This window comes from Diorhabda sublineata, chromosome 2 (assembly GCF_026230105.1).
Source record: "Diorhabda sublineata isolate icDioSubl1.1 chromosome 2, icDioSubl1.1, whole genome shotgun sequence".
Lineage (NCBI taxonomy): Eukaryota > Metazoa > Arthropoda > Insecta > Coleoptera > Chrysomelidae > Diorhabda > Diorhabda sublineata.
Window position 1 is genome coordinate 21253220 of NC_079475.1, and position 72089 is coordinate 21325308.

At 31.1% G+C, this 72089-nt stretch overlaps 1 protein-coding gene across 1 annotated transcript; it reads right to left on the reverse strand.

Moving 5' to 3' along the window:
* Nucleotides 1-14822: 14822 nt before the first annotated feature.
* On the reverse strand, nt 14823-42320 carry LOC130440628 (protein krueppel-like). The gene is made up of 7 exons (XM_056773886.1): nt 42245-42320; nt 34390-34888; nt 31404-31584; nt 31016-31315; nt 29999-30152; nt 27977-28098; nt 14823-14909 (listed from the first exon to the last, which is right to left on the reverse strand). Exons 1-7 carry the CDS (start codon nt 42318-42320, stop codon nt 14823-14825), a joined length of 1419 nt encoding a protein of 472 aa, XP_056629864.1.
* Nucleotides 42321-72089: the final 29769 nt, after the last annotated feature.

A 72089-nucleotide genomic window follows, 5' to 3' on the forward strand; every position in this document is an offset into this window, starting at 1 on the left:
AACCAATTTGTGTAAAATATTTAAATTTATTAATTTATCTATATATACCCGGTCTAGCTCTGTAAGGTGATTAAAACATAAAACGACATAAAACCACAATAATAATCTTACCTCCAAAGATGTTCAATGCAATCTGCTTTGTATATATTGGAGACGGTACAAGTTGTACAAATATTCCACGTGGTACAATCGTCGATATTTATAGGTAGCATTAAGAAGGTTCCAAAAGATGGAAATGAATGTATTTCAGGTTAAAGCCGTGTAACTGATGCAATTTTACGCGTCAAAAAGAAAAAAACAAATAGTGATACGATAAAGAGTAAACCCTGTAGCTGAATCATCAAAAATACGATTATGATTTAATAGGGACTATTTATCTTGTTTAAAATAAACTCAGAAATTCTAAACATGCCTGGACGTTGTCAAGCTGTAATTATTGATGTAGAGGAAACGAATGTCATTAAAATAGGATGTCTTGCTCAAAAAACGATAAATTTTACATTTCAGTTGTAATGCCAACTAAGAAGAAAATAATAAAGTAATTTGGATATTAATGAAATATTCATAGTGGCGTATCTTTTTCGTTTATTCAGAGATGTCTTGATGCCAAAGCAAGAAATATACTTACACTATTTATTAACTTATCATTCATTGGAAAATGTTCTAAGAATAAAAAGTGGAAATCCATTTGGATGTATGGTATTCAGTTATACAACTATAAACCAGCGTAAATCTATAATACTTGGAATGTTGATCAATAAGCACTCAAATTATCACTTACCAATTCAAAGTTGCTTCTATTACAATACCAAAACAAAGAGCAAAATCATTGAAAATGTTCTGCTCCAGTAGAAATTCAATGAAATCAATTTGTAGTCATCTAATTGAAGACAATCAAGCAGTACAAGTATATTGATCCCATTGGCCGTTTTCACTGGTTGTAATACTGACGAGATTATTAATGAAATTATTGAATTAAATATTCCAGGAAATACCGTTTGCAGTGAAAAAATTGTACAGAAAACATTTATGGACTTTTATAATAATAGAAAGTATCAATGAGATGGAAATCGGATGGCGAAAGAATTGGCGTTGATTTTAAAGTATTAGGCTGTAAATATGAGAAGAAAAGATGGTACAGAGTTTACAGAAACTACGGTTAAAACCATGTGGAACCTAACAAGTGAGCCATTACAACAAAAATGTTATAAAGAAAGTTAGCTTTTACCCATTCAAAAGTGTCGTATTTCAACAAACGTTGTAAAAGGAAACAAAGTTGGATATCATTAAGTTTCGTAGAAATAACGAAAATGATAAATTTATCGAATAATACCCCTGAAGGACTGCAATGGAAATTCTAACACATAATCGCGGTAGAATTAGCTTGGGGAGGTGGACAAGCTACTGTTTTCTTGACTGACTTTTTTGTATTGAACCAAAAAACGAGTTAAATATAACCCTGTATTCAGCAAGACTTGCCAAAGTGGCTCAAGTCAAAGAGGGGGCCAAATATTAAAAGCAACAGATTATGCCTAAAAATTAGTCGTCACTGGAAATCTGAAAACGATCATTAGTATGGTAATATATCTGTTAAGAGAAATATAATTCAAAATTGGCCAAAATCGTCTGCCAAAGCGATTGTCTTGAATGCCAAGGAAAAAAAATACTAATCACACCAATAGATCGACCGGGGTTAGTCGATTGGCTAAAAGTGGTGTACAAGAGCAAGAGCTTATAATAATTACGGGTCACAACAATGCTAACTTAATAAAAACCTTCTGGAATATTTACGAAGAGCATCTTAATTAAATTATTAACAACATGCGTATTGGATACATCTTCAACAGTTATAGAAACGAACACATCTGGATCTTCACTTAACTTATGCTTTGGCTCTGTATTTCTTTTATGATTAGCAAAAAAAATTCTATCCGACTTACCCTTGAACATTGATAAATATTCAAAAATTCAAGTTTGTTGCTTCCGCCTACGCCAACGATCTGTTTCCAAGCAACAAGCGTTCGAAATCTTTTATAAAATTTTTCAAAACAATTATCAATGTCTTTGGGTTATTACTACTGAAAACAGCAGCAATAGCTCTAAAATTTCTCAACCAAATGGCTTATCTATCTGACACCGCTGTCTTGTCAGAAACTGAAAGAAGGGGGATGGAGGAAAACCACCATAATAATAATGAAACACGAACCATTTTTCTTATACCTTATTTTTTCATGAATAGATTCTTCATAATTACTTTTATTTCTCTGCTTGCTTTATTTTAACATGCCTGAACTCAACTACTAAGTGAAAACCAAAATGAGGTAATGATTAACTTAAAATAACTCACAATAATTTATAAAATTCACTTTAAAATAGAAAATAATCATAGTATCGAAATAGTTTTTGAAGTAAATCAAATCTGAACTCATAGAAAATGTCACAGCTTGTCTAAGATGAACCGATTAAAGAAAAAAGGCACCATGTGTAGACAATAGATTCTTTATATCTTCAAGCAGCAGTCAGTGTATTCTGAATAATTTCAAATTTTAATGAAAATCAATATCCCCACGTTGTATTAACTTCCAGTGAAAAATACAATGGAGAATGAGGGAAAGAAAGAGGGAGGAATGGAATTGGAAAGGGTACTTTGATTAAAATTCCTTGCAAGCCTTTAAGAGTTGAGAACTTTCATATTGAAAAGATGTATTTAATTATATTATGGAAACTGCCGTCGTATTATCCAGTATATTGAAAATTTCTATCGAGATAATTTTTGCAATACAAATAAACGTAATCATAGTAAAAATTTAAAAGCTTATTTGAAACTATCATCCTTATTTTGTCTCTTAAATAACTAGTTTAGTATTAAAACTTCATGCGGGTCGTTTGTCCAAACTTTATTTCATAGAAATTGAAAAAAATTGCGAACCTCAATTCATAAAAAAGAGCAAATAACAAGAAAACTTGCAGATGTTGATATTAATTTGTCGGTATTTAGAAACAGAAAGCATTCCCCCACATGTCAGCTGATTCGAAAAAAAGAATGAAAACATTTTTTCTTCTCGCTTTAACACAATAATCGTCAAAATCCTTCGATTTTATAAATTATATACCTGAGTTAGAGAACGTGTGTGCAACCAGTGACCTATTTAGCTTTTTTTATGATAAAAGAAAAAGAGGTAAAAACGTATAAAGTTAACAGCGTGCCCTTAACCCCCTTAAGTTACAAGTCACATTAGACCAGTTGATGAATCATTTTAGATCGAAATTAATGGAGAGTTACAATCACAATCATTTATTTTCTCTTTTAGTTTTTTTTTTATTTTAATTTTAATAACCAATAGAACTTTCATTATGCAATTATAGCAAAATTTTTGGAATTTATTTTCCGGAGATACAATTCTAAGGTATTTGTCATTATGTATTCAAAAAGGAGAGTCATTGGATACTTTTTGAGATCCTGCACAGAAGGCACATTTTTTTGTAAAACTTTATCTTTAGTTACATAATTTTGTACTAGAAACGTGCATAGAAACGGTTCGCAGCGCTTCCATCAAATTGTCGGTTGTTCCTCGGACGTCAAAGGTTTGAACAGGTCAAAACAGAACGGCAAAGAGATCTTTTTTGAAGAGCCTCAGTTTTCTTTGTTTACAACGGAGTGGACAGAACAAAAGTGTACTATATTAATCGATTATTAACTCAACAAAGATAGCAGGAGTAAGAAGCAAGACATTCACAGTATTATAAAAATTAAGATAACTGAGAGGAACAGGCTTTTTAATATTAAGATCTATTACTCAAATTTTAATCACAATATCTGAAAATAACGCTTAAGATTGTTATTTTTAAATCAAATAAACTTTTCAAAAACAATTGTTCACTATGTGTATGTTAGTTATCACTTTCTTGTGACCAAGAAAGACTAAAATCATATTATCATCAGTATTTACTTTTCTGATGGTATACAAAGAGAATCAATTTATGTCTAGTCGAAATGTTTATCAGGTTATCATTAAATGCCTATTTGAGAATATAGATCGAGGTCTACAAATCAGTTTCTATTCGGATGAAATTTTTAGTAGTCTATATCACCACTTTTTCCATGACTGATCTGCATGTACTTATAACAAAGCATGTAGTTTTTGTACAAAAATAATGACTACCATATGATAATGATTGTGCTGGTGTATTTAGTTAGTTTTTGTAATGCATACGAAATCCTAAGGTACTTTGTTGTGTAGGATGATTGCTGGAATGTATTCAATTATTTGAAACAATATTTGGGTTCATAGAAATTTTTTTCTAATTGCTGATGTCAATTATTTGCTCCTCCCCGACTCGGTGAACAATTAAACATTAAAACGTTGTGGTTTATGATTCGATCATCAAATTATTTTTAAACTCATCGGTATTGCTTTGATCTGTTATCAGATTTATATTTGACAGAATGTTTTTAGTCACTTGATCTTTTGGTTCCTATCCATTGTCCATTACCTTTTATTGTCCAAACTCTTTTGTTTTTTTTTAATTTGAAAGAATTATTTTCTGACTTCCAAATGTGACGCCACATCCTCGATGCTTGTAAAACATTGTATAGCATCTACCTACTACTCACGCTGGAAGCTGCACCAAATTTAAACTCATTTCGGTTTGCCAGTCTGCTACTATCGCCGCTTTAGTGACATTGTGATCATATGATATGTAATGAAACATAAAGTTTAGCCTCCATTAACCAAAGTCTCACCTCGACAAATGTCCGTCAATTAAAGTCGAATATCAAGGTCATGGTTATAATGTGATCAGTGTTCGTTCCAACAACATTCCAAAGATAAAATTTTATATGGAGGTATCTAGTGTAACATTTTCGAAACTAAAAAGTGGGCTAAACGCGTTTTGCCTCATTATTTCTGTTGGTTCACAACCTCATCCATCAGATTCAGCACCATATAACGTCTGGCTCTTTCCGAAATTGAAAAATGTGCTGAGAACGTTTTGGTACTATTGCTAGCATTGAGAGGATCATAAGAGAATAGAATCTTCAGATACACCTTAGTTGCTATCAATGGGCAGTACTCTGAAGGAGTATTCAGAGATATAATTATTCAGCAGAATTTAATTTTTTATCTTTGTAAAGTGATTTTTACCAAGTTCATAAATTACATTGAGATATAGCATTTCCTCTCTTTCTCAAGCCTACTTATAATCCCTTAAGAACAGGTGTATATCCAATTTTTAGTTGTTTTGTGTAATCTTGAAAATTTCGTAATAATTTTAAAAACTGTTTATTTAATAAAAATAAAATATCATACTAAATATGGAAAATAATTTATACAATCGATTGACGGATTGGCCTAAAATTTTGCACGAGTCATATGACGCTTTTGACACACGATTCCACTTTTCAAACTCTTTTTAAACGAAAGGAAACGGTGAATTGTCGAATCGGGAGTTCTGTTTTGCAAGAAACCCTATGCTATCTGCTCAAGAACACACGGTCGACGGTTTTTGATAGATTACAAAAGGCGTGCGTACTAACACACTTTTATATGTAGGTAATCACAGACGAAGGTCTATTTATAGCCACACAGTATCTTAATTTTACAGAATCTATTGGTAGTCGTTTGAATTTTAGGTAGGTTAATAAATTAACTATAACGTAAGGGATATTTGCCAAAAATTGAAAAATACAAAAACCATTCGTAGAAGTTAAAATTTTTAATGCTTATAGTTTATATACTTCTGCTGAAAATTTGTTGTTACGCGCGTGAAAAGAGGGGTTTATATAAATATAAATCATTTCCTAGTAACTTAAAAATGCAATTGAAGAAAATATCGAAAGTATCGTTATATTCGGATAAAAAGGAAGACATGTTTCCGAAAGGTGACGCTCTTTTAAAACAGTAAACTATTTGTAAGGACTTCAAAAGTATTCTAAGTTTTTAAATAACATTTTAACCCTGATTCATGATTAGGCATTACCTTAACAAGCATGGCATAGTGATTATTAGTTCACATTATATATCATGTACATACTAAGTTAAAAAAATTTATCTTGATTTGTAATAGATATTATTTTGGAATAAATTCTTTCGAAATGGTTCATGTATTTTATGAGTTATAGTATTTTTTGACAACATTATGTTTCCAAAAGAGATTATTCTACAAAATTGATCTCAGAGTACAAATCAGACTTAAAATAGACAATATTTGACCAGTTATTAGACAAATTGAATATATAAAATATATTTTGATAATATAATCCTAGAAAAGTCCATTTTTGAAAACCATGTATAGCGATTTCTTGATCATATTCAAATCATTTTTTTTTTCAAAATTAGTACTAGTTTCTATACATTAAAACCTTGATCAAATTACACAGAAATGTTTATTCATAGCATTTTTGGATAGAAATTGATTGATATTTTTGACTAAATTAAACCGAGGAGACACTTTTTTACCAAATTAATGGCATGATACCCATTTTTCGAATAACTTTTTTTAATCCACTCACATCAAATTTATTTTGCGAAGGATAAATTCTGGACTGAAGTTACCAAGAAAAATTAGATCTTGATCAATTTTATAAATTTATAATAGCCACTTATCGACTAGGATAATTTTGCGAAAATGTGAATTTTTGACCAAACAAAATTTTAATGCTGAAAATTCTGAAAAATGAAAATCTGCTTTATTAGGGAGTAATTGGGAGTTTTTTGTACAGAAACTGTACATATGCTCATCCCTGTCCTGATACAATAGAATTTTTCCTTGATGCGGTCATTTTTTCTCAAATCCTCATTATATCGATGTAATAAATTTCCATAATATTTGTTTTACTTTTTTGACCATATATATTGGCAAACAAACCAATTATGTACTTCTTTGACACAAATTCAGTCCACTGTTTTGACTGCTGTTTTTTGGGGAGGCATAAGTGGTGTCTACGGTTACAAAACGGGTGAAAACTTATCCATATTGCGATTGAATTACTCTGAATAATCCTTTGAATTTGTTGCACAATTGCATTTTCGATGGAAATCAAGCAAACGCGACACTCATCTTGTAGATATTAATATTCAAAATTCAAACTATTGAACCAGTTCAAGGTTCCAATCCTCAATCGCCAAATACTATATCATGATTTTTTCTATTGTTTTGTAATACCAAACTTTGCGCAACCTTAAGAGAGCAGTTCAAAACAAACCCTAAAATTTTGAAAATTTTGTTTTTGCATGACAATTACCGACTTAAAACAGGACATCATACCCTAAAACTTCTGTTAAAATGTTTTTCTTGACATTAAATATCATTTTTCTTATTATAAAAATGATGATTACTTACCAACATAGCGTATTGTAAATGATAAAGAGCGCTTCAAGGGCCTCTGTTTGTTTGGTGACTGTGTGGCTGAAAAGTTGAATTTTAGGTGCTTTTTCAGATGTAGATAATAATTCCTTACTGCCCTGAAAACCCCTGTGGCTAGAGCTTGTATCTATAATGAGTACCCACTTACGATAATTGAAATAAAAAATATGCGTTTCTACCTATCACGTGTATATTTTATCATATTATAATTCACAGGGTGATAAATTCAATTCTACAATGAACAATGATAAATATCCCGACTAGGAACAAAACGTCAGTTTTGAAAAATACAATGTTTTAATCATTCACAATTTATAACCTAACAACCAAGACATACAATTTTAGTAAATTGTATATATGTACAATGTGAAAACTACTTGGAAAAATTGTTAGTATTATCCATTTATTAAAGCTCAGAGAAATTTAAATGTAATATAAAAGTCTAGCATAGTAAATTTTTAATGTAACTTACCAACACATTAAAAATTTTACGGAAAACATGGTTTTTCATCTATTTTGTTGAAATTCTTAAAGATAAATAACTCCAAGGAAAAATAATCGTTTTGAGATAAATGTTGGGATTCGGGAGGCTATTCAATCGCATAACGTGACAAACAAATTCATTTTATTAAAAGTTTTTCCACATAATTATGAATTTCACATTTTTGCTAGAATGATATTTACCAAAAGTTCAGAGGAATTGATTGAACTGTGGAAATAATTTAATTTTATATGCTGAAATAAATAATATTAATTTTTGATTTAGTTCCAAAGATACAATCGTTTGAAATTGAAATTTTTTCATAAATGTCATGAATTATTCCTTATTATTATAAGTGGAAGGTGTTTATTACAAAAATTAAAATTCAACTGTTAGTAAACAAGGAAGAATAACAATTCTTATGATAGCTTACGGTTGTGTTGAAAGAACTTGAGTCAGATCACTCATTTAATAGTATCAAAATCTCAATTGAATTAAAAAAAATTGTAATTTTAAAGATTGCGATACTTATTGACGAAGTGAGAGTGCCCTAAAACAAAAATAAAATCGTGTTTCGTTGGCAAGGCATTGAAATATCCGGTTTTAATTGTCAAGTCAAAACGGTTACTTGAAATAAAATGTGGGTCTAGAATTATTGACCTGAGACAAAATTCAGAGTTTTCAATGGAAAACCAGCTACTAACTTGGCCACTTATTCTCTTCTTCGATTATTACGGGCACAATACTACACAAAGAACAACTGTAAATTCCGAAGTTCATGGATCAACGGCTTTCTTCTTCTTCTTCTTAACACCTTACCCTCCTTTTTTGGCTGCAAGAAGACTATTTGTTCACACCCACCTTACTCCTTTCAGGTTGAAGCAACCTTATTAGGGCAAACCTAATCCTATTTGAAATAAATTAGTTTTCTATCAGGTTTCCATGATCTTCTCCATATAAGGTATCTCTCAGAATCACCTTAATGAAAAGAAAAATATTTCTTTTCAGGTTATTCTTACGAAGTCCACACTATTCAGAATAATCTAATTTTTTTTAGGCTTTCCTGGTCATTTCCATGCAAGGATTCTCTAAGAATCACCTTACTAAAATAAAGATTGTTTCTTATCAATTTATCTTGACGAAGTCCACACTAGGATCACATAAGGATAACCCTATATAAAATAAATAATTTTCATCAAGTTTTCCTGATCATGTCCTTACATGAAATTATCCAATTTCACGTTAATGGAAAAAAGAATATTTTTTATGAGGTTTTCCTGATCATATCCATGCAAGGAACCTCTAAGGATCGCCTTGTAGGCAAGAAAAATATTTCTCATTAGGTTATCCTGACGACATCCACACTAGAATCAAATTAGGCTGATCCTTTTGAAAATTAATTGTTTCCAATAAGGTCTTCATGCCCATAGAATAAATCTGCCAGGTTTACCTTACTGAAAAAATAATATATTTTCCCGACATTTGGATAAGTCATGTCGTCCCGAATATTTCTATTATCAAATCACTCATTTAAAACCAAATAATTGAACCTTCCTATGGATTTGAATACAACACTACTTCCATTTTACTTTCAGAAATTGCTGATTCATTTGGCTGTTGAATTAGATGTCACCCTCAAGTGTAAACTAGTTTAAAAGAGGCAGTTCGTCAATAATATAAAGAAAAGTTAATATCAATCTAAACCAGATCTAAATATTTGCATGAATAGTAATTTCTGAATGGAGTTATAATATATGGCTTCTATTTCATCAATTTTTATATCAGAAACGTTCAGAACTAAAACGTTCTCTCTTATTGGTTTACATCCAGTTGTATGACTACTGTCAAATGTTCTTGTCGCTGCTAATAATTTTTCTATTTATTAGAGAGTAAAAGTGTTTTGTTAGGAATGTATTGTATTTAGTTTTTTCTGTGACCAATAGAAAATCAAGTTCATTATATACAAAAATATGTGAAAAACCTCATAACGATGAGACGGTTTTTAAACCATATTAACTTATCCATGTGATGCGAATGTATCGGAAATGTGGAAAGTTACCCGAAAAAATATTGAATTAAATAAAAAAAACTTTTAAGTGTACTGGCTAGAAAATAAAACTTTTTTTATCATGTATGTTTTTATATGTATTGGTAATCGAATTATTGCTTTATCTAAAAATGTTATCAAAGTTATGTTTATTGCTTTTCTTAAATGTTTCATGTAATGTGAATATTTTAAACAGAATTTATGGTAGATATGTGTTTCTATGATTAATAGAGAAATTTTGTGAATCTCTTACTCCCATACAAACCAGAAGGAAAATATAATCAGGTAATCGTGATTAGAGCATTCCATGGCAATTCTGATGACGACCATGTAAAGTAATCCTGATAAGGACCATATAAGGTAAACCTGATTAGGATCTCATTACTGATCTGCCTTACATCCTCATCAGGTCCTTGTCAGGTTATCCTGACCTTTACCTTACCAGGCTTGTGGAATTACCTCATAAGGTCTTTATTGGACCCTCACAGGGTAGGTGAAAGTCTTCTAGATCAAAGTTTCTGTTGCTGTTTTACTTTTTTCTTCAATAAAATGATTCATTATATTTTTTATCACACCTCTTATATGAAAGTATTCTATTCAATTGCTTTTTCTGTTTCCATTTGTAAGCTTGTTGCTTCTTGATGGTGCCTTGTGTTTAGATTTCAATCGTACTCTTTTCATAACCACACTCATTCTGGTTGTTTGTTTGTCTATTTAGATGAAATTTTCTAATCTAATTATACAACAGTCGCATGGTTAAGTCGCCGGACTCAAGTTTGACAAAATTAAAATAGCTTTCATAGCTCAATGGTTCGAGGAGGCGACTTACAAATCTATTATTGATAAATCGATTATAATTAGGGACAATTTTCAAAGCTGTAAATGTTGTACCTACTAACGAACAATTTGATCGAAGTTAAAGTTGTTTGAAATGTGTGAAAAAATAGATCAAGTGAAAATGGAATGGATCAGTGAATAAAACTTAAAGCGCTTAAATGATTGTTCCAAAACATTTCAGAGTTTGGTCTTCTTATTATATTACTGGTTTTTGTAACTCTTTTGTTACTTTGACATTAATTAGTTTGGGGATAACTGAAAATCAATTTAAATAGAATCTTTCACATGATGCATTCAAAAATAAAATCTTTCATTTAATATTGCATATTAAATTTCATTGATTCTTCTAATAACCGAATCTATATCATAAAGAGCTCATGTAAATAATAATGAGATCAGTCCAAGGTATTCTGTTCAATACTTTGCTGTTTTGTTTTATAATATCTACGCCTATGCGGACACCTATCTTCGCAGTCAAAGCTACAAGAATTGCGAAACACCCGTTAGGCGGTCGAACTGTCGATGTTTTTAGAGTTTTTACTCTTTTTTGTCTCGAAATCCTTCACATAATGACTCGCATATGTTCACTTTCTAGGAAACACTGCAATGCTGCCCTACATTCTTAAAACGGTCCCTTTCTCAGAGGCGGTTCTAGGACACACAAGCAAAATTCTAATATCTAATTACCATTTCACAGTTATTAACGCGAAAATGTGTTATCATCATAGTCGGATGTGTTCTATATGACATACTCAGAATTTAAATTTTGAATATGTCAAGGTCAAAAAAAATTAACCAGATTTTTGAATTGCAAAAATGATCGAAAAGACAAGTCAAGCTTGTTAACAAAAAAAATCCGGCACACGATGTAATCAATTTTTGAGCAAATTATCGGAAAATCCTGTAGGAAACATTAACGAAACTATACTATTGGGGTTCCTTAAAAATCTATACAAACAATTTTCTCCGAGTTCTCTGTGGGCTAAATATTTAATGATAAAGAATACTTTCATGATAAATAAGAATATTCAAAGTCAAAAGGATGCCAACTAAAAAAATTTACTGTACTTCCAAAGAAAATGTGCTAAAATTTATTCATGTTGCAAGTTGCAAGAGATTGGAAATATGTTAGTTTCTTACTTATAACAGATCAAAATAAAGACTCTTTCTATTGTAAAATATGTTGGTTTAGCAACCCTGTAACCCCAAAACCCGACAACCCTTTTTAGCCGAAGTTGGAGCTTCGATGAAAAATGAACACACTTCTTGAAGAATTTTTACAGCTCACTATAACCTCTAAAAATAAGGTTTCATAAATGTTGGCAGGCGTATAATCTGGATCTCGCATTTTCTATTCAAATTTCCATTTATTTAGCCGACAAAAAATGAGAATAAATTTATTAAATGTCTTCAAATTTCTTATATTTCCTAAAGCTAATAGCAATAGTAACGATGAACGTCATAAAAATTAATTTTTTTATCGATAAATGGTTTGAAACATGTCATCTTCTACTGACGTTTGAAGAGAAATATTTGATATTGTATTTAAATGTCCTACAATCTATTGAGGGTAAATTTTAAGCTCCAAACATTATTACATAGAAAATATGATATAAAATCACTCTTGGTACACGTTTCTTCATAATACTTCTCGAACAGTTTTTGAAATTCTTCCTCTGCATCTCAACCCCTCCAGATTGTGATGTGACCAATAAATTTTGTTATGTTTCGGAATATATAAGTAATGCCTTGGTTGATTCGTTTACAATCCATAATAATTAGTGTTTTCCAAGTAAGTGAAAAGTGAATTCGTACTACAAGAAGAAATTTTAAACAAACAGGGATTATATGAGTAGATAGTACAGTGTAGCTCCGTTCTTTTTTCTTTAAAGTAACGGCCAAACTTCGTTGAGTATATTTTCGCACATATAGTGATATTTTTTGTAGATATTAAGTTTTTACAGAAGTTTACTAGCAATAACTATATCTAATTACTATAGGCACTAAAAAATCAATCATTACCTTTCATTGATATGAGAAAGAGATGGGAAAAAAAACCAACTGATCTGCAACCATTAAAGACGAAATATATTGAGCCAAGAACAAAAAGATATCCATACGAGGATGTATTGATATCTAGTTAGCCTAGACCACTTCCATGCATAAACAAAATATATCATAGCAACGAACAATAACTTATTAGAAGTGTCAGTGTAAAGTTTGACGTCAAAAAAGTGAACCAAAGTTACGCAATAAATGTCCACCGAAATTGTCACTATCATCTCTTTCCTCAACTGAAAAAAGTTTGAAAGGTCGTAAATTTTCTTCCAACGAGGAGGTAATAAAAGCTGTGGAGGTTTGGTCTGCAGAGCAAGAAGAAACATTTTTTTTCTTGAAAGGTATAGTGACGTTGCAGGTGCGCTGTAATAAATGTATCCAATTAAGGGTAGAATATGTTGAGTAATAAAGGAATTCAGGATTTAAATTAGGATATCAATTTATATTTAATGGTTGATGATACCCAAAAACCATTCTGGATGGAGCGAAAGGTTGTTTCTTACTTAAGTAAATTGTTAGATTTCTACACGAAATATACACTTTAAATTTGGATTTCCTTTTCACAATTCATATTTATATTTTAGAATCTAACCGACTATGCAATATCGATCTTTAGACCATATAAACATTTATGATCCAAAAAACAAGGCCATCCCTATATCTGAGTATGAATTGGTGGATCAAACCAATTCCTTCCATATGAACTAGAATGATTTGAATCAAAATTTGTTTTAGAATACATATTTGCAGATTTTGGGGCACCTTAAATATCAAATTAAATATCAAACAACAATCTCGGTTTTGTGCACAACTATCCAGCTTATGGAATAGGAAAGTGATGCGAGTGTTGTTCATTCTTAACGTCTATAAATCTATTTCTACAGATATTTCGATAGAATCAAATGTAATCTTTAAGCCCAGTCCTGTACTCTTGTGTGCTCTTTCACTCACCATATCTACCGACCTATAAGCACACTCTGTTGAAAGATATGTCGAAGTAAAAGCCCTATATCCATCCGATGTTTTAAAAGTAATTATTGCCCATACTTAAGGTGTTAATGAACACAGAATCTAATGGAATATTAGAAAAGTTAACTCCTTTTATAGTTTTTTCCATGTTTTGTACCAATCAGGTATTAGATAAACCATCTTTAATAAAGGACAAAATTTGCATAATACCATCGAATTTTAAATGCAATTACAGCTGAATGTTTTTCGAAATTGAACAACTACTGTGGAACTATAACCTCCTAAGGACTTTGGAATAGGTATTAAAACACAAAAATTATATGAAAGATCTTTTTTAATATTATATATATCGACCTACTTGGTTCAACAAGCCAAAAGCTGCTCATGCTTCTCTCTGCCTTCCTTCCTGTCTAGAGGTTTTCCGTACATGTAGCCAAAAAAACTTTTGGAAATATATTTTTTTTATTTTTTAATATGATTCAGTTCTAACATAGCGACGCTAGAATATGAACTGATAGAATCGAAAAACGTCATTATTTAGTGCTCAATTAGTGTTGCCGTTGTAGCCAAAAATTTTTGAAAAATAATGTTTTTTCATTTTTTTAAATCAACTACTGCTAGTATAACGAATCAAGCAGTCTTAACAGCTGAAACAAAACCTTAAAAATCAGTACTAGTGGAATTGAAAACCGCTACTTTCTAGTGCTCAATTAGTGTTACTCTTATAGCAAAAGAGTTATGTTAAGATTCGTATGTTACACTCCTTGGATAGAATGATTGTGAATCCTGCACTGCAAACTCTCATCTAAGTCGGAAATAAAATATTGTGCCGAGTTCCTAATATCAACATTACGGAGTCTATGATTCCAAATTTGATTTTACAACTGATCACGGGTTTCCTGTTACACTATGGTAGTGATCTAGTGCTGATCCTGCAGCACTTAACCAGTACTAAATAGCGATGTCTTTCAATTCTATCAGTTCCTATTCTAGAGTGATATTCTACCCTTTTGCATCGTTATATTAGCAGTAATTGATTTGAAAATATTGAAAATAGATTTTTTGTTACGAATCTTTGGCTACACTGGCATCACTAATTAAGGATCGAATTGTGCCGTCTTTCATCTCCACTAGTATCCATTTTAGAATCTCCTACAAAAAAAAACAATTTCCCAAGAATTATTGGCAATAACGGCAGCACTCATTGAGCACTAAATTATTAGCTCATGTGCTCTCGCTGCAATTGTATCATAGCGCGGTCACGAGCGTTACACTGGTAGCTTAAACAAAAGTTAGCAGTGTTCTCATTTTTGGTTCACCTATCACAGCACCAAATATCTGATTTCAGCACTAAATGAGCACTAACGTTTAATCTATAAAACAACCGATTACAGACGTTACGTATATTGATTGATAATTATCATTGATTATTTTTCGGGAGAAATGAAGTAATGATACCAGTTTGTAAAAAACATATAGGCCATCTAACAGTTTGTTTTTTTACTGGCACTAAGAAATATAATGGTTACACATTAGAACTTGGGAATTCGGAGATTCACACACCAGTTTAGATTTAATAACCAGATCTCATATGATTTACCTCCTGAAAATTTTAATGGAAAAAATTTGTGTTGCAGTTTAATTGAGAATATTGAATAAAACAAGTATGTTTGAATTTTTTTAACGATCAAATTTTAATAATAAAATAGGTATTGACATAAGATTACATATTACAATAATTTACACCGATCAGAGAAGATCACAATTGATTGGTAGGGCATTGGAAAGGGAGAAATCAGTTACATCATATTAAAAGATAAAAGTACAAAACACTTACACGTTATTACGAGAAATTCTTTAAGATTTATCCACTTATTCGTAGTGTGCACAATTTAGAATAAATTTGAATACCATTAGTTGCTAGTTTGTTTCCTCTAACTGACTTCACTAATTATCAAATCCGTAGATAAATCTTTGAGAGAAAAAAGTATTTCTTTGAATCAAGATTTTTAAGGAAATTGAAGGTTTCTGATATTAGTAATAGTCCTTAAAATGACACGGATTTTTATATTTAAATTTAGATTAGCGTGCTTGAACAAAGAAATTCTTTTTTTTTGTGTATACCGCTAATCTCTTATCCAATTTTTACGAAAAACAAATGAAAGAGAAACCTTTCATTTTACCTTCGAAAAACGGATTAGGAAACCTTTTTGGGGAAAAATTAATCTATTTTTTTGTACTTGCCTTGAGGTAGTGGTTCGGTGAATTCATACAAAGCTCTACAAGGTGAATAAAAATAGATGTTTCTTTTACGTCCTTATTATTCAAGTTAAATCCTAATATGAAATTTGAGCTCGGTTTGTTAACTTTGTAAATAGATTCCTATCTCATTAATTAACATTTCTTATTATTACAATAATAGTGATTAATAGAAATATTTATATTGAAAACATATAATCCCTCATTAATTTTGTCTTTATACACGCCTCAAATTCAATAGCTAGAGCGATGTAATAATGGTGGCACCAGGATTTATTACAAAAACTACAATGTTATTAACATAAAATCACTCAAAATAAGCTTTACAATTTGTGAAAGTACCGTGTCCTAGAAGGAAAGTCATCATCATGAATAGAGAAGCATTATACGTCTGGAATATCTACTGAATAAAACTTTACAAATACCAAGACGTTTATGATGTCATGGTCATAGCACGAAGATATCATAAGGCTTTGGTCATTTGGTAATTAAAAAACATCTTTTCAAATTGATGCCGCGTTTCTTCACAATGGTACGAAAACAATATTGAATTAATGATTCACAGGGCTGTTTATGAAAGTATTTGTCGTCTATATGGTGGAAACCTGGATTCACCTTTACAAATTTGAATCAAACCGCGTGGTGGATTGGATTGGACATTGCCAATGCAGTTCAAAGCTAGCGAAAACGCAACCATACCTTAGAAAGTTTATGTCATCTGTATTTTGGAATACACGCGGTATATTGTTTATTGACTATTTAGAAAAAGGTATGTAATGAACAGTGATTGTAACTGTACATTATCATATATGAATAACATTCTTCAGATCCAGCAGCAAGCGACTACTGGCTATGTCAGAACTAAAAAAATTGCTACAAGGAAAGAAATGTGTGACAAATTAGGAAGTCATTGATTAGATCAAAGTTTATTTTAATGCCACTCTCTTAGTAAATAAAATGAAATTTGGCTAAAAAACTTTTTATTCACTAGTTGGGGTCTTATTGATCGATGTGTTAACTAAAGCAGGGCAGGGTAGATGTTTCTAACACAATTTATCAGGATATTTTGAGAATTGGACGTTGGCCTTCCTTCTCAACTACTAATTCCACTCTATGAAACGGGATGTAAAAAAACGTGTGACAACTACAGAATAATCTTGAAGTCTTCACCATTATTAATTAACTGATGGAAGTTTTTCTACAATGACAAATTTATTTGTGAAGCAAATAGATACTCGTATTCCCTCCAATCGATAAAATAAAGTAGTTGTAATCTGAAGTGAATTAATATGGAAGCCTCGCAACCACTGATAATCCTTATAGCTAAACTATATACATTTAATAAGTATGTGGTACACATTGAGATCTATTAGACAAACAGATTCTCCATATAAAAGAGAATGGACAAGGATACATTCATTTTTGCTAGTATACTAATGGTAGAACAAGTATCAAAACTATCCTAGTTTAACCCTCATTTGAATTTCGATAGAAATTATGATGAATCTTTTTTGCTCTATTTTTTAGTTACAAAAATTTAATACAATTACTGTACTATTATGGGATAAATGAAAATATTTTAAAAGTCAAGTTTGTTATCGGTTGTTCTTTTCTTTAATTACACAATTTATGTAAAAATTTATTGTTACAAGTAGTTTTAAGGCGATTAATCAAAATTCACTGAAAAATTTTGAAAGAATCGCAAAAAGTTTAAACACGTTGAATCGTACAGAAACTCTTTTATAAGATTTTAAAGTAACGCTTGAGTTTGAAAATAATTTTATATGTTCATAATTTGAAATATAAAATTTACGACTTCAACAATCTAATATTTGTTAAAAATGCATGTTGGTGACCTCAAAAAAATGATGGAATATCCAATATTATCTTATATTAAATAATGAGATAGAATCTAAACATGTCTACAGATATCTTGTAGGTACATATATGTATCCAAATTGTTCTTCTAATTAAAACTAGGTCATATCTAATAATATTATAAGATTTTTATGGTTTCTTACATTTCTCATAATTACTTAAAATAAAAGCATGTAATTATATAAACTCTCGTCAGAGTCTTTAGAGCAATTTGATCAAGTTTTATTCACCTTGTAATTTTACATTATCCGCGATTTGCACTTCATAATTTTTTATATACTCTAGTAAAAATCAGTCTTATTGAGTTTCTTACGGAGAAGATTCTTCATAGGTACATGGAGGTAGATTTTGTACCAGATGAAAACTTGTCACACATTCTTATATGTAACATGAAAGATTATTAAATCTTAATGCAATTTAAAATTTATTATACATATACCATATGTACTTAAGAAGTTTGCCAATACTAAAAACATGATCTATTTCACGATTAATATGAAATTTGTTTTGAATCTTCGAGTTTCGTTACATGCATTAAATATCATGTTACTTTGAAAAACGACTAATTATTATTATAAAAACTAGCCAAGGTTTGGAAAAAAAATTCTAATAAAACGCTCTCGTAGAAAATGTCAGCCGAAATCTTGCTATTAAAAAAACCTGGGTTTTTACCTACATAGTTTATCAAACGACAGCTGATTACCTTAGAGCAGTTAAACTTTCAAATCAATTTTCAGTTTACGTGGAAAAATTTTCAAGCAATATGGTAATCTAATCAAAGTCTAAAAATATGACCCAAAAATGAAATTTCATTTGTACTAAATAATGTATTTTAATTATATATAATTTCAACAAAACGATAATCCCGTTCTATTTAGATATAACATATAATTTTAGAAGAAGCTGTATTATTGTCCTCATTGTTCACCTGATTCCACTCATAAGAAAAATTTCTTTTGGAAAATATTGGCCATATTAAAAAATGTCCGTTAAGTGCAGAAATTTTCTCGTGTCTTGAAGCGATAAATTTTTACAAATTAAATGTAAAAATTTTTACATGTAAAACCCAAAACGTTGAACCTATTTTTAGTGACATTAAAGCGATCGATTTATTAGAAACCTTAATTTTTTGTGTGTAATATGAATATTTGTAACTTGAACATTAGTTTTTTTTATTAATTAATTTATTTAAATTGTTTAGCTATTCTTGGGAACGACCTTAAGTGAAATAATATCGATAATCTAGATCAATTTCCAGTGAATTACAAAGAAAGGTCTTTCTTTTACATTTTGAACCTCTACTGTGTAAACAATGAGCGATTATAGAATTTTATTATTTTAATCGTACACAATTATTTTACTGACACTTTAATATAACGCATTGTAAAATTCAGTTACGTCTACTAGTCAGTGCTTGTGAAGTACCTCATTGAATCATCTAAGAGACACGATAGAGGAATTCGTTTTTTATTTGGATAACTTCTAAAATAACAACAGGAATAACAAATCATACTGAAGATTTTACACAGCTCTATCGGTTGCATCTATGACTTATATCGTCAATTTTTTATTCCCATCGAACTTTTAGTATCCAGTTGCTTGAATTTACTTCCCGAGCCCTCATTCAAAGTTGAGGAAAAAGCTTTATATTATATAGTTTCATATAAGTGTCTATATTGATGCTCCTTTTATAGGATATTTTGATCACATTATCAATTTATTTTAAAAATTACTACGATTTGTTTTACAATTGATCTTCAGACATTGTTTAAAAGATACATTTTTGTGACGACAGCTTTAGTTAGATAATGTGATTTTTATAAACTTAAAACCATAATAATTTGATAAACTATGAGAAAGTGCTAAATCACCCCTGTTTTTATTTTAAAATAAACTATGAAATTTGTATTTTTGTGTAAGATCCAAAAAACGATGAAGTAGGAATAACGCTCCATCCAGTGATCTCGGCCGAGTAGAATGCACACGCATCACTAGTAAGACATTTGGTATTCACAAATGTTATTTTACTGGCATTCTTTTTTCCATGCATTTAGTTGAGGATACTGCGGTTCTTTGAATGTAGCATATTTTTTCTAGTTGGCACTACCATCTGCATAACTGCATGTAATGTGTCGTACAGCTCCTGATAAGTGAATCTAATGCTTTTAATTTTTTTTTACACCTTGAATTGTTAAGTTTGGATACTGAATTTTGACAGAACCTCTCAATCTCTAATATGCAGCTTCTTACTTATGTTTATTTCTGTAATCTTTACATTTACATTCCACAAACATACCTCATTTAGGTAAAGTTGCGAATAGTTTCCTATTTATTCCACTTGTGTTGTTGTCCGCTCATTTTTATTTTTATTTCTACACGTGCTAGTATATGTGCAAGCATGTGAGTATGTGAGTGTCCGAATACACTCACAATCCAGTGTGCTAGCACCAGTGACTGTTCACACATATTATTTGAATGCTAGTATAGTACTCGGCCAAATGTATTTCATATCCGAATGAGTCTTTAGCTTTACACTTTTTTTCAGATAAAACTAATATGATTTTGTGATAAATGAATTTTAATTTCATTATACTTTCATTTTATTCATTCATTAATTTCATTTTATTTATTAATTAAAAGAAAAGAAATCGATCAAACATATTTGTGTTGAAGATATACAAAATTAAGTTGGAATATAAAATATCGTCAAATGATTATACTAATTAACAAAATATAACAATTAAAGCAAATAAAACATTTTGATTTATTGTTTCAGTTACATATAAATAAGTTGACGTATTTCATCTTGAATTTTAAAAACAAAAGCATTGCGGATTTTATACTAAAAATAAACTCTTATCTATTTACAAAAAAGAAAAAACAAAAATATAGGTAATTTTTGGTACAAAATCCAATAACAAGCTAAAAAATACAAGTGAAAACAAAATTAAATTGGTAGAATACATCTTTTTTGGTAACCCTGTATCATTAGAAGATTTACATTAAAAATATATACAGCTATAAAAATAAGTAAGGAATGGCTCGTTGAGTACAGAACATCAAGGATATATTTTTCAATATTCACATTTTGTTGTGTATAAGTAAAGTATTATTTGAACAGAGAAAAGAAAATGGATATATGAAAAAAATAAGTAAACAAGATATATTCCGTAATGTGAATACCAAAAAATATATATTCCACGAAAAATGTATACGTTGAAAATGACAAGAATAAGGACAAATATTGGACCACATATATCTTATTTACGATTTAATCAACAAAAACATGATAACAATACAAGAAACAGCCATTGGTACACGTGATTCATAGGAAAATACCATCAAGAATTTTCAACACTGAGTTAAACATCTAACAACGAGTGTTTAAAATTTTAATTATAGTAATTAAAAACAACCAATTTTGCTTGGTCGATAATGAAAATTATGACCGTCACAAGATTCTAACTGGTTTGTCTAACACAACGTGCTTTGTATGCTCTGACAGAAAAAAGCAAAGAAAACATGTTCTAACCAGATATAAGATTGGATTTATCTATCTACTTATTTATTTTCAGCTGTCTTCGACCAATCTGTAAGATTTTCTTCGCATTTCTTTAATTAGCTTTATCAAGTTTATTTTTGACTTTTTATCCTATGCCACATTAAGTACTTCCTTTGGCTTTCCATTTTAATAGTCTTTTTCTTATTTTGTTGCTATTGATTAAGATCACATTCGATATATTTCTTATAAAATCAATTTTATTTCGATAGATGAGTACAATTTTTTTATTCGATCTTATGCCTATTATCATTCTAAGGATATTTGTTGTAAATAATTTTGTTTTGTATTATATCTCATAAACAAAACTGTTTGCTTTAAATAGGACAAAAGAAATATTTAAACTAATTATCAGTCTTCATTGCATTAAAATCTTGTTTTCTAAAGTAGATAATTATTCACTATTAACCATTAGCAAATATTTATACACAATCTGGTAGAGTATTAGCTTGAAGGAGGAAAATTTCAAAAACCTATGGGTGAATTTGAAATTTTTTTTCATTACAATATCGATTTTTCATTAAAAAATGATATTAGAATGTTGCAACGGATATAACGATCAATTAAATTATAATCTTAAGCTACGTACAGACCTGTATATTACGCATTATAACGATTAAAATCGTAACACTAACTTGGTATGTTTAATGTTGGCCTCATACATATCGCAATTACCAAGGAGCAAAAACATTTCCCAACATATTCAAGTACGAGCAAAAGCCATCGCAGATCCACGCACACACCATTTTTCCGAGGAGGTTGATCATTTTTTTACTACCCATAACATTTAATAATGGTATGATGGAAGATAATTCAATGTGTGTATGTTATCTGCCGCCGGATATCTTCTGCTTCGGAAAGCCGAAAGATGCACGGTTGTGTAGGATTTAAAAGGTTTTTGACAAAGTTTCTGGTTATTTTCTCGTTTACAAACTCATACCACGCGTGTGGGAAATGCGTGCTCATCGTAAATCACTTTCAACACCTTCACCCTCATTTGCAAAAATTCGCGATGTTTATGCGCTCAATAACGCGATTCTTAACAGATTAGCAAATCTTATCCGTTCGGTAAACGATAAGTTGCCATTCGTTGTGGACATCAATGTAACGGGTTGAATCAAAATAACAAATAGTCTTTGCTGGAGTGCTTCAGACTCCTTTTTGTACATAATGAAGTGGATAGAGTATAAATACATTGAATTAATTGATTCAATTGATTTGAATTCAACTGATATTCTGGGAGGAAAAATGTCCTGAGGTTTGAACATTTTTTGTTCATTAAATGCTGGATAGTATTACAGTACTTTAAACTTAAAAAATTTCCAAAATATTGAGTATAATCAAATTCTTTAAGCTCTGTTTTGTTCAACTTCCCCTATTGTCTTCACTATGCCTCTCCTGTTATTCCCACTCTTCTTAAACCTGTTGTTACGTCTCCTATCCATTTGTTTTTCGGCCTGTCTCTTCCTCTTCTGATTCTCATTCCCTTCATTTGTGCTCTCTTGACAATTCTGTTTGCATTCCTTCTGTGCACATGTGGATATTAGGGTATTATATACACTGCGACCCAAAGGATCTATTGTGTCTTTCTGTGCACATGCCCTACTCACTTGACTCTTTGGGCTTTGAATACATGTTCTATATTAGACTCGTTATATATCTCTTCCGTTCCATTATTCTACAGCTTTCTGCGACCCGATTTTTTAACTCTTTGGTCTCATCATATGTATTAATCATCATCATTAGTAGATAATCGAAAGACTCAACTTTTTCGAAATTATATTCCCCATTCTTGAAAGATTTGTTTTCTTTCAATGTTGCCTTTCCCATGCCCTTTCGCCGTTTAGCCTGGGCCCGAATCTTTTTGATCCAAACCTTTTTAATTTATTACAATACAATATCTTCTCCATATGCTAAAATTTAATGATTCCGGTAGTAGATTAAACCTTGTGCGTTTTTGCGCTTTCCTTATTGCTATTTCCAATGTAAGATTAAAAAGTAAAGTGGATGGTTTTTCACCACCGTCTTAAACAAATAACGGAACCGTTTTATTTGTTGTTCGGGACGTAATGTTCGGGTCTGTACGAAACTTTCAAATTCTTGATGTGAAAATAGAATTAATATATCTTCCTATACGGTGCTGTTGATAATGAAACAGTCAATCACACATATAATACAGACATTCAATTTTAAAAATCGATATGTATAAATGTAATATATACTATTTACAAAAAATAATTACCCGTTTGAAAGATCGTATCGATGAAGGTAGGCTGTAAAAATTCATAATCAAATATTCCTTTCATGCAAGGACTAAGGATACATTGAATCTAATGATAATGATTTCACTGTTACAAAGAAATCGACAGATTTACCTAAATAATGAACCAGTTCATACGATATTGATTAATGTGGATATGGAATTTATAAAATGCAAAACTTACATAGAAAATTGCATGAGCCACTAGTATTTTCTTTGAAATATTTTTGAAAAAGAAAATTTGCAAATTATTTTTTAATGTCATACGTGTTTATGGCTCCTGAATTTTAATACATTTTTTATTATTAAATACTTAAATACTAATTATTCATTGATAGTAAAGCTATATAGTAAAAGACTAGTAACCTAATTAACTCGGGGGTTTTAGAAGAAAATATAGTGCCAAAACCTTTGTACACAACTGATAGTTCTGAGGAATGGTCGTCGGACGGTGAAATAAAATGCAGAATTGAACAAGCTCGAAGTACATTCATAAAATTTAAAAATGTATTTACATGTACCGACTTTGATCTTGATCTTAGACTGAGACTTGTGCGGTGCTACGTTTGGTCAGTGCTTCTTTACGGGATGGAGGGTTGGACCCTTAAGATGAAAAATATCAACAAATTAGAGGCATTCGAAATGTGGGTATATAGTAGAATCCTGAAGATACCATGGACTGCCAAAGTGAGGGATGAGGATATTCTCAGGCGTATCAATAAAGACCGTGAACTCTTTAAAATCGTGAAGAAACGAAAGATTGCATAACTTGGCCATATAATGCGAGGCCATAAATATTAATTCCTTCAGCTGATAGTCGAGGGCAAGATTGAAGGTAAGAGAGGATTGGGACGGAAGAGGATGTCATGGTTACGGAACGTGAGGCAGTGGACGGGTATACAAGATATTCAGACATTGATCCATACCGCTAGAGATAGAGAAGCCATGAAAAATGTGGTCGCGAACATACATTAATGGATAAGCATTAAAAGAAGAAGAAGATAGTTCTGAACGAGAGCCACGTTTGCTGACGACATAAATTTTTCACCAATAGGTACATCAATAGAAAAGAGCCATAGCTAAGACAGTTCCACTCAATTACTTCGAATAATAGTATTATCTTGAATAAAAAAATAGGAAAATATTTGGGTTTAAATTTGGACATCAAACTTAACTCGCAACTTTCAGAACAAATTCGGACCGAAGATCTCTTTAGTGATCTCCAAATGAAATCAATCCCAGATGATAATCCGAAAGTCTCTAGGTTACGTGAAAAGTAGCTCCACAAAAAATATCCCAATCTCGTTGTGCTCCTAGATGACTAACTCGAGGAAAGGTCAAAAGAACTGTACATTATCACTATTGTCCGAACTACAATAAAGAGAGCAGATTACGTGAAAAACGAAGATGGATCACATGTGATAACTAGATAACAAACGTTTAGGAACGTTCTAACAGATTTATTGCATTTATTTTGATTTGAAAACAATATTGTTTCTATTCAATATTTGAATGAGCCTTTGAAACAGGTTTGATAACGATTTTCACTCAATCTTTTTCCAGTTTTTTAAGAGTACTAAGTTTATTAAAAGGTATCAATTTCATATAGTTGATTGTAACATTATTAACAGTGTTGAATTTCAGTAGGGATACTTTTTCACCCTTTCGATTGTTACAATCATCAAAAAGGTTATGTTGTTGTAAGAAATGTTGAAATACCAGTTGGAACAGTTGTTAAATATATAACATTATTTTTCTTACAATAGTGCAATAGTTTTTGAAACAACGACTATTTGGAAGAGAGAAAATTTTATTGGAAAATACACATGTGACATTTTTGTTTAAAACAAAGCACATGCAGAACTGTTAACAATGAAGGTCTTTAAAAAAATGAAGGTCTTCAAAAAATAAAAAGCCAGATACATTCAACTAGTTGTAATACGACTTGACTTACTAGACTTTCTACTTCTAAAGTTCGTTTGTGAAAGAGGAAGACGAAATGCAATGCAATATACCTTAATAAAATTAATGCACAGTTGAAGCTTAAAGTCGATTAATTGAACATCCGGTTGTCCTTAAAACCAGCTGATCTGTAAAACTAACCTATTCGTCTTTTGTGGTAAATTTGACTTTTTTTTTGTTATTATGACCAATGATGGATAGATTAACAAACGGAAAGAAACTATGACAAGAGAAGGTTTAGATCTGATTAGTTGTAGCCATGATGCAACGACAAGAGCCTTGAACAATGTCATGTGCATTGTAGTATATGTGCAATATTTTGACCTTATTTACTCCATGTAAAACGGCTTCTTATATATGAATACTAGCATCAGACCACTAAAATGTTTACAAAGTATTGAGGACCTACAGCATATTATAACATTTGATACTGATCCTGATCTAAAGTCGAAAGAAGTTACGGTATTATCTCATAGCTCAAGAGCATAGGAAAACGAAAACCAGATCCCCAGATCGAAATTGGAAAGCTAATTCCACAGAATATTAAGTTTGATTCTATGATAAATAATAAATCTGACCTCTTGCGATGGGTCGGAATGATCTAGAATTTCTCATGGTTAGTTAAACAAGAAATAAAACCACGGAAGTCATACTTATACGAGTATGTTGATGTATTGTCTGTAACTGAACCATATTTGATTATATTGTTGATGTTAAGAAATTGAGAATTCAAAAAAACGATCAAATATGTAAATGTTTTTCTTTCATGACTCTGAATAAGCAGAATTACTTTCGAACATCATTTTGTAACCACGAAGAAATTATTAGGTAAAAAGAGTGTCGAATATTATAGTTTTCTAAAGAGAATTAAATTCGTTAAAATATATGTAAAGTGTTTCCATAAAAGTGTGTGAAATTTCTGAAAGAAATACTGTTATTACAAAACAAACAACATAGTATAATGTCTATCAAAATCTAACAATCTGATATTATTACACTAGTTACAATTTGAATACGTTAGACCCCTTCGACTTATTGAAGTTCTTTGAATAACAAACTAGTTTCCATTTATAAATGTTAACACAAAGAGTAATTGAAAATCAGTTAACGGTCCTCAAGTCATAGATGCATTTTAAGTTTACTGAAGCTATTATATATTTAAAAAAGTATGCTACAATGTTTTTATATTAAGGAAGTGTGTGAAAATAAGTGAAGACAAATAATTATTGTAAAAGCAACTTCTAGGTCAATTGATTGCCCAATAACTATAAAAGCCAATTTTGAAATGGTGGAGAGGCACAAAAGTTTTTTGACCTTGTGAAATTTCACAATTGCGAATTTGTCTTTAATGCAAATGGCAGGCAGTTTTTTTCAGGTAGTCCAAATAGATACCACAAAACACACCTAACTGTTCGCATTTACATTTTGTGCAATACAATTTCTAAGAACAAACCAGGAAACATATTCTACAATAAAACTAGAGCAATAAATAACGATAGGCAAAAATGGAATTTCTCTTTTGTATTATGCATTTCAAATACTATTGTATACTTTTTACAATATTTCAAGAATTAGCTTCTAGAAATTTTTTACATATACAAAAGACGAGTTGTAAAATTCAAGCTATCACTTTTTTGCAAAACTTAGACTTGTGCTAATATATTTTTTATCTGAAAAATTGTGAGATGATTTAGTGACTTTAAAATTTCTTAAAATGCAGATACGAGTAAATATATATCATAGAACTTCAAGTTATTTCACTCTTTGCCACTTCTATATTTCTATTTTTATTCATGGGACTCAAAATTCAAAATGACGTATTGGTTAGATTATGATTGAATTTTATAGGTTAGATAAGTTGGAGTGAATAATGTTCAATATTGATTGGTTAATTTATGGATGACTTTAATTTTAATTGGGTTGGTCGAAACAATTAATATTCGGTTATATTAATAACGAATTTCAATGTTCTCTTAATAATAATCGATAACTTTAGTTTGCAGTGCGAACAGAATAGGTCAGCACCAAATACAGTTTAAAAAATTAAGCTAAAAACTATAGGTTTTGAGTTTAATTGTTTGTTATTATTTATTAAATTTTTGATAATAAAAATGGAAGATGGGTAGGATTGTTTCTCGGTCCTGCTAAAGAAAATACGGCAAAAGAATAAGGAAGAAAAACTGCTCGTGATTTTTTTCTTCTTCTCCATCTTGTATTGTCCTTATGCCGTTTCAGGTTGGATTGACTTCTGTTTTACCCTTTTATCTATGTTTTTCTGTCTTAATCAAGTGCTTTTATTACCTGAAGGGTTTTCCTTCTATTTCCTCCTGATTCCTCTAGCTGGTTGTGCAATTTACTTTTTGTCCTTCCCCTTCGTTTTTTCCTGGTTCTTCTACCTTCTCTCTTGGGCATTCTAATTTTATCTAGTTAAAAACTGAAATATTTTACTTTTTTGCGTATTGATATTTATTCCGCCATTTCCTTTATGTGTTCATTCAATTTGCTTCAATTTAGCTTTCTTACTTTCTCTCATTTACACAATACTCTGTTGGAGATGTTAGAATGTGGATAATTATTCCATTATATATTCCTCTTTTGTTTCAATATATATTCTTTGTGGCCTATTCATCACGTAGTACAATATTGTCGATTTATTGTTTCTGTTTGCCTCTATTTTTCCTGTTATAGGTAATTGTGTCTATATATTCATATGCCAATACTTCTAGAATGTTTTAGATATTTTTCTTTGATTCATTTATTGGGCTGATCATCTTTGTTTCTTCCGTAACTTTTGTTGTGTTCACATTTGTTTCCAATTTATTTTTTTTAATCTCGTATAATTTCTCAATATTGTTTTAACTGGCAATCCATGTTTTATCATAAAAAAGCACTAAATTGTTTATTTACAAATAGTATAAACGAATAGCAACTGAGGACAAATGTGACTATTGCACTGGGCCAATTATGGAAATTTAAATATATTTTTTGGACTTGCTATGATGTATTGCAGTTTTTGAAATCGTTTTTGACACAGAAAAAGTATTTGGCACAATTGTTTCATTTTTATCTGATTTATTTGTTTTACGTACCTCATCGACAGTATGCTTAACAGGAGAAGTAAAAAAAGTTATCATGTTCGGATACAACATATTAAATTTAATCCTTCTTATTGACTTTTAATATAATTGTATATTATTGAAATTTTCAATTAGAAACATAACAGAAAGCAGAAAAATATGTATTTAAAATAGAGTTATGTGTACCAAACATGAAATAATTAATAATCTCATGATTCTGCACATATTTATATAAAATAATATAGAAAAGTTGAAAATTGTGAACTTTTATACTATTTTATTTCACATTCCCTGTATAAATATTATATTTTATTGAGTGTATGAACAAAAATTCAATATTTAGTTGAGATATGTAAGTAATTATTCTGGGAACTCAATTTCACTCCTGTCCTATTTCCACTTTTTTTAACAAACTATAAAAGTTTATTACTGTTAACTATACTCATTTTTTCCTTTTTAAAAAACTGTTTTGCAAATCCTTTTTGTAACAATGGTATTTGAATACTGTGTATAATAAAAATGTATTCAAGTCAAAATTTGTAATGCCCCAATTCTTTTACATTTTTTACAGCAAGCATTAGAGCGTTCTAATCATTTCTGTGTTACTTTTAAATACTAGTTATAGGTACTCGACGTTTTTTGTGGCTCGTGTAATCATTCGAATGAATTTTTCTATAAAAGGACAACGTGATTTCGCAATATATGAATCTTGTAACATATCACACTTGTTCGAATCAATCGATTAGGAAACCATGTTGACTAAATGTTCAGTAATCGTAATGGCAAGAGAACTATGTTGACTGAAGATTTATTATTTGCCTAGAAACAGGTTTGAAAATATGAATAAATTTTTTCAATAAAATTTTACAGCCTACTCTTCGTTCAACTGTTTTTTGATCGAAACAGAATCTCTTTAACGCCTAACAATGAACTACTACTATTGTTTGAGGAACTTGCATACCAAGATTATAATACAAATTGAAAAGAAATCTACTAAATCCCTGAAATTACATCATGTCATATCGTTAATTTTGTCTTTCCGCACGCAAAATCACTTGCAGAAAGAGATTTCTTGACTTAATAGATATTTATATTAATAAGTTTTAGCATCCATGTTTTTTAATAGTTATATAGAATTCTAAAAATCATCTGCAAGCAATCATGTTGCAAAGACTATAAATCTAAATAATAATTTGACTTCAACGTACCCATATCGATTATAAAAAATAACTAGACTAGGACCTACTCATTGGCCTTCTTTGGAGAAATATCGCAGTGGATTCGATGTCTTCCTCTTCTTCTTTCAAATAAGGACTTCTTATAGGTGAACCCGAACTATTCGAATGAAGTCCCGTTGACATACTGAGGTCTTCTGGCTCGGTCTGTTCAGGTAGGGCCACCTGAAACAAATAAAACCATAAATTAATAAAAAATAATATAGTAAGTATTATTGTATATAAATTAACAATCCGATAAATCCTTTTTCGGTTTTCTATTTTGATTTAACTACCACAAGATTTTGGATCAACATTCCTAATTACAAAAGATCAGTAAAGAGCGAGATGAAGTATTGTAAATGTCCATCGTAGATATTTTAAATTGAAAATTTATTGATATATTTCATCGGTTCAGACCAAATAACAAAAAAATTGTATGACTTGAAATTAAAAGTTCTCTATTGATGAGTGTATAGTAATTTGACTCCTTGCTAGGTGTAATTTATATAATCTTTCGGCTAGGTTTCCTTTTAGAAATAGAATTTTTTCAACGCGCCTATGCTGATGGAGACCTACTCCTAACTGTTTTATTTTCTTAAGAATAAGAAATAGCTTCTGCTGAAATAGCCCGTACTTTGAATTTGATCATTGTACTCTTTTAGTGAATCATTAAAAAAGAAGTTAGTTTGTATTCATATTACAGTCTAATTTTGATGATTTTCCTTGGAGAACCCTTTACGAAGGTGTAATGCACATAGACAAACATGCCAAATGTTTTTGTACACACTTGTTGCGAGACTACTCTTGCGAAATTAGAAATAGAATGCTTAGTATGCTCTTTTAGTATTTGGCTGACTATTTCTTCACAAATTGAAAAAAAGTCTAATAATCTTGAGATGCGTTTGAAACTAATTTGAATGAATTTGAAACTAAGTAAGTACAAAAAATGCTAATAAATGACAATCGTATAAAGACATACGCAAATACGACATAATTTTTCAGTTCCCCTAATACTTCAAAAATATCTAAATGAAATTTACACTTACTTGTAGAGGAAATGTTATTAGAGGTGTAGAAGGAGGATGCAGTCTCCTTCTTTTTTGTAACTCCTCATCGTCCGATTCTGGAGTCATTTCTTTGTCGGTAATACCACACTTATGATGTAATAAATGGTGCCTTCTTCTAAATCTACTCTGACATCTTTCGCAAGAAAAAGGCTTTTCGTTGGTATGGATAAGCACATGCGCCTTTAGCTGATTAGAATCGGAAAATTTAGCGGTACAATGCTCACAAGAATACGGCCTTTCTCCAGTATGTACCCTAAGATGTCGCCGAAGATTGGCAACCTGAAATAAAACGAAACTATTTATCATCTATTCACAATAAGAAACCTAAGGTATCGAGTAGATTGATAGTATAGTTGGTTATACTAACTTGGACGAATTGTCTATCGCAATGTTCACAGTGATAAGGACGTTCTCCCGTATGGAGCCTCATGTGGGTTTTCAGGTGGTGATCTCTTGTAAACCTTTTATGACATTCTGGACATTCGAATGGTTTCTCACCTGTATGTGTTCTTTCGTGATTTTGCAAAACGTGTTTGTAGCCAAAAGATCTGAAACAATATATTAACTATATTTGATAGGTATATAGGTAACTAATAACTTTTTGAATGATCAAATAAACGGAACGTTGAATACAAAATAAAAAAAAAGTTACAACTTTTTGAGATTGATATCTCGATTTTTGGAGAAGCTTGACTCATAGTATGGATGTTTTTTTGATAAAATTATGTGATTCATTTACGGAGGTGGTCCGATAAGTACTTAGCATCCAAAAGAAAGAGAAAATTCTGAATCTATTGTACAATATAGTTTTCTAACTTATTTAGGCCGTCTGAAAAATACTTTTTCAGACTTCTCCGTGGCAGCGATGTAGATCACACCTTGGAAATCTCAGAAAACGGTAGCCATCACTTTTCCGGCTGATAGTAGAGTCTTCGCCTTCTTTGGAGCACGTTCGTAAGGTCCACTGTTCCTTGATTTCAGATCTATATCACTGAACTAATGACCTGTTGATTGCTTCGGTCTGCTAATACGAGTTCGTTGATATTTATCTCGTTATCCTAAGTAGTAGACTAGTCACCATACATAGCATCCAATCTGTCTTGGATTTCGCTAGACGATTTCTTCTCCAAAAATAAGAAACGAAACACCGACTACGAGAATGTACTACACGATAGTAAATTGCTCTTGCAATATTAGAGCCATCGACCGGGAAGTCTATCGGACTGATTAATTGCTCAAACGTCTTTCAATTTCGAAGTCGAAATATTTTCCAGACTATGAAGACCAATATCATATCTGAACTTTTATGTCAATTTTTGGATCGGAAGCTATTGTTTAGATACGCAAAAACTCCTTATATATGCCCATAAATATTCTTTGTCCCTCCACAGTCTAATCTTTCTCAAAACTATTAAAATTATAGAAACATTCAAATATCAGGACCAAATCATACAATTCAAAAATAGATCGCGAACTATATAGCAAACACTATTCAATTCGAAAGCCATCTTTCGAGGGTCACTTGAAGATAGAGACATTGGGATCAAAGTCAATGGAGTCTGGGTCAACAACATACGTTACGCCTATGACACAGTGCTGATTACAGATAATATAGATGACCTACAATAACTATTTAATATAGTAGGCGGACATCACTAGGGAAGCGAATACGTTTAGAAAATCTAGAGTAACATACAATGGAAAACCTATAGAACGGGTAGAAAAATTTAAATATCTAGGAACATGGTTCTATGAAGAATGGTCGTCGGACGGTGAAATAAAATGCCGAATTGAACAAGCTCGAAGTACATTCATAAAATTTAAAACTGTATTTACATGTACCGACTTTGATCTTGATCTTAGACTGAGACTTGTGCGGTGCTACGTTTGGTCAATTCTTCTTTACGGGATGGAGGGTTCGACCCTTAAGGTGAAAAACATCAACAAATTAGAAGCATTCGAAATGTGGGTATATCGTAGAATCCTGAAGATACCATGGACTGCCAAAGTGAGGAATGAGGATATTCTCAGGCGTATCAATAAAGACCGTGAACTCTTTAAAATCGTGAAGAAACGAAAGATTGCATAACTTGGCCATATAATGCGAGGCCATAAATATTAATTCCTTCAGCTGATAGTCGAGGGCAAGATTGAAGGTAAGAGAGGATTGGGACGGAAGAGGATGTCATGGTTACGGAACGTGAGGCAGTGGACGGGTATACAAGATATTCAGACATTGATCCATACCGCTAGAGATAGAGAAGCCATGAAAAATGTGGTCGCGAACATACATTAATGGATAAGCATTAAAAGAAGAAGAATTCAATTCAAGGTCAAAAAAAAGAAAGAAGAAAGTAGCTGGCGAAAATCAGAATTTCATGATTGATTGAATTATTCCCTAATAATTCCCTAATAATACTCAAACTGGAACTGGAACTGCAAGGCAGTTTTAGGGTATACGTTGTGATTGGAGTTTCGCTTGTTCCTGACTATTGTGAACTAAATCCCACTGAATTATTATAGGCAAAATAAAAGGTGTAGTTGTGTAAAAGAAGACATTGTTTAAACTAAATGACGTAAAACTACTGTTGTTGTGGAATGCGACAACTGGATTCTTCATGTAAAACATTGACAATATTTGGGATTAAACCAGATATTATGAAATTCAATAATTGCTCTTCATTCTACTTGAAGTAGATCAACACTCTCAGCATAATATGGAGATGATATTCTATATACATCTATTTTATTCTCAATTTTTTTATCACTCTATGCGAATAATTCTAAATTACTGCGCCATTGATTGAATTTTTTCGTAATAAATTATAATTTGGAAAATCATTGCTCCGTTTACATAACAGTTTATCTGTAGTTCTATATATGTTAAATTTTTTTCGTTCAATATTTAAATACAAATTTGCATGGTTGGTTAAATCAATAAGTTAAATGAGAAACCATCACAATTATCTTTGAATCATATAATCCATATTTATTTAAAACGGTCAAAATATTAATTTCATTCTCTGTCCACGCCACTGAGTACCATACATTTCTTATCTGTTAGATAAACAATAGAAAGGACTTTAAACTCATCCTGATATTGAGTAAAAATACTTGTCTGTCAAAAACCTAATATTTAAATTAATCTATTAATATTATTTATTTTATTCTGTTTTGATTTTGCAAGTTTCAGAAGTTTCAATCGAATGAACAAGTTTGAGGTTTCTGAGACTTTTTTTTTTGATTATTGTATTCCAATTTTAATCTCAAACTTGTAAAAAGAAAATTTTAATATGATATTAATTTGTATAAAAAAATTGTACGTCAGTGTTTAATTACAAAGCAGAACATACCTATTACAAACTCCACACGTGAATTGTTTATCCCTGTTGGGATCCTTGACATCGGAAGGAGGTGATACACTAGAGGTAGGGGAAGGTAAAGGTACAGTAGTAGTGGTTTCTTCATCTAATTTGTATTTCCTTCTCCTACTATCTGCCGTCGTACTACTACTCACGACATTATTATTATTATTACTATTACTATTGTTATTATTATTAATTTTCCTTGTACTAATTGCAGGAGAAAGACGTTCATTACTAGTAGGAGGAGAAGGTGGGGAATTCGAAGGAGGTGAATTTGCCGTCCACGGTATAGGCATTAAACTGGGGTGGAAGAAAGCAGGACTACCGGGTATAGTTAATCCTGTAGCTGCCATTAGTTGACTAGCCATTAAAAGTTGGGATGGAGTAAACATTGCTGGATTAGGGAATGCGTTGTATCCAAATGTATTTGCGTGGGGTTTAATTGGTGGTTTTTCATCTGCTTTCATTTCACGTGTGCCAAGAAAATCTGAAACAAAAAATTATATCAATATACGTAACATTAAATGAAGATATCATAATACATAGTTTCTAATTAAGAGAAAGACACTAATTAGAAGAGAGGCTGGATGAGAATACACATCTTTCAAGAAGTAATGTAAATTTTTGATTTAAGGTATCAGGTAATGAAAATTTAATATCTATATATGAATTAAAAACAACGTTTTTGAAGATTTGGCTGATTATAAAAAGTTTCAAAAAGTTGTTCAAAAGTGTAGGACTATTTTTTGTATATGTATGTATATACTTTCATATATTATCGAAGAAGGAAAAACACTACTTTGTACAGGGTTTCCAGAAACTCTCCTGCCTAACGCGTATTACAGATGTGCAGGTTCATTTAACTTAATCTATTCTGAGAATCCAATTTTTTATTGCTGTCATAGTTTTGATTTTGATATAAATCATTTATAGAGCAAATAATAGTGATAAATATCAACAATACAGAAAATTTAAATTTTTTTTGTGTAGGTGCATATTTTAAATAAGAGCACATTTTTTATCAAAAAAAAAATTACTCATTGTTTTCGATTTACCGTATTATTATAAAATTGATATTTAAAATCTGTAGTTTACGCCTGACAAGTACATTTCTGGTCACCATGTAAATAACCGGCTTTGGTAGTTGAGACTCACCAGCATATTAATATGCTGTCTAATCTGAACACAAAACGAAAGTAAGTTAATACCAATAAACCATGCTGCCCGTCTAATTGCATTAGTTTAAAGTCTATATATACTGATCGATCCAAACATCGAAATTAGATATGTTCTAACTTACAATTTAAAAGTATTGGGAAACACAAGATTATCAAAATTATTTCGTAGTATTGAAATGAATGGTGATATTGCTCAAATTTATAAACAGAAATAGACTTATTTAAGTATTAAGAGTGTGTAATTAATTATATTTTCGTTCTCAAATTGTTTCTTCAGGACATCCTGTAAATCACTCACAATGCGAGTTACTTATTTCTCGATAAAAACATTCATTCCCATCCTTTCATTCATTTATTTCGCAACAAATTTGGTAGCTCATTATTCATCTACGCCGACAAGCGACCGCCGTCACGCATGAAATTTAACAAAAAACCTTCATTCGGAAATGGATCTCGATCCGAATACGATTGAAATCCAAGCGAATTTTCATTGGTAAATATGCAGAGTCAGACGTGTCAAACCACGACATAGTTTCATTGTAGGGAATCGCATATTTGAAAGAGCATCAAGAAAACGATATCTATTGAGGAAGATCAAACAGTTTCGATCTAATGTTGTATAAATAAAGCGAACGGGCGAGTGCTGAGGGTTTTTGGAACATAAGCGGGTACCGGTAAATAAATAAAGGAAACGTTTATTCGTTGTTGTAATTCGTTAATATTAATTTCATTATGGAAGGTGATTTAAATATAAAATATTTAATTCAGAATGGAATTGTTTTTTCAATAAGTTTATATTTTCCTCAATGTGCTACCAAAGCAAGCATTTTATTTCAATAATCTAAAAAATTGGAAAATTTTGATTCAGATTACAAATTTGAACATGTAAAATTGTAATTGCAATTTGCAAAATCTAATAGTATTAATTTTGGTTTTTCGTTATTAAGAAAGAATCAATATTTATGAGGATTGCAGATAAATGTATATTACTTTTGGTAATAAAATCTTTTTTATGATTTATTAAAACTTGTAAAAAAATCATCATATAATGTTTAGATTGTTGGAGTGAGGATTATTTTAATTATTTTCTGTAATGTGCTGTGCTCATTTCAAGTACTCGTTATTAAGTAAATAAAATGAGATTAACAGTAAAATGAATCACATAAAGATAAGTGAAATAGAAGCGAATGAGAATTTGTTAGGATGGATAATATAACAAAAGGAATATAATAAGTAAACACATTTCAAAATATGTCAGTCAGGGTACGCCACTGGATAAATGTATGTTTTGAAGTTCCGTTGAAGCAGAAAACAGGGGACACTGTCAGAAAAATCTATTGAGTTCCAAGACGTCCTCGAGTATTGTGAATCGTCTTAAGGAAACTACACGGGACGGATTCCGCTAGGACAGACATGAATGAGGCAATGATCTGCACATATGCTCATATTTATCATGTTATTTATATACTTTATAAACGTGTGTGTTGCAAAAATTTCAATAGCCCTTGGCACATTTTCAATCATTTGTCCAAATATTACGGGTTGTAAGCTATTATGTCGAATCACGACAATTTTATGAAAGCTTAGTCATTGCCGTTAAAAGGCCTCAAATAAAGGAGGTAATTCGAAATTTTGAAAAGTGTAGAAACATCAAGAGATACTCTCTTGAAAAGATCCTTAAAAACAATAATTTTAGTTTAAAAGGCACCTTTTTGTATTATATTTGAAGTATTACTAATGTCACAATTTGGAGATAAGTTGTTAAAATTCGTAGATTTGTAGAATAACTCTACTCAACAACACCTACTGCTACTTTGTAAATCGTACAAATCGGGCAAGATTTAGTTATATACTTTTGATTTTTTAACTCATACTACCTGTCAATTAAAAGAATTGTTCATTGTACTGAATGTTATGCCAATTCTTCAAATTAATAAAACATAAATAAAAAAAGGATTCTAGTTAGTGTCCTGTCTTGACCTAATACAACATTGAGGGCGTTCTACGCTAGTAATTTTCTAATATTACTTAGGTATGGCGAACGTTGGGATATATTGTGACGTTTGGAGACACAGATAGGATTGAATTGTATAAGGAAGGGTAATGTACTATAAATAAAAGATGCATAACAACGCAGCTCCTATCCACCTCTCTACACCTCATGTTCTATACATATTTGAGAAAATTGTTAGATCCAGAATATAACCCCAAATTTTCAAGGATGAAACAGCTCCTATTTTTTGGAAACAAATTATGAATGTCCCTTCTCACGTTCGAATTCAAGAAAAATAGATGTTCAATAGCTTTGTTCGCGGGTCAAATTCCGAATCAGTTTAGGACCAATTTTACGAGCACTTTCAAAATTCTCGTTGGCAAGTCGAATGACAATTTAGAAAGTGCGCATGCGATCGGTCCTAAAATGGTACCAAATTGATTCGGAATTTGACCCGTGAACAAAGCTAAAGTATATAGTTTCAGAATATGTAAATTGACACATCAGGTTCGTTCCAGCCTGCTAATCTGGACCGTTCTTGGAACAGTCATCGGAAAAGTAACAGTACTTGCTATCGAAAAGACCGTTCAGGAAAAGGTTCACAAACATGTCGGTTGGAACACAAATATATTAACGACCTTGGAAAACGATCCGTTTTAGAATTAGTCCACTTGTAACAACATAAAAATTTGCTAATACGAGAAATATGGTAAATTCCCATTAGAATCCAACTACTTATCTATACTAGTCAACAAAAAACATATTTTGTTATATTGTGAATTAATTTACGTAATTCTGATTATCTATGCTGAGAGAATAATAATTTAGTATACTGCACAATTTTATGAAACTTTAGAGAGTTTAACTTTTCATTTTTGTTTGTTGTTGAAGTTGAAGTTTCCTCTTAGAATATATAGTTACATGGCTTGTTAAGATACATCGCAAAAAAGTACCAAAACATTTATTAAGACCCATTGATGCATTTCTATTTTTGCATTTAAATTATCAGAAACGAAACAGTACTTTCTAATACTTTTTTCAGGAGTTGATTTAACCGATTTCGATTCCTTATAAAAATAGAAATAATTTTTGATTCTACTAAAATAATTAATATTTTTGCAAAAAAAATATTAAAAAGATATTCTAGTTGCGTATGATGTTTTTCACAATCAAGAGCTTTTTATTAACAGATTACTTAGTTCATTAAATACTCTTAAATTGAAAAGAAATATAAAAAAAATGTAAATCGGTTTTTATCATGTTTATGGCAAGACACTCGTGTTACGAGAATAATAAACATCGCCAATCACGTTAACGTTACAACGTTAAATTTAAAAGACGAGACGTGACATGTTTGCAAATTAAGCTTTTATGTTACCAAAAACTAGAAAATCATCAAGTAGGTATAAAATATAATTGTTCCAAAAAAAACGATGTATTATATAATTATTTACTATTCATTCATTCTATTATGTACTTACTTATGGCTGCCCTATTCCAATTATTGTTACGATTCTTCCAGAAATGCATATTTAACTACAATATTGTATAAGTGAAATAAACAAACTGTTCTTGAACACACTCTACCACCACCTTCTCAAACTACTACTATATTGAAAATGAGCCAACTAATCCATTTGACTCATATATTAATGAAAGATAGTAAAGCAGAAAATTAATTTCACATTTAGGTAGGTTGTCACATCATTTTCACTTAGTATCCAATGCTTGTTTAATAGCTTTTGGGTATAAACATTCCAAAGGGTAAATTAACTAACGATCACTATACAGGACAGGTCTAAGAACAACAATGATTGGAAACGATTTAAAACTCTCACAGTTACTGCAGTTACTGAAAAATGTCGAATGAAATATTAAGCGAACTTAAAAACTGAAACATTTACTAAAACCTTGTTTTTGGGATGCTTTTTGATACAACATTCAGTTGATTCTCAAAAAAATCGAATTTCTTCATAATAATTGAAAATTTGTTAATTTTCTCAATCTAATCATATTTACATTAGTACTTTCCAGCGATGCGTTCAACATAATACGCTTAACTAGGAATTAGGTGGAAAGATAGTCCTACAATTAAATCGTAGTAGCTCTTAATACAAAAAGACCATAACAACTACACCTATCGATAGGAGTATTTTCTCAATGGCAAGCATACCACCAAATACATTTCTGGAACAGCATTAAAATATTCACAATTTTCTGTTATTTGAAAATTTGATGACATACAAGATAGGAAGCCACCGCACTATTTGTACGATAATGTGAAGTACTAAGTTGTCTCTGATAGGTAAAGAAGCAGATCGTATTTATTGAATAGTCAGCTGGATATACTGATTTTGATTATTTAGTGTTCAACTATGAACTTCTGAAATTGCTCACGAAGCTAATAGTATGCATATCATTCAATGGTACATATGGAATAATTCTTATTGTTTTGTTCCAACGGACAAATATGCGTACATAATATGAAAACATTGATGATGTCATAATTTAATCGCGTACGAAGTGGTCAAGAATTATTTACTTCACTAAGTTGAAATTTTTCAACAATTACACTCATTTCGGTAACCAAGTTATCGTCTTCAGAGACCGAAAATAAACAATCGCATTCAACGGACGTAGCGCTTAGCCTGTCGGTAGCGGTAGTGATTGGGAACGTGTTGAGCGTTCGCTAGCCAACCGTTTTTGATTTCTGTCAATTGCTAGGTGTATTTTTTCCATTTGACAATTTTTCTTCTAGTTGTAACCAATATAATTTTCTGTGATTTTCTTTATCACAGTCAGAATAGTTCCAAAATATTCGACAACCGCTTACATATACATCAAGGGAAAAAGGCGTGGCTGACCGAATAATATGTCTAAGCTATTAAGGAATTAAGAATATGTACATTGAAAGTATGAATTCTAAAAATATTTGCAGAGTATACTTTTATTGAATATTATTTTGAATTAAATATATACTTAACATAAATTATGAAGCTTCAAATGCTAAAAAATTCATGTAAGCACGTTCCTGTAAATATGTTGAGGTCATTATTTTTGAATTATCTCCTAAAGGGACAATAACTATTGAATAAGTAGTTACTTAGAAGTATTTAAGATAAATATGGAGACAAGCAAATTCACCATTGTCACTATTTAAAAACAGTTAATGTTACTTGGAAATCATCATAATGAACGCGAAATATCAAATGCTATATTTCTATAACATTGGTACAATATTATTATCCATTGTTTTTATGGTTATTTTTTTCTGTTCACAATTTTACATTACATTTTATGAATTAATTCTTTTAACACATCTAAATACCATGGTTCAATATAACCGACAAGACAGTACAATATAAAAAGTTTTCTATTGCATATAACCATGGTGTCAACTTGTGCAGCCTCCTCTAAGTCACCATGACCAAGTTTTTTGGGAAATCGCAGTAGGCAATATAGAAACTATAAGGTGGGTGCGGCATAGTTATAATGATATTTCATCAAAAACTTCCACACAATCAGTGAGGAATGGTTAGGTATGTTGACTATTTGGAACATAACCTCAATAAACGATGCCATGTATACAAAATAACAATTAAAATGAAAATAGTCGCGACCTGAACATCTCCGCTTTTGTTGAACGTGCCTCATACATTTCTACTAAGTGCTGACTTTGTTTAAGGGTCTTGGGGTCTTACACAAATATCTAGCTCTCATTTCCAGTGAATATATGATCTTATTAAGCTTTCGTCATCATTTGTTTTGTTCAAGGGTTAGAACTTCTTGTACCATCTTTCGCATGCTTAAATCCTTGTGTGACATCCTGCGGCCAATGTTTGTTCAAATTTCACTTATAACTAACAGTTAGACAGCGATCAGTGTGCAGAAATATTCTCGAAATTTGCGTTAGTCCGAGTGGTAACGGCACCTCCTTTACGTAGTTGGATTCTTCTCTCTATAAATCACATCGCAAACGCGATCTCCGAATTCGAGAAGCAAAATCCATAGACTTTTCCAATGATCCATAAAAAGTCCGAAATTAGTTCAAACGATTTTAGGGTTTAATCCAATGCTTATTGGAAAGCCCAAATTTGATACGCCCATGCTTTAGACTATCCGGGACTCTTTCCGACTGTGGTTGAGAACAATAAATTTATTTTATCTTCCAATGTGTAAAAACCAAATACAATAAATTGATTATTTCTGTTACTGTATATATTTATAGAATATCATGAAGCACGTCAAATTTAAGTTATAAATCGACATTCTTATGTGTGTACTTTCAATCCCTTTCGAATGACGAATACAACTCCCAATTTTTCAAATGGAAAGTATAGTCTCTCCATTTAAAATGTTTTCGTTTATTACCAAAATTAAAATAAATCAAGAATGAAATACAATACAATAAAAAATTTTAATAATATTTTCAACACAAAAAGAACTATAATAGTTAATGAATATGTTCAGCGCGAACGTCTAGGGAAAATTCCAATCTTAAATAAAGTTGTCTTCTAATAAATCAGACCAAATCACAAGCGTTATTCATTCTTTCGAGTCATTTAAATCGAAACGTTCAGTTTTGTTAACAATGCCTTTTACATATTCCTACAGAAATAAATCTAATAATGTAAGATCAGGTGATTACGCAGGCCATTCTGTCGATCCTTACCTTCATATCCACCGATTAGGAAATAAGGCATTGGGTTACTGACAGACATTGCGTTGATAATGTGGAGTAGTTCCATATTGCTTGATCCATATCGCATTGACAGGGTTTCCTGGGTCTGAGTATCAGTTTGCCAAAATTAGAATGACATCATTTTGCCTCAATAAAAAAGGATCAATGATATGGTTTCCAGTAATCCCTGCATCCCTACTTACAATTGACAATTTTCTGAGAAAATTTAAACAAACTAACTTTACTACGGAGATTCTTCGTAGTATTTTTAATGAATACCAACCAGAAATCCGAACATATTATATCGAATAGAAAATGAACAGACCTTCTCAACTATATATCACAAGACTATGTTCCCATCTGCCTAATCACGTGCAAAAACGAACGTATTTTTTTTTCTAAATTACTCGTGTTAGAGCAACATAAAACATGTGAGTTTGACTGTGTGTGTGGGTGTAATCAATCGCGAGTTTTATTGAAAAATAAATCGTTTGAATGGAAACAGCAAAAGAGTGTCCCAGATCTATGAAATTTGATAAGTTGCAAATTTGAAAAAGAAACCAGTCTCGTCAGTATTGAAGATGTTTTGTGCATTTCTATAAAAAGCTTATTCTACCAATCTAATCAAATTGCTTGGTCATATTCCCCCACAATATTTCTTTTCTTGAAATTTGTAAACAGTATTTGAATTGCTGTAAAGATTTTAGTTCTGGTAGTGATCAAATTTTAGTAAATAAAATCTCCCAGTGCTTTATTTTATTTGAGAGAAAGTTTTTTCTTAAATATTAAGGTTTGATTTCTCGCTGGTTTCAATAAAAGAAAAGGGACTGTCACGTTATTTTCATGTTTATATTTTCAATTCATGTAATGAGTTACATCTTCATTTCAGCTTCGTCTCTCATTATTACATAAAAATATTCTTTCGCAGGCTACGACTTTCTGGAAACGAGATCGTGTATCATTCAGAAAGGGTGTCCTATCAAAGATTCCAAGATGGGGAAGGGTTAAAACGGAAGACGTTGCTAATGAACGAAAGGGAGGAGATAATGGCAAAGGATAATGGCTCGCTTCTGCGCGATCCTACTTAATGGATAAAACTGGGAGGAGTTGTAAGATAAGTTTTTAAGATTCATTATATTATTCTTTTTTTCCACTTTATATTATTATGAACGGGTTTTAATGGATATAGCGTAGACGTTATCCTGCAGTTTGATTACGCTTTGAGGAAATGCTCTGAAGAGAGCTCTACTTTGTAGATATATGAAATAGTTGTTTCATTAGGGATTTTCAATATTCTTAGTTGCAATAGTGATGAATGTATTAGACAAATGCAAATGTCACTCAGCAATTCATCCCATATGGTCACCTCTTTTACAAGAAAAATAGTAGAAAACTTTTTCTTATATAAGCATAAAAAATGTCAGAAGTTGCAGACTGATAATAACAAAGATCCACCTAAAGAAATGTAAATTAATCAGAAATCATTAGATTAAACTTATTTTCCACCGATTACAAATCCAAGCCATAAGTGTAGAATTTCCTTCACATTCATATTATAGATTTAGAGGCATAGGCAGCTACATTGGAACATTGCTTTCGGGCTAATTTATCCATTCTTTCATATTGAAGCATCGTGTATGGTTTTTTTCAGTATACAGTCCAAAGTATAGAATTACGTTACAACCATCAGTTTCTTTTTACCATAAAATGAAATGAAAATTTGGGTAATACCACTACATATGTTTTCGTGGTAGTTGGCACACTTGTTTCATCTCTTTTCTAAAAGTGGACAGGTAATTACAAATTCCCATTTTTTTAATACTCTTTACTCATTAAAGATTATTTGAGTAAATTGATTTTTGACATTTTTGGGTTAAGAACTTAATTTGCCATAAAAATACGAACATATCATAAAAACTTAATATGAATACGATTAGATATAAAAATAATGTGAATTCGTTGTAACACACCCTGTAAATGATTATATTGACTTCAAATCAATCATCTACGAAATTTTAAACTAACACGTACTCCAATTTAATGCAAGTTAGCTACTTAATCATGAAAAGTATAGGTATTCATATTACCTCTCACTTTTCTAGAAATGAGTACATTCAATTAACTTGAAAGCTTTACACTTTTTTAACAAGTGTTTGTATTCAGTGACGTATCTATGAAAAATCATCAACATTTATCCATTTTTAGATGGAAGATTAATTAATGCCTACAAGGGTAAAATCAGTTGTCTATAATTAATATAAAATATTTAAACCAAAGTTACCGATAATTTTTAGATTAAACGTGTTTTTTGTTATATTTGTACAAATATAACAACAAAACTTTTCCAGTTCAGTAGCTTCTCAAAGATATAGAGTGACCCTCGTGTTTTTCAAGCTCCAACGAATTCGAAAATACAAATGAGCTTCCATCCTAAGTGTCAGCTTGTTATATCAAATGCATATTTAAAATTGAACTTGATCATAATTTTTTTTCGTATTAAATCGCCCATATGTGCCAAATACAAATCATGTAAAAAAATGCAACATTATGTCGTACTAAAATATCAGTAATTCTTATAACAAGTTGTTACACGTAACAGAAATACTTTTAATAAGAACTCAATTGATAGAGGTCGATTTTTGGTCGATATGGTATCACAAAGATTGCGTACAGCTGGAGTTTAGTGAAGATTGCGTACCCGCCAGGTTTATGTTTGACGAGGATGAGACAAGGCTTTAACCTTGAGGCAGCGCAATGTAACAGGCGATGAGAACCTAACTCTTACCTAACTTATTCTAGTCAACAACATATGTCTGTATTATTTAAATATTAAAACTACGAGTATTATTTGTTACTTAGTTATACCATATACATAATGTAGTTAGTAATGTAGTCAACACCTAGGCGTGGTTCTCGATAATGTACGCTTTATTCGCCTATCACCTTCCGGTGTCTCAAAGGCCTTGCTTCACTCGTTAAACACATCATGCTAGCCTGTACCCAATCTTCGCGACACAGTCTCCGTAACACAAGTCATTTTCATGATTATTAAGTTCTCTCTTTTTATTGATGAACAAAAAAAAATATTATTCTTGATGATTCTTTGCAGATTTTTTGTTGATTAGAAAAAAATATAGAAAACTCGGAAAGTTTTATAAAAAATTCATTCTTCATTATTACTGTCTATATCATGTTGATGATCTGTAGTATCAAGAATATTCAAAACATGTATAGATGATCAGCTTAAATAAGTTCTGTGCCCAACAACTTTTTTTGCAAATAAATCGAATTACGTCGCAGTTCAACTAAGTCTTCGGTATCATAATCTTATTTGCATCATGAGCCAACATGTTTAGTTAGCCTAATGGAATTTTGATCCATACGTTTGAAGAGAGTTTTATAATTTGGGAATAGAAATAACATTGTGAATGTTCCGTTTTCACTGGTCAGGTTTTCTATTGTCTCATTAGTGTATTTGTAAAGAAGGCTAGCACTGCAGCTAGCCTTCTTTACAAAACATCAGCAGTATCGCAAATTTGCTCGTTGAGTATCGAGGTTGGAAGGAATATGTCGTGGCATGGTCACGTAGCCGAATTAGCTGAGGCAGTTTTACAAAAAACTTGAAGTCCTTTTTAATAACAAACAGCTATATCCTCGCAACAGCTTCTAATGCTCTATAAGGCCCAGAATCGTCCATTTTTGGAATATTGCTGGGACATTTCGAGCTGGGCTTCCAAGCATAACCTTAGGATGCCCGACTCAATACATAAGAGAGATAATACATAAGATCGACTTATAGGCGATCCAGTGTTGACCAGAAACTTGGACAGCTTAGAGCATAGAAGAAGGGTCGCTGACCTAACTCTCTTTTATCGATACTACCATAGCAGATACTCTGCCCCGCTGTCGAACATCATCCCACCTAGACCAGTTTTTGCAAGACCTACTCGACAAGCAGACGCGGTTCATGAACACCGAGTTCGCTTGCAGATGCCATGACCATCTGCATTAAATCAACATTATAGAAATTTTATACGTTCTCTGATTATTTTTTGAAGCCATGTTTTTTTCAAAGTTCTCTACCATTTTAAAAATTGTAAGTTCATCAGATTCGCTAAAAAGCTGTAGTACTTTAGCAGATAAAATTTCGTGGGAAATTGGAACATGCCTTCATGCTTTCAAATTGGTTTCATTCAGCTCTTAGAGTGAAGCTACATTAGAATTAATTGTAGCTGTTAGTTTTTGGTTTTTTTAATCCCGTACTTATTTGCCACTTTCACAACGGGCTTATGTTGTTGGTTTTTATAGCACATAAAATTCACTATATCCAGAAACTGTGTAGAAATCTACAATAATTATTATCAATATTTAAATGAGAGTATTATTGGAAATACTGGGAGATTCCATAGTTGTTTAACACAGCTTGATAAAGTAGACATCTGAAAGGTTAATTTCAATTATCAAGTACTATAAAGAATATAATGGAAAAAAATGTACCGAAATTTCTCAAATTGCTTTTCCTTATTTCCAGATAAATTATTAATAAATATTAAACACAATATGGTAATTTACGCATATATATTTTCTAAATTTGTTGTACTAGCTGCCACTGATTCAAGATTATAGCATAACAAATTTCAATAATTACTTTTTTCAACAAATAACTACTAAAAAATTGGAAAGTTCATGTAGTATCAATCAATCGCAATCTAATTGCTATTTGAATAGTGAAATTCATTAAATTTTTTCCATTCTATAAACTCGATTTTATGTGTTATTAATTGCTTAATAGTTATTTTAGTACAGTTTTTATTAGGTGAAAAAATCTGATCTGGTAACTAGTTAAAAGTATTTTCATTCAAATAAACTTTCTTTGTGCATCTAATAGTTTAATTAACAATAAAATATACATTTTTTTCGATACCAATAGGCCAACTGGCACCTACAATAATTACTATTATTATGTGATTCGTAGCTAGAGATATATACCAAATAATCAAAATTTTTTTCCAAAAATAAGTATCTCTTTTTAGATAAGTGGATAATTTATGATCAAATGTTTCCAGCTATTTAGTTTTAGTACAACAAAACTAATACTATCAACACTTTGAAAATAATTAGTGTGGTTACATGTTTTTAATTATTAATATAATTAGTTATACCTATTAGAATGGTATCTTTGAGTAAGGTAAGGAAAACCGGTTTCCAGAAGCTATTTGAGAAATTTATCATAATAGTATTTTAATACTTATTGTCGTGACCTATCCCAAATTGATGAACAAGTGAATCATTCGTGACCGTTATTTGTGATTATATGTACAGTCTGATTATTTTTTGGAGATTATCTCAAATTATTCTTTAGCGCTGCATTATAACAAGGGGACCGGAAAGTTTGTCGTTTTTTTCAACTAACATCAAACGAATTCATTTTGTACACTCTTATTTCGAATTAATATTACAATCACCTTGGTTTTTCAATTTTCGATGCGGGGTCGATAATGAATTATCAATTAGGTTTGAAATCTTTTGTCACTATGAAAATGTAGTGACCGGAATAAATAAAAATCCGAGGCTGCCATATCGGACAAGTATGATGGGTGAGGCAATACCTTCTACCCTAATGCATTTTTCTATGGTTTATCTTGCACGGGAGCTACGTAATTATTGTGTTGCTGAATAATGTTTTTTATGTTGAAAATCGTCGCATAACTTTCCATTAAAATTGAATAGTTCCAACCCGACTTACGTTATACTCGTGGTAATTCATTTAGTGAGAGCCACTGCCTTAAAAGTTTACTTCTGGCCTTAGCATGTCGTTGTTCTTGATTGATAGGAGTCAGAAAAATCTCAGATTAGATAACCATCTTTAATATTTATGAACACCCAAAGTAATTGTAGAAAAATCGCAAATGTTTGTGCTCTAACTGTTGCGTTACTACTCATGGGAAACCCATAAAAATATAAAATGTCGGATATCCTCTTCTGGTAGGTACTTGGCTGGCGTTCCAGACGAAATTGGTTCTCAATTATTAGAATAATTATAAAGTTTTCAACATGATTTTCAAGTATACGATTGGCTGACAAATGACAATAAAAAATCTACGTGCACAGAAACGATTTTACTTCCGGTTGCTTCTGTTCCAGTGAATTTCAAAGATGAATGGAGTGGTTAAAATGAGTCGAAAAGACAGAAACACCATTGTGATACATTGTAAATAGTTGCTACCTCTGGCAGTACATTTTCTGAATATCATACTTTTGTTAATATATGCTTAAAAATTGTAGACGTGGAATACGTCAGCGAAAAAATTTTAGAATCTTGTATCACAACAACAATAATTCTCTATTTCACTGTATATCCAGCACCAATTCTAGCACTTATTGGATACGTTATTTTCATATTTCCCTTTTTCACATAGAACATACACATTTCAATTGAATAAGTTCTTACTAAAAGATAGCTTCATAATGCTACGACAGTTGGGGGAGTCGTAATTACGATGTATCACAATTTGATATCCAAGATTCAAACATCTGTGTAATAGTTTCTGTTGCATCATTTTCTCAAAATATTGATCAAATACCTGTGCAATATTTAATATAATATTGTTGGTATTTTATAATACATTTTATATATGATTAAGTCATATTTGCAAAACAAAAAAAACACATATGAAATTAAAACCCGAATAAATCATCGGAGATGGAAAATAATTTTCCATAATCTTTAAGTTATAGGTATAGATTTGTGTTTCCAAAATAGAGGGAATACATTAATACTCATCAACACATTGTCTGACGTGCATTTCGATAATAAAGTTATCGCTTCTAGGCACTGAAGACAAACAGATAACGACATTAACTATATAGATTTGTTATTTTCTTTATTTAAGACAGTTGAAAAACAATTCCAGGACACTTATTTTGATAAAGAATGTGGCGAATCAACAAAAAAAAATAATAGTAAAAGTAACTGATGGAGTACTTGTGAAGTTTCTAGTCTAAGTGTGTAAATAATATTGAATCAATTTACTCATAATATCAAACTGATGAATAATAATGCGTTTGTCATAAATATAAGACGATTAGTTACAATAAACATTGCTGCGATCTAATAGAATAGAATAGAAAGACTCTGAAGAAAAATGTCCTTACCTCGTTTGGGGGTGTTTTCTTGTAGCAACGGCATTTCTAATATCAAAACCGAAAGTAAAAAAATTAAAAATTCACGCACAGCTTCCGTCACTTCATTCCCGCACTCGAAAATAAAATAATCCCCATAAATACTTTTCGAAAACAAAAAAAAAATAATAAATAATATTTAATAGTCCAAAAAGTCGTAAAATATTTTTTGGAAATTTCTTATGTAATAACTACATCTACCAACTGTTAGTGGCATACTACTAAGAAATTTCTTAACACAGGAACACGAGGGCTGACCTAGCCTAACGTGGTTTCCACCACCCTCTACGGGTGGGGATGTGGAAGGGAGAAGTGGAGCAACCCCTTAGACAAGGAAGTGGCGAGTAAACAGTGCGTTGAAAGAAGTCGGAAAGTTCATTAAGGTGGATCTTAGCAGCCGGCGTTCTGTTTGCATAGTAATTAAAGAATTCAGGACGTAAAAGGACTTTGTATAGGAGGTATTGAAATTTGGCGGATTACAATTAGTTGTCGATTTCGGGGAGGAGAGTTTATTTTTAATTCTATTTCATAAATAATTAGAAATAAGTACAGAAATATTGTTTAAAACTCGAGTATTGGTTCAAAGATGTAGGGATTTTAACCACGACCTTCATAAATGAGCTGTCGGTTTTGAAAAAGCGCTCGATAGAGTATGACATGATAAGATGCTAGAAATTCAGAAAATGTCACCTATAAAAATAAAGATATTCGTATTATTGCTAATCTCTACTAGCATCAGACCGCTAGCGTTTGCATAGAATATATATTTTCCTTGGAGGGAGGGAGATAAGAAAAGAAGAAAGAGAATGGTACTCTCTATTTCTATTGCTCTTTATTTTCATTCTGAAGAAATGTTTAATGAAGTTTTAGAGATGTTTCTTGATTTATGAAAATTTGTCAGCAATATACGATGACGCTGATGATCTCTTTCAATGGCCAGCTCGTTTGGAGATCCATAGAACGTCTTGTTATAGTCTACCAGAATTTTGAACTACAAGCTTAATACTAAGAAGAATATACGGTCATACCTATGCAACATTGTGGTTAAATTAACAATTTAACTATTGCGCGCTGCAGTTAATAAAACATGATAGTCAATATGTCAACCATCGATAACGGTCATGGCAAGCAAATAAGTAGAAGACAGAAATATTAAATATTCTCTAAGATAAAAAAATAAATATAGTAAATATAAAGGTTGATTAATCAAGAATGAATTTTTCAACTTGGAAAAAAAAACGGTGCTCTGCAATGTTGTTCCAAAAGAGAAACAAAAAAGGGAAGTATGAATCATCAAGCACTAGTTTACGTTTACTGAAGTTATTACTATACTTTACTCATTTCTTCAAAGGAAATCGCAATACTGGAAAAATATCATGAACAAGAGGTTTAGCACTTCCAGTAATTTGAGAGATGGTTCATCTGACGCATACTTCAGTTGAGTTTGAGTTGAATTTGTTAAAGAGATATATTTGATCAAAAAAATATGAGACTGGAATACAATACTACACATTCTGGAACACTACAAGACTAATTAAGGATTTTAACCTGAGCATGTGCGGATTATATAACATTCTATAACACCTGACGTTTCGCCAACTCGTGAGAATCAGAATCATTTGAAGCAGCGAGCAACTTCTGAAGCTGCCAACCTCACAGTTGGTGTAACAACACAGTTGGTGAAACGTTAGATAGCAATAATTATTTATGAGGATAGTTTCAAAAAACATATCAGCTTTGGACAATTGCAGCAAAAGCCTTATACAATTTAAATCTAAAATTTGTTTAAGTAAACGTGAACTATGAATACCTGGGACATCTTGCAACTTTCTGATGGTTAAAGAATAATTCAGTTTCAATAGCAATCGGGTATTCAACTGTTGGAACTGCATATGTTGCGGACGATCTAATTTTATATTGATTTTGATGATTACAAAGAAAAAAAATCAGAAGGTATTCATGCTATTACTGTTGTAACTATTTTAACGTTTACTTACGAAATAAAAAAAGATATTTCAAAAATATTATTACGATTTTATTGAATTTTCCTAGAAATCTTTGTATTAAATATTGAGAATTATATGGAAGGAAATATTCATTTTTTTCTTTTATAATTACATTTTACTTCATCAAGCAAAAGTAATCTGATTAAATATGCACTTGGTCCTGGGAAATTTTCAACGAATAAAATTATATACTTTATATAAATATGTTTATCACTTAGTTCATTCTTTTACACAAACAGTAATTCATAAGTGTTGTTCACGCTACTCTATTATACAGGGTTTTTCAAAATATTATTATTTTGTTTCAATATACTTATATTTTTTTTGTAATTTTCGTTTCTCTCAACTTTCATTTGCTTTTATTATTTTGTCGTTCTCAAAATGTTCCCGTTTTCATAGTATTTGTTTATGAATTATTGAGAAGATTGAATGCCAACTTGTTGAACAGATGTGTAAAGAATTCTCAAAACTATTTGTTTTCATATCAGTTGAATTAAATTTTTTTCAAGTTAAAATAAAATACTACAGTCAGAAAGTATTTTGGAAACAGGCGGCATTTTTAAAGTCGTTGCAATTAACAATAGACAGATTGCAAAGGCCACATCGTGTTGAGCTGGGTGGCAGGAGTGCAATGATCTTATACAGAGTGTTCATTGAAACAATAAATCAATAAACTACAAATCAAATGCATATTGATGAAATAATTTGAAAATTGGTAAAGCATATTTCGAGTTTATCCGTTAAACAACATACAAATAGTCAAATATTTCTTCTCAAATTAAAAAGAATTTACGAATTATGTTGTGGATTGAGGACTCGAAATAAAACTTTATTTGATCTAGGTTAAAACTATAAGTTACATTATAGAAAAACTCTTAGGCAGTTTTCTTTCGAATCCTCAAGTCACAACGCCATTCGTAATTTCGTACTAGGAAGGATAATAATAAAAAAATATTTTGATATCTATAGAAAACCTAACTCAAGTATACTTCTTCAAAGTTGAAAATTGTTCCTTGAATCTATATTCTATTAAATATTAGAAATAGAATAAGCGATTCGCTATACATTTATTGAGTTGGCAGTGAGAGAAATTAGAACAATTTTAATATTCAAATCAATAATTTTTCACGATACGACTCTGGTTTGTACAGTTGAAAAAGTTTTTCTCTTGTTAATAATTAACCGGCAAAAAGAACGTACCAAAAACTTCAAAGAGAGATCTGTCATGGACAATAAGCTTTTGATGTATTTTTTTCGAAGAAAAGCATTTTCCGTGAATTTCCACCCACTGTGAGGCACTTATTAAATGTCGAATTTCATTTTATTAATTTTATCTCTGTAGCTTTCAGGAGCAAAAGTTTGTTAATTAGGAACAGCCTTTTAAAAGAGAACTTTTCAAGAGAAAAAGAGCTTAAGTTTTTACTCGATATGCCATTACAACATTTTTTTTTTATTTCAATCGTTTCACTTAACATTTTAAAAGACGTAGTTTTACTCGCTACACATCGCCATTCCGACAACCGAACAAGAATATTAAGTTAAAGGGTTTAAATTTAGTAATATATTTTTTTTTCAATTTGTTTTCTTTGAAGTGAATTGAATAATAATAAAAACCATTGGAATTCATGAAAACAATAGAAATGTTACATTTTTAGCCTCCAAATTGCTTTGTTCTGCGTAATTAAAAATTCAAATATCAAATGTAATTCCTCATTTCTTCGGATCACTTTTTCAGCAATTCACTTGAATCTACAATAAGAGCATGTGTTAATGTGAGCTCCTTATTTTTTAGTAGCGTAAAACCTTACAATTTGGCCCAGAAGCCACAACTTTTCACAGACACAAAGTCATAAACTATATTTTTTATTTAACTTTGGCAATAATGTGAAAGAGTCGTGATATCGCGAACACTTCAGTTTCTTTCGTGTCCAGTACTGTTTCTAACGTGTAAGAAGTAGGCTGTAATTAAGAATCAAGTAAGGAAATTGACGTAGATTTTTGGCAGCTTTCAACATGAGAAACTGAGGTCTGTTGCGAATTTATTGTTCAATACAATTTAAGGAAATTTGTTATAAGTATACATGATGCTTTCTTACCAATGTAATTATGATTAATTTGACTTGTATTCATTAGAAATCCTATATAAGCGATAAAAACAAATGGGCAATGATGTCAACCAAATTTTCGGTTTTTTTTTTCAATATAAATTAATTGATTTTTTGTTTTGGAAGTTTCCTTCACCTACAATAGTAACAATAATAATAATAATGACATTAATAACAGTGATTCTACTATATTAATAATTGCAGTTCCAAAAACACTTGTTTGAAATTTTTGCAGCAGATTTAGCACGTGGCAACAAAAAAAGTTGGGGCCGCGCCTTTACAAAATTTACACAGCAGAAACACTGTTACCAAGCTGTTAGTGGTGTGAAGACTGGAACTATGAGTTCTAAGGATCTCAAAAATCAATTTAATATTCCCCGTAAAACTATTCTTAAAAAGGTTAAAGAAAAACACTGCGAAAATGTGGCTATCCAACAGCACTTACAAACATCGCCAGGTTGTAGATGACGTTATATCATGAGCAGAATTTGGTTAACAATTGACGATATTATAGATTAGGATGCTAATTAAAAACTATTTGAACAGTAAAAGACTAAGAAACCAAATCTTTACAGATACTTTTCCTGAAAAAGTTTGGCTGGACAGTTTTATTAGTAAGTACAAATACCATTTAACTAAAAGACACTGCCAAAATTTAAAACGCTTTAGGGCTGGGAAGACTGAAGAAAAAATAGAAGATTACCAGCCCGGAATTATAGTGGATGGAATTAAGCCTGAATATATAATTAACTAAGATAAAGTTAAACAACAATCATGGCACTTAGAAATGAATTTTTCCTAGAGAAACCAAATATCTTGAGAGGTATATGGATTCCACCCAAAGTACCATTTCTCTTATGTTTGCTGGAACAGCCACCAGTGAACTTTTACCTTTATAGGTTGCGTATAAATCAGAGCGATAGATGGGTATCTGGAAGAATACCACAAATAGTTTACAATAGAAGCATTTCAGGGTGGTTTGACTAATGCACTTCAGAAGACTGTTATCAAAATATAATTGTCCCTTGGGCAAAAAAGACAACAATAAACCAAAAGTGGTAATTTGAGATAATTCATCTTAACACATTAATGTTGATATTCTTCGAGCCTTCAAAGACTTAACATCATATTTGTGTTTTTGCCACCGAATTCGACGGAAATTACGCAGCAATTGGATGTGAGTTATTCAGGCTAGTGGAGCAAGCTTAGAGGTGATAGATATAAAATTAAAATATTCGATAATTAATTGTGTTGAGACAACTTCTATCGAAAGTAATAGAAATAATATAAACTAAAAGGAACATTAACAATAAAACCTGAAGAATGAATCAGACAAAAATGCAATTGAAGAAGAAAATATTGAAATGGTCGAAGAGGAGTCTGAAGCGCACATATCAACCCAAGCCCATATTCAAGACTATGATGAATAAGTCACTATGGGAGTGATCGCAGAAGAGGCAGAAGCAGGTAAATGTGTGCCTGAATATAATATCGAATTTAACCCTTATGATTTAGAAGAAGGAAAATATGTTGATGATGACTATCACACCATAAAACTGTGATGTGTAATGATAATGAATGAAAACCTTGAGAGATTAAAACTTTAGATTGGATATTTTTATTTTGTAAACTTTTTTATAAGTAAGAATTAGTTATTTTCTTAACAGTGAAACTGTAACCTTGTTTTAAGTTTTTCTATGAAAAACCTTTTTAATATACACTGGATATCGTTTATAACAACCTCGGTTATAACGACGTATCGGTTATAGCGACCATATTTCCGGACCCGTGATTCTACAAGCCTTAGCAACGCATTTTTGATCGGAAATAACGATCTCGGTTATAACGACTGATCGGTTATAACAACTCATTTTGGTAAGACCCACCAAATTAAAAGATCGGTTTTAGCGACGCCGTTCCTGTAATTCATAAGGAGACATTGTCTACAAAAGCCTTTATTTTTCTAGGAAACCCCTTTTGATAGAAAATCAGGTTTTAAACTGGTGAGGACTTTTCTGGGTGTTTACCAGTAATTCATAAGGAGAAAATTGCGTACAAAAATCCCTAATTTTTCTAGGAAACCTTTTTCGATCGGGTTTTGAAGTGGTGGGGACTTTTCTGACTGTTCACTCTTTGCTTATGTAGTTTAACTTTAACATTCAAAGGTGCAACTCTGTGTGGTAACTTGTGAACATCATGTTTAAAAGAAAAACTTTTACGTTGGAGGAGAAAGTTATTACCGATTACTTTTCAGCTCGAAATTGATTTTCCTTTTATTTATGTTAATTATTTTAAAAAATTAAGTTTTATATCATTATCAATAAAAAATTCTATTATTATTATGTTGACAATGTGTAATTGATTTAACAAAATTCCTATTTCACATTTGCTTAATGTAGATGTCATAATCGGTTATAACGACGATCGGCTATAGCGACCAAATGTGCCTGGTCCATTGAAGGTCGTTATAAACGATATCCAGTGTATTAAGTTTTCTTGTAATTTTTTCATTTTTGTAATAAGAAATTTATTTTAAAACATATTAGTTTGTTTTTTCAACTCCCATACATGCAGAAACCTTATTAAAACATTACCTGAGGGCAGAGTTGACTAAAGAAGTTAACATTGCTTTTTGGCAAAATTTTAAGCAAAGTTGAAATATTTGCTTACAACTTTGCCCACCTCCATTTTATTTTTCTTTCGGGTACTTTCCCGGAAATTAGCTTAGCAACGCTGTAGCTAAAACCCAACTTTAAGCATAAACGCAATTTGCAATTAAAATTCTCATAAAACAATATTAGTCAAAAACAACCATCTCCTGGACAAAGGTTTTACGGTACTCAAAGACTATATCAGAATAGTAATAGCATCTTTCAACAGTTTCAAGAGATTAGTTTGAAGCTTTCAAGTAATTCAAGTAATATGTGTGTAAAAGAATCATGTACAAAAATTATTGACAAGATTTGTGATGCTAACGTTGCTTATCTACTCAGGGATTTTCATACATGTCTTATCTAAAATCTTTCAATCATCGTTATACAGAAAATTTATCATTTTTTAAATGTAACGAACTATGTGCTATTATGTATTTTGATAGAACTACTCTAAGGATTGGAATTTTGGTATCTTACATCAAATATTGGAAAAATATGATTATATATTTTCATAATTCTACAAACTTGTCAAAAATAGTTTCAATAGTGAAATTCACATCAACAACGTGATATTACTGGGAACTGGTAACCCATATTAGGGCAACAATTTGTGTAAATATATCAACGTTCTTGACTATCACAATGTTTATTTAATTTGTTTAAAATAACTAACTCTTATCGCATGTTTGTTTGTTTAGGTTAGGGTACAAAACGAATGGTTATTAAGTATTAGTTGCGTTCGAATTATTTTATCTGTTCAGCTTTTTACTTTCAACAGCGAAATACTGCAATCGACAGATACAATGAGAGCCTTAAAGGATAAAATCATATCTTAATTTTAAAAGCAAAGCAAAACTAAAATATGTCAATTTTCATTTGCTTTCGGTTACGTTATGAAAACAAATGGTATATTAAAAAAATTTATATAACCATCATAAAAGTAACAAAACGACTATTAAAAGCGTTGAAAGGTGTAACGTGTTACAACTATTTAAACACTAATGTCAAAAAAATTTAGGGCATCTAACCAAACCATTCTTGAAAAACTTATGAAAGTATCATAATTTATGAATATTTAGATAAATTAGACAATAAGAACACTTTTCGATACTCATACCTTGCCATTGAGTAGATTTTGAATTAGCCCAGTTGCCAAATTCGTCAGCACTAGCTATGGAAACAACATAACATAGAGTCTTCAACAGGTATCTCAAGATCAAAAAAACTGAGACTGTTCTAGAGTAATTTAAAATATGTTTTGTTATATGGGACGGAAACATGGACATATAATAGAAAGATTAAAGCGTCTATCAACAAATGCCTACATGTTATCTGCAAAATTCTCTGACTAAACAAGATAAATAATGAACACATTTGGAACGCTACAGAGGAAAAGAAAATAGAAGTAACGATTACGAAGCGAAATGGATATGGATAAGTAATACACTACGAAAACAAGCCACAAACATAACCAGACAAACATTTAATTATAATAGTCGAAGGAAAGAAGCAGACCTGTACAAAGTACACGGAGAAGAACAATCGAGAAAGAACTGCTACAGATAAACTTAACGTGAAAAAGGCTACAGAAGTATCCAAAAATAGAAGAAAATGGAGAGCCTTTGTTAACAAAGATGGATAAAACTCACATAACGACGGGTGAGGATAGCGACCTCGTCGTTTTACCACAGCTGCTGAAACATCGACAGGTGCCCTTGGCTCCACTGGGAGCTATATGACGACGATAATCTCGTTGTCCCAAAAAACGTTGTCGGGACGTTAAAATCCCCAAATTGGACGACGTCCTTCGGTTCGATTAACTAAGCCATTTAAAACATTTTGTCATTAACTACCAGTAAATTTGAAGTTGTGTAGAAAAAAAACTCCCCAAGCCATGAAAAATGGATAAAGTTTTCTCAAAATGTGATGAACAAGAACAGTCTCAGAACTTTCAAAACTGCCAGTACTCATTTGCGATCGTTTATGAATATTCAATCATTCTAAGAGAGAAGCAGGATGGAGGTGGAAAGACTTTTAGAAATAAAGTACTATAAATCTAAATATTTCATTTATTTCTATTTATTAAACTAGAAAATTGTATTCTTCAATAGGTTTAGAAGAAACGAGAATTCACGCTTTGAAAGTTACATTTCCGTTGTATGTGCTTTTGAGTCTGCCAACAAAGAAGCAGAACTTCTAAAAGAGTGACCTGTAAATTACTTTGGCTCTGGCTCACAATTCAGCAGCTAAGGAGAGTATTTTCTTGTAAAAGTATTGATACTAACGTACTACATCGATAATTTGATACTTAGAAAAAATTATTTTTTCAAATATCTCATTTTGTAGTCTCTTCAATATCAATAGGTACATAGAGTTGGTTCATATTACACCCCTTCATTTGATTAGATGAATTTTATCCACCATCTAAACCTTTTAAAACAGAACTGTGAAAGTAATTAAGGTCATCTAATATTGTGCATTCGGAGCAAATGCGAAATAATAATTATTAAAACGTCAAAATTAAATTAAGTAAAAAGAGACTTTGAGATGTGATAATATTGAAATACTTCTTTTTTATAATGCACATGGGACCGTCATACAAAAAAATTTGTATATTTATATTTAAGAGTGAATTTTATTCTGTGAAATTACTCCACTCGTAAACTTTTCCACTCACAAAATCAAACCATAACTTAACACTTATCATGAACAACTATTTCAAATTTGTAATTACCAATGTATAAATGTTTTTCTTTCCTCTATTTCTCAATGTGAAGACTTTCCTATTTACGTTTGTGTGTATTTAATAAATAACATCCACATTAGGCTAATTTTGAAGCATTCTTTATGATGAAATATGGGTGTCAGAAAAACGCAGTAATGCTCCATCAGCAGAACTGCTATTCAAGCCATAGCAACTGAAACGGTGTGCTGGATAGTAAGAAAGCATTACAACAGCTGCTTTGGTCACTTGAGCAGCAAACGAAGTGGACTGGATTGCCAAATTTCAATCAGCAAATTCACCATTGAACACAGAACCCATTCTTGGTTTAGCCACAAATGTTGATATTACATCTCTCAATAGACTCTGTAGGACGGATAGAGACATCTAGCATGAGACAAGCTAACGTTCACAGAGATAGGCCTTCTACCTCTCTTACAAAACATTTAAACTGGTGCGAAGTTCGACTGTTGTCGTGGAGTTTTAACCGAACGTGATCATAACAGACACTATCTTCACACTATAGGCATCACGGATGATCTGGAATTACTCTGGTGCAAAATTAAATATTTGGACAAGATTTGATTAATCAAAATGTATTTTTTGTTGAAAATAAACAATTTTTTATTGAGTCGATTATAAATTGAATTTTTTATGAAAAGAATTGAATATTCGCCTTAATGTGCCGATTTCACTTTTGGTACAGCATTGTTGGGTGAAAATTTTGGAATATTTGGATAAAAATTACTTTAGACAGTTCGCTCAAGATCTTCCACCCCTAATTGTACGATAACACTTGATATGGAACAACAATCAGTTGTGATATTCATGCTGTGAATGGTCTAAGGTTAAATTTTCGTGAAGAAAAAACATTACTTATCAATAGATCTAACCATTTGATTTCGAACATTGGTTATCAAGAGCAAATTGATTTGTTTTCTTTCAAATAAGCAACAGTTTAATGAAATCCCTATTACGAGTTTATTTACTTCTCACTTCATGACCACTATGTCCGGTTTCTGATCTTGTGTCTGCTGCTACTTTTTATTCCGGTACTCACCATCTTCATCACAAATCCACCATTGATCATTATTTAGGGATTTTAGTTCTGCTAGAACTCCATCAATTCACAATGACGAATACCACAATTTACTATTATTCTAGATGAGTGATTTAAGACTTTTTTTCAGTATCAAGTATCATTCAATCTTCGTTTCAATTTGTTATTAATCTTTTTTTTTTTGAATATTTCGAAATTATCAAACGTGGACCTATCTGAGCTCCCAAAAATAATTTTTTTATAAATACGACCACTGTGTGATTTCGATGTGACTGGATGTGACTTGTTAAAAACACTATTCACTTGAAATTAATAATGATGGAGAAACTCGTCAATCACAATTTCGTCAGATTGTTACATGTAGAAGCTTAAAAATTCTTTAAAGAGACTAAGCTTAGCCTACAATAAGTAGCTATGATACAAAATTGACGATATTAGAGTAGAAAAAGTTTGAGGTAAAGTTGTTATAAGTACCTTATTAAAAGTGAAGGTTTAGGATGGTATAATGAAAAGTAAATAATAGATTTTATATATATTATTTGAAGAGTTCTCAAAATGAGCTGTTTAGATTTTTACAGACTGTTTTAATACTTTTATAAAGGCCTTGGAAATCTAATACTGTTAAACCCGCAGACTTTTTTTTATTGTTTACAAGACTACACCACATTATACAGCAACAACGCCAACAGTACAAACCCGAATTTAAGTGAAATTATACTCATGGGAATAAACGTCATTCATATTTTCTTTTCATTGTGGGTTATCTTTCACGTTAACGTATCTTATGGCCCGCCAAAATTGAAAGGGCATTTTGCTCTTCCGGTCTTCTCTTGATTATTTTTAATGTTATTCGAAGACTACAGTGATAAACCAGTGAACGTTAATAAGTTAACACTACTTATGTTAAGTAGACAAATATCACTTGGTATTTGATAATTTTAATATCAATAACTTAATCGTTTAACAACAACTCGTTCTAATCTATGAAAAGACGACTCCAAAGTACATTAATAATTTAGTTAATCGTCTTGAAAACGAAGATTGTGTTTAAATTCGATAAAATGCTCGTTCTTGTCAGGTCATAAATATTTGAAATGTCTGGGAGTTAATTGAACGACTTAAAACACAAAAAAGAGTTATCGCTTGCCAACAAGACGTCGTTAAATTTCGATTTTTTGGGGATTAATATTCTGTTTTATGTTTAATATTGTAATCTACAGACTACTATGACTATAAATGTACTGGGTGAACCGAAATAAAACGATCTCTGATATATTTAAATCATCATTCAACTTGTAGCTTGGTACATGTTTAAAGGATAATGGATTTTTCTTCCATACAAAAGAAACGATGTTCTGCTGCACTAAGTGGTGGTTATTCACTATCATAAAATATATCTTTTATCGCAAAAACTACTAAATGTCAGTAATTGTACCAGTTTGTAGTAATTTAACAATTCCTCTATTTAGTATGGATAGAAAGGTGATTTCGATAATATTCAGCATATATATCAAAATATGATGTAATATTCATGAATGAAAAATTTACCCGCACTTTAGAATAAAATTTTGCATACTAAGTACAATAATGAATTAAAGCTCTATGAACTATCACACATTTTGTGATATGGTTATTCTATACAACTTTAATCTTATATCGGAAAGCAATCTGTGTTTGAGGAGCATGTTTTAAATTTCTTAACCTTCACTCGATTAGGTCTAACACATGTTAAATTTGGAAGAAATCATGGGATCTTGGAGGTTAAATTAGAAGATAAATTCCGAAAGTAACAGTTTTGTAATGTTTCGAAAGTAAAAAAAATTTATGGTGAGGATACCTCTCCATATTGGTAATACTACCTTTCCATTATTGAAGAGCACTGAAAAAATTGGTATAATAACTTGAAACGTGGACGAAATCCGAAAAGACTGTTCAAAGTCTATTGTTGTGTCTGAATACTACTGTGCTTGAGCTGTTTAAACTAGATCATAATATGGCATTCCGTAAGATTGCGGCATCTTTGGATATTAATATGTTTAGTTTCTATAATATACTACATGATTATGTGGGTTTAGAAAATAGCATAACATAACCTTACCAATGCTAAAAGAAGATTCACGTCACATTGAAATATTGGAAAAATTGCTGAAGCTGAATCAACAGCTATGTATAACATCTGCGCGAGTGATCTATCATGAATCTACGTGTGATTTTTTTAAGTTTCGATTTTAAAAGTGAATTGAGAGACATGGATAGTGGTAAAGCGATGTTCGTTCCCTCTCTTTCAATAGTACAATTCCACTTAAATGTCTCTCTTTCTCTCTGTAATATTAAATCTACATTTTTGTCACATCCATAATAGAATCAACTCTGTTGTTTCTACTTTGCACCACCTCTACCTTTTCATTTCTTTTTTTCCTTTTGTTCTTCGATGACTTGAATTTCCTGTCATCTCACATTTTTAACACGCTTACATTAGCTCCATCTTGATGTGGGTTTATTTGTTTTTAGCTCTCCTTTGGACTAAGGCAGGTGGCTTATTCGATAAAACTTTCGTTCGACAGAGGATTGAACACTTCGACAACTTTACCAACTACACCGCTATGGCTCGATACAAATGTCGAAGAGATGTAGGGATATATTAGAAAAATTGCTGAGGCTGAATCAACGGCTATGTATAACATCTGCGCTAGTGATAATCTACGTGTACAGTCCCGAAATACACCAGCCATCTCTGTGTGAGTGTATGAAGACAAGCCTAATCCAAATTTAAACTGTTGCTGCTTCTTTGAAATCAGCATTTGTACGGAATCAGAGGCGTAAACAAGTCCTCTGAATGGTACATAAATTATTGGAGAAATAAAAACCTCGAAAAAGACTATTCATTCCTCATTGTTACAAAGCAAACTCTCATACCAGCCAGAGTGTTGAATAGATGCTTAGTCCACCAAACAGCCCACTTTTTTGGTTCTAAATGCTCCTCCAAATAAAAAACAAATTGTGTAGTCAATATTTTTCAAGAAACTGTTTTAGCAATAAAATTGTATAGTTTGGAGCTACTTTAATTCTAGTTCAAAAAGTGTATCCAAATCCATATCAAATTATAATATTTTGAATAACAATAAAACTGAGTTCTATTATGAATAAGACTTATATTTTCTCATTCTTATGTCAGAAAAATTAATAGCAACTGTTGTATTATATTTATTCTAATGTGTTGTTAATTTATTTTAAAAACTTCATTAGATTTGGACTTCGAGTTTCGAAACAAGTGCTTAGCAGCTGGCTGGTTGCCCGGCAGCCCAGTCCGACACTGTGTAAAATTTGATGGTTGTTGTTCATTTTTAAACTAATTACTAAATTTTTCGGTACTCATAATTTCTTGCTTTAAGAGAAAATGAAAAAAAATATTTTATTTAAAAACCTAAATTGCTATTACTTCATCATATTTTAAGTTATCAGTTTTTAGATTTCTTCACTAGTTCAAAATTCGAATCTTTAACAAAATACGTATTTTTTTAATAATAACAACTTATTAACGATGGAAAATATCAAATGGATTTAGATGATCATCTTTTAATACTGTAAAACTTTTTCATTTCGAATCTTTTCAAAGAAGTAGAAACGGGAAAGCTAATCTTTAGAACCTTATGTGCTGGACATTTCCAAATAAACAACTTAATCGGATACAGAAATTGAAAAAACATCAAAAACCGACGCGATGCTTTATTCATTTGGCGATTGAAAAAATATCCTTGGGGTGAAAATACAAGAACTGTCTATCACAGACCAGTGGCCAACTGTCAATAACATATCGGTTGCCGCCTTATAAACCCCGTACCTGAATAAGGTCTCTCTTTTGATTTTCAGTTTTCAACAGGAAAAAGTACTTTCTTATGAACCATACCGCGACGGTTATCAACAATTCGAAAGTTATTTGCTCGATTTTGCGCACCTTTCAGATATTGTCGAAGTTCACAGAAAACGTTAAGAGCATATATGCTTGATTGTTCCATAAAATTGAGAATTCGATAAAAAAACACGATTCCATGATTAAAAATATGGCATACATTACACTTCTTTCCGTTTTGTTATAATTCAAAGATTTCATCATTAGAGAGTAGGAAAGACTGTAGAAAGACGCTTCCACAAGTGCTATCACCTTTTCGTTTGATGGCAATCTTTGTTCACCTTTAAACTTTTTAAGATAAAATCAGGAACAGAAGTCAGAGGTAGCCAGTTCTGATATTGCAGCGATGATCTTTTCCTGATATAAATCAGATGTTACTTCTCGAATTTGGATCAAGTTGCTCTAAGACATCGTAATATTACTCTGTGTTTATCATTCCAAGGCAATGAACAGGTAAAATTCTCACTGTATTTTAAAAAAGGAAGAATAGAATTTAAAGTAATTAATTCTAAGGGCCGGCTTTGTACTAGGCTAATAGACGTACAGACAAACAGACGAAATATCTGGATATGTTCCCTCTTCTGTAAAATATTGTGAGCTAAAAGCTGATGGTAATACCTTCTCGTACTTTACTTCCTTTAGCGCCATAACGGATTCAGGTCACTGTTTTGATGCAAATTCATAGTAGTAGGATTTTTCTGTAACTCTAGACTACTCAAAATATTGCTCAAACGATTCAATGAGGTAGTTAGAGCTTCTATTAAATCTCTTTAGGTTATTACACACTTATTGACTTATACCTATAAACATCTGTATTCTTGTTACTGTATTATAATAGAATCCACTCTGTTGTTTCTACTTTGTACCACCGCTACCTTTTCTTTTCTTTTTTCTCTTCGTTCTCTAATGACTTGAGTTTTGTGAAATCTCACATTTTTAACACACTTATATTAGCTCCACCTTCATGTGGGTTTGTTTTTAGCTCTCCTTTGAACTAAGGCAGGTGGCTTAGTCGATGAAACTTTTGTTCGACAGAAGATTCGAACCTTCGTACTCCATGTTGGAAATTGAGTACGTTTACAACTTTACCAACTACATCGCTATGGCTCGATACAAATGTCGAAGAGATGTAGGGATATAAGCAGCGAAGCCATTATAAGAAGGAGGTATCAAATAATTAAATATAGTTTAAAGAAACCATAAAACATGTTTTCATAGTATATGAAATTATAAATTGGAAAATAATATAGTTAAAAAAAAACTAAAAAAGCTTTAAGGCACATCAAACTAAAAAGTTGAACAGAATTTTTGAAATAAACTTAAAACAATAATGGATGAAAATCCTAGTATTATTTAAACAATAATTATTATAATATTCTTAGTTTTATGTGCTTTAAAAGTGTGGTTTTTTTCTTTTTTTTTAAACCATATTATTCTATAAATTGTACAATTCCCTTTACATGCCACCCTCTCTTATTTGATATTACCTCTATGGTAGACACTGACTTGTAAGCTTTTCGGCAAATTTTCATAGAATAATCTTAATATGTTTCAAATTTTAAACGATGTTATCTTGAATTTTATGAATCTTTTAGAAAATCACGGTTTCTAGGTTCATTATTTCGACAACAGGGCGCTTGTTTAATTCTGTAAGAGCTTCTCCTTAAAAGGCAGATTATGTATCTCCTTCAAAGTCTTCTAGTTGTTTCGTGAATATTTCTCTTCTAAAGCAACACAATAACACAACGCAACAACGCATGGATCAAACTGAGTCATTTTGTATCTATGTTAACATCAGCTCTCATTGAAGATATCTTGTCAATTGGAACTATGGATTGGAATTCTTTATGTCCAACAAACTGTCTAACGTAAGCATTACTAAGCAACATCAATAACTTTCGAAATGTAATAAATATTCTAGCGCGTATTCTCTTATTATTTTATTAGATAATTTTTCAACTTGATCTACAATATCAGAATCTGAAAATTAAGCAGATATAGAGGATTAATAAGAGTAGATGGTACTTCTGATTTCAATGTTTTTATTTCATAAAACTATTGGTGAACTACTGTAACGACTGTAACTTTCAGAAAATCCAGTATTTTTCCCAAATACGACCTTCGAAACTGATTATTTTGTTTTTGTTAGTTTTATCGACAATATGTTTGTTTTCTCATCATATTTATTTAATCCTTACAATATTTTATGTACTGAATAATTAGAAATGTGAGTAATTTTGTTAGAATTCACTGTATAATGGCAAAAAACTACAATTTGTGATTCCGAATTATATATTAAAAAATATGTTCCATATTTCCAAATTTTTCTTTGAAGTCCGCTTGAATAATAACAATGGAAATTCTCGCTTTCACTTTGACCGTTTTATGAAAAAAGTTCTTTCAAAAAATACTTTCTTTGATATTTACAACCGTTTCTGTTGGTATAAGTAACAATACTCTGGTCAAATCTGCATTCTTACGTTCATCTTCTTTTATCCTATATTCAACTTTGAAGTATTACTTTAGGTTAGAGTATCAAACACATTCTATATCAAAAAAATTAAAAAAAACCTTATAAGCCGACAAATGGTTATAGGAAATATTTATCATACCTTCATTATTTGTATAAAATAAATTTTCTGTAAGCTTCTTCCAGCAGTTTTTTTTTGGACATAAATACAAAGTTTATACGTTTAGAAGCAAAAACGTAAAATTCATACTTATAATTTTTATCAAGGGATAACAAATACACATTAAAATATACAAAGTTTTTGAAACTCTCATATTTTCTTAAGAAATGAAAATTGTTGTAACTGACTGCTATAAATGACTATCAAAAGTTGTTCAAGATAAATTTGAGAGATAAAGTCTGTCGACTAATAAGGCTCAATCAACCAATTCATATCATTTCCTATTAGTATTACCAGAGCTTTAAGCGGTAGATTACCGATATTTGTTTGAGAACTCCGGCCGGTATAAATGACCAAAAGAGATTAGAATATTAGGTTCGGTTAGATTCAGAACTGAATCTAACTGAAAGAAAGCCTTTAGCGTACTCACCTGTTCCTTTGAACTGGTGTAATAAACTTTTGCAGAATTCCGTATCCACAGAAATGGATCAGAACTGCTGCCTGATTTAAATAGTTTCTGCCTATTTATAAATGACAAAATAGGTAGATAGATAGTTGGTTGTGAGAAGAATCAAAAAATTGTATCATGAGAAGTTTGCCCGCAGTTGATAGATTTAACTGTTCTGATGGTTGGTAATCAATGAAGTTTGTTCCTTTTTTCAAGACTTTATGCATAGTTTAAGCATATATTTGATCATGTGTGATTTCGCATTATTCCCGCGAATTAATAAGTAAATATATCCTTGGCTTTGTTTTTAATTGTTTTGACTTTCTTTCTCCGGTCAAAATGTAAGTATATCCAATAAAAATCGGGTTCTGAAAGGTTTTATTGATTGTTTTCATACGTAACACTTCAGTTCTGGTGGCGAAATAGATAATAAACTTTTCGTAGTTTTGAAAATAAAAATGATAAACATCTAAAGATAAAATTAACAATTTACAAAATTACGGCCGAAACATGGAACGTGTCCAGCAAAATCATATATTTTCAAAGTACAAGTCGCAATGGTTACCGCCAAATATGTAGATTAGTATCCAGTGCGTCTATTTTTAACAACGAAACAACAACAACATTTAAGTCACTCCTCTGTTGTGTATCGTAACATATTAAGGAAGAAATTTCCAAAAATTGAGGTGGTCAAATATCAGATCCCTCATCATCTGAATTTTTGAAAACGTGTTTGGAATTACTGAGGAACACAATAGAATTATTATTGGATATCGAAAAGCATACATCATTCATCCGGCTTTAGCATTACCAACACTACAAACGTCAATACATCTAATATTTAATATAATAATTATACCTTTTAAACAAATAGATTATAATATATGAAACATATTATTCATAGCCGTTCGATCTTAGTTAAGACAGTAGGCAGTGAAGAGCCGTTACAGACGTAGGCTTTCTAGTAGGCCCTAATTAAATCTACCAAAGGCCGGAACTAGCTTATCAGATACCTTGGTTTGAATCATTCAACGTCACTGGATAAACTGTCAGATTTGCCTGTGTGTTTGTACCTCGTTCGTTTTAGCCAGGACTCCTCTACAAATAATAAATAATTTTGTGCTATCACAAATAACAGCAAACATTACAGCATCCTGAGAAAGATTTTATCTTGGTGATATTGACAAGAACAGTGATCATATTAAATATATTTGATATTTCTTCAATCTTTGAATTGATATATTTCTCCGCTTCAATTTTTTGGGTCCGTTTTTCACATATTATTCACCTTATAAAATGATGTATAAATGAAAACAACTACAGTATTTATTATTATGTTGTTTGTGTACATTCTACTATACAATGAGATAATGTGTAATTTGTGATGTCAGAAGACAGTCTGACAGATTTAGTTTAGTAAAGCATCCTATGCTTTGTGGAAGTCTTTGTGAGTAGGATACTCACCAACGACATGATCTGCAGTCATGTTCGTGCACCAACAGTATTTTGAATCATCCATTATTTCTATAGTTTCTATTCCGATATCTCTTCACTCTATATGTATAATCGAATATTATCTATGCTCTTGGAATATTATAACTGATTTATTGCTCTGAATTACCAAATGTAAGATGTTTGTACTAATTATTTATATATATTGAAATCCTTAGGGTTCAATAAACTACTCTAGTATTAGAAGGCCTACACCGTACAGACCAGATTCAATAAAATATTTTTATTAGGAAAGAAATCATCTTTTTTATTTATATTTCATAGTAATGATTCTAATGGATCAATTATAATTGATTGATTTGAATTTAATTCTTTCTTTATCTCTCATTATCTTAGCGTAGATTAGGTACCTACACTTTCGCGCTGAGCTTTGATGACATTTTATTACTTTAGAAAAGGCACCAATTCTTGATAAAATTTTTGTATGAGGACTAATAATATCGTTACAGTTTTTAATTTGATTCTGGAGTTGATCATATAAATCTATTAATTTGAATCAAAACTTGAGTATACCATATCAACTAAATGAATTGAGAGGTACATTGACATGAAGAAATCTTTCTCAGCTCTCACAGCTAACTGATCACATAGAAAATCTAAAAATAACTTTTTTCAAATATTATAAGAAATTGACAATTAATTATAACAATCTATACAAACACCTTGAATTGGATATAAATTCCCTCAGCTTACAAATGAAGTACTCCCTATCAACGAAATTAAAACCACATCAAACGCAAACCATCACATTTTCCTACCTCATTTTTTAAAAGCACGCGCACGTCTTAGTTCCCTAAAAAGTCTGTCTAGCACGCGTTAACTGAATAAAAATACGTAAAAATCCAAGCAGAACACAACATCACAACCAGGTGCAACACAAAGATTCCTCAAACGGGGAAATAATGTTTTTACGCTAAAAAACACAAGTAGAAGAGGGTGTTTTCCTTTTTTTTAGTCTTTTTTTTGCCGCTGTCTGCATTCAATGGGACACACACACTCAGTGTTTGAATTGTATACAGACGGCACATAGTCCGTAGGATAGATACAAAAATAAAATTTGTCCAGTGACGGAACTATATACTCGTAATAATATATTATAGATATTCAATGATTCAAGTTATCATTTGACAAATTGAATTACAGACCGAGTGAATACTACTCTAGACAATTAATTTGGAACATGTCCTTTTGCTAAGAAAATATATAAAGTGGAGATTTTTGCCTGAAAGCTAACAAATTTTTAGACAGTAGAATAAGCCAGTGGCGGCTTCTGCCTTCAAGAGATGATGGTGTCAAAAATCTAATAAGATTAAAACGAATCTGTTTTCTCATCTCTGGAAAATTTAGAAAGTTTCAATCATTTTAAACATTGAGAAAGAGCATTCACTTTCTGATTTTGACACAGGTGTAGTGACTGAAACGAAAATATTCGATGTATTTTGAAAAATAAAAAAAATTTCGCAACGAAAAAAATAAAAGGATAAAAATAAAATTGAACCAGAAACATAAATAAGCTGTAAGCTCTTTTTAAGCCTATTTGTATCAATAGATTGATAACATTTTGCTACTTCAACTAGCAAATAACCAAGAATTTTTCAAACTTTTATTGCCCATTTGCTTTCGAATTTTTAATATTTGTCTGTTTAGGCTTCATTGGATTTGTTTTTGATTCTTGCAACTGTTGAAAAATTATACCTACATGGATTATAATTTTGTGGACAATTGTCAACAAAGAAGAAAATCTCTGTCATTTTGGCGCCAACGTCAATTTCCTATAGCTCCCATAACATTAATTAATTCTTTCCTATATTCGTGAACAGTGCAGAGGAACATGATAATCTCTTGTGAACTCTAAAATCTGAGTTTTTTGAGAGGATACTGGAAAATTCTCACGGATTTATTGGCTGTTGATGCTGCGATAAAATCAATTACCTTTTGCATAGCAGTTTATACAGCTAGCAGGATCCTCATCTTGTATCGTGCTTATTCGGAGCGGCTCTCATGATTAAAGCAACGACTTAAATTTGGGATATTAATCAGGGAATCGATTTCTCCTAAAATACTATACGCTATTGGATTGGCATCACAACAGACAGGATTTAAATACCTACAAAACATTCATAGTGGCCTTTCAGTAGTGATGTAGCCTAAAAAGTCCATTTTATTGCTCACATCTGTGGTTTCATCGGCAATATGTTCTATGGATATATCCTAAAGCTTCCATGTCAGTTTTGGTCCACATTACTTTGCCACTGAACGTGTATTCATATTTGCCTTTATCCTACCTTAACCATTAATATGTTTTATTTTCAACGAATACGTGAAAAATGTTTTTGAAATTTCATTCATGATAAATACACGTCACACGTTCACACACGTTCCAATATTTATAAATCCCCGCACGTGAAGTAGTGACTTTCATTAAATTGAATCCGTATTGGGTCCACATCTAACTGGCCCCGATCAGCAAATACCTTGTAGGTAAGTTCTTCTTGTTCCCACAAAGGCCCATAAACTCGCTCTTATTCATGCCAACCCAGAGCTTGACTGAACGCAATTTATTTTCACACCTCATAGCAGAATATGAAATATTCATGTTCGCTGGGGAATTTTTAACTACATGTACGAAATAGCGACGCTCTTTAACGTTGTCTTAAGTTCAGGTCTCAAGCCCTAACGAGGATTGTTAAACTACTCTGATTAGATGTAATCACGTCGAAACTAGTCAGTAGTTACAACCTCTATTTGCAATTGAGAGCCATTGGAGATGTTAATATCGATTGACATCACGCTCTTAAGACGAGTTGTGAATAGTAGAAATCCTTTATTTGGTACATTTTATACACTTCATTTACCATCGGAATTAATCAAAATTTCTATTAACGTCAATTTGAATTCTATGAGTTTAAAAATGTATACAAGCGTTAATACTATCCAAAACTACCGAAAATCTTAATTAATTATTGTAAGTAAAATATATATATATATATATATATATATATATATATATATATATATATATATATATATATATATAAACTTGAAATTCATAGGTTTCAAAATTCAATATTCTCTCAAAGTCTCCACCAACTAGTTTATGAGCGATTTCGTAATAGGGGTAAAATTAAATACCAAAGTGTACTAACTCTAATATATTTCCGCGCTTTGGAATACCTACAAACCAAAACTTTTCTTATTTTTGGGATAATGGTAGTGCTACTTATTGATAACTTATTGACAACCGCAACTGTAATAAGCATATTTATATTTTATAGAACACCATCTTTCTATTCTCACAATTTCCGAATAAACATTGCATTATTTGCTATTCTCCTTCTTACAATAGGAATTTGTGGTTTGTTGGGGATTAGCATGTGCTAGGTGGTTTTCGGGCATCTCATCCATTGTATTTGTATATTTTCACACCTCGTACTTTATAAACCTCCTGTATGAATTAATAAGGATACTGAATAAGTAATTTTTAATTAAGCTCTTGACAATTTGTATACATAATTGTTTCCTTGCTAGATGTTACCAAGTTTTTCATATGTTTTGTGAAATTGTTAAATATGGCCATTCAACGAAATTTTTTATTACCTAACAACAT

Coding starts and splice junctions, on each gene's coding strand:
- LOC130440628 (XM_056773886.1), bottom strand. CDS start 42,320: ATGGAACTACTCCACATTATCAACGCAATGTCTGTCAGTAACCCAATG. Junction 34,889..42,244: donor CCTAATCGGTGGATATGAAG/GTAAGGATCGAC, acceptor TTTTTGTTTCAG/ATTTTCTTGGCACACGTGAA. Junction 30,153..31,015: donor TAATAACATTTCCTCTACAA/GTAAGTGTAAAT, acceptor TATTTGTTTCAG/GTGGCCCTACCTGAACAGAC.